General features: G+C 35.1%; 3 protein-coding genes and 1 pseudogene across 3 annotated transcripts; all 4 read right to left on the bottom strand.

The window, feature by feature from the left end:
- Window positions 1-17,813: 17,813 nt before the first annotated feature.
- LOC112492558 (uncharacterized) lies at window positions 17,814-19,391 on the bottom strand (annotated as a pseudogene).
- Window positions 19,392-19,613: 222 nt separating this feature from the next.
- Window positions 19,614-20,665, bottom strand: LOC125423772 (uncharacterized). Its single transcript, XM_048478917.2, has 3 exons — window positions 20,462-20,665; window positions 20,103-20,220; window positions 19,614-19,825 (listed from the first exon to the last, which is right to left on the bottom strand). Exons 1-3 carry the CDS (start codon window positions 20,663-20,665, stop codon window positions 19,614-19,616), a joined length of 534 nt encoding a protein of 177 aa, XP_048334874.2.
- A 77-nt stretch (window positions 20,666-20,742) lies between these two features.
- On the bottom strand, window positions 20,743-21,210 carry LOC107425625 (uncharacterized). Its single transcript, XM_016035636.1, has one exon. The coding sequence runs from the start codon at window positions 21,208-21,210 to the stop codon at window positions 20,743-20,745; it is 468 nt and encodes a 155-aa protein (XP_015891122.1).
- A 37,397-nt stretch (window positions 21,211-58,607) lies between these two features.
- Window positions 58,608-59,324, bottom strand: LOC107421859 (uncharacterized). The gene has a single exon (XM_016031202.1). It carries the CDS (start codon window positions 59,322-59,324, stop codon window positions 58,608-58,610), a length of 717 nt encoding a protein of 238 aa, XP_015886688.1.
- Between the last annotated feature and the right edge of the window lie 12,765 nt (window positions 59,325-72,089).

Raw genomic sequence — 72,089 nt, 5'->3', positions numbered from 1 at the left:
TCGGTAGAGTTTCCCTGGGATCAGGGCTGTCTAGGGTTCCGGGGAAGGAATTCTGGACGGGTCCTGACACGTATCACATGTGTTGTTGTATTAGGTGAAACCCTAATACTTGTATTTTAGTAATTTGATGCAAGATAAATCATGATTTAAGTTGATGTTGACATTCGGAGATGATGTGTTAAATTTGAATGCAATATGGTTGTTATAGCTAGATGTCATGGCAATTAGAGCCGCATGCGTTGTTGTATTAGGTGAAGCTTCAATATGCACGTTTTAGTAAATTGATTGCTTTGTCATTTTATTTTATTCATGTAATGAGTTTGTCACCAAATAGAGAGAAAAGTATCAGTACAACGATTGTTCCATGTCAACGAGTGCAACTGTCCAATCAGAATGGGATAGCTGACAGATTTAGTTGCATGTTTTTTTTTTTTTCTTTCTTTCTTTTCTCTTTTTGTTTTAATACTGTCATACGTCATTACAAAATTTTGATTGTCTCTTACATCTTTCCTTTGTTACATGGATCGAAGCCTTCTTGTACACAAATTGGATGTTATCAGTTTATGAGTTTTATTAGTATCTCATTTTGTTCATGACTTTTTTGGTTTATTATGTGGATTCCTGAAGTTTTTTATTTTTTATCTCCACTCAAAGACTTTCGAATTGCATGTGAAATGTAGAAGCTACTCAAATGGCCATTTTGATGTCACGACTCAAAAGAAATAAATAGTGAGAGACTTGTGAAAATGGTGAAAAGTTCTTAATATCTACTAGGTAAGAATGGGAAAGATTAGAATCTGAGACTTGGTGAACTAGGCATGAGTGAAGTGGAGCATAGTGCGACAAATGTAATGACATGTATCTATGTCCGCTTGAGAAGTAAGTGTATACATGACATGAGCCTAACAAACTATAATGTAGCTAGTGGTCTTAATAGGATCAAGGTTGTGACATAGGAAAAGGTAAGGACCCTATAAAGCTCAATCAGCTACTTATATCATACTTGACAGTAGGATCTCTAATCTCAAGCCTGGTGTCTAATAAGAGCAAAATAGATCCGTATGAATCACTAACTCCTTCGGCATTAAGTGATGCTGCCACATCTCCAAGGCCCTCATCAATGCATGCATTTCTTTATCATAGGTTGGGTACTTCAATGCAGCTCCATTTAGCTTCTCACTAAAGTATGCTACGGGTCTTCCTTCTTGCATTAAAACAGATCCAATACCTACACCTGAAGCATCATATTCAATTTCAAAATTTTTATCAAAATTAAGCAAAACTAATAAAAGAGCATTAGTGAATTTTTCTTTCAACATACTAAAAAAATTTTCTTGAGCTTCACCCCATTTGAACCCAACTTTACAACTTTGGTCAAAGGTGCTGTGATAGTGCTAAAATCCTTAACAAATCTTTGGTAGAAATTAGCCAAACCATGAAAGCTCCTCATTTGTGTAATAGAGGTAGGTTTCGGCCATCCTTGAATTGCTTGGACTTTGGATTGGCCAACTTTAATTCCTACAGGACTTACAACAAAGCCTAGAAACACAAGTTCATCTTTGGAAAAATCACACTTCTTAAGGTTAGCAAATAATCTTTCCTTCCTAAGTACTCCTAAAACTTAAGATATTCTACATGCTTGTCTAAATGCCTATTATATACAAGAATATCATCAAAATAAACAACCACAAATTTTCCAATAAATGGGCGTATAACATTTTTCATTAATCTTATGAAGGTACTAAGTGTATTAGTTAGACTAAGTGGAATTACTAACCACTCATACAAACCATATTTAGTTTTGAATGTGGTTTTTCATTCATGACCCTCTTTCATCCTAATTTGATGATACTCACTCCTAAGATCAATTTTAATAAACATGCATGCACCATGTAATTCACCTAACCTAGGAATTGGATGCCTATATTTGATGGTTATATTATTAATAGCTCTACAATCTATACATATGCGCCATGAACCATCTTTCTTAAATACTAACCAAATAGGAACATCACATGGACTCATGCTTTCTCGAATATAACATTTGTCTAATAACTCACTTACCTGCCTCTGTAGCTCCTTCGTCTCCTCGAGATTACTCCTATATGCAGGCCTATTAGGAATTGCAGCTCCTCACACAAAATCAAGTTGATGTTCAATCCATTGAATAGGTGGTAAACCATTAGGAATCTCCTCCAAAAAGACATCTTCAAAATCCTGTAAAAGAGAAGAGATAGAACTTGGCAATTCAAGTTCTTAGGGGCTAGCTTGATCATTTAAATAGACATCTTTATAAATCATGACCAACAAGGGTTTATCACTTAAAAATGCCTTTTTAACTTCCCCAAAACTAAGATAAATTTTTTTCTTTTTCTTCTCTTTCCTTTCTTTTTCTTTTTCACTCACAGGCACAACTCTTTTACCCTCACTTTTGGCCTTTTCAAGCTTTTTCTCACTCTCGGGTTTATCATGATGTTTCCACTTAATTTGAGTTTTAGAGGACTTACCTTGGACAACAAGGTCAGACCCACCTTCTTGGATGGATGGTGAAACCATGGGTGCCATGCTTGCTTTCTCCTTGAGCCATTCAGCCTCTCTCCTTTGGAGTTAATGGCTTCAGCTTAACCTTTTTACTCTTAAATTTAAAAACAATGGAATTCTCTCTTCCATAGTACATGGCATCCTTATCAAATTGCCAAGGCCTCCCCAATAAAATATGTTCAACATGCATGGGAACAACATCACGTAATACAATATCAACATATTTATTAATGCTGAATTTTATTTTGGCATGTTTGTTTACTTTCATCTCACCACTATCATTATGCGATTGTCATTTATATGGTACTGGATGTTTGATGGTTGCTAATCCTAATTTATCAACTATCAAAATTTCTAATTACATTAGCACAACTTCCACTATCAACTATCATACTACATATGTTAAATTGAATTTCATATCGAGTGTGGAAAATGTTCTTTCTTTGAATTTGATCTTCATCTTTGTACATGGTTAGAACTCTTCTTGCCACCAAGCTCAATTCAGCCTTTGAAGCCTTGAGTGTTTTGGATTCCTCATGCTTTCATCTCCATCGACAAATTCAGTTTCATTATCACTTTTTTAACTTTCAGATTCCAAGTTTCTATTACCTTTCAGCGCCATGATTCTCTTATTCGCCCATTGACTAGCAATGTGTCCTCATCCCTAACACTTAAAACACACAATGTCATAAGTTCTAGAAGGTTTAGGATCAGTTTTACCTTCGAACTTATGTGCCTAGACAGATTTGGCTTTTACTTCCTTCCTGATTAAAACATTCTTCTCCAAGTTTCGGTTTTGGCTTTGCATCATAGATGAGATTGCTTCTCTAAACACTTGGATTTTTCCTCTTGCTACTTGAAACACCCCCAAACTGTGAGCTTGTACCCCTCCTCTTGAATTGATTTTCAATCTTGATGGCCACATGAAGCATTTCCTCCAATTCTACATAGTGTTGAAGCTCCACTTGGTTGGCTATCTCGCGATTCAAACCACCCAAAAACCTTGCCATGGTTGCCTCACGATCCTCATGCATGATACGAACTTTGGCCGATGCTTGATACCAGTTGATACCAAATGATACGAACTTAGGCTGACTTGCTTTTAAACTTGTATTATATTAGTTCGGATCGAAAATTAAGTTCAAAGTTTAATGGAAACCTTAACCCCTAATCAACTTGTGATTAGAAACCTTGGTATATGATGAAGATGCCACAAGAGGTGATGGATGTCCTATTGATAAGTCAAACCAAAATACTTGATTTTTATAAAGTATTTTAGGTGTTCAAGGAGAACAAAGAGAATTCTTTCTCACAAATAAAATTTCTAAATAATATATAAGCTGATGTCTCATTGGAAATAGGCCCCTAAATAGTCTTAAGTCACAAAATAATAAACCCTAAAAACAAAGATTGTATTCAGCCAACAATAAGGAAACAACAAGTGTGGCCGAAATTCACAAGCATTCCTAGATCTATTTGGATTAATTAATTCCTTATTTTGAATTAGGAATTAATTAATTTACAATTGAAATTATAAAATAATAACTTTCCTAAGTTAATTTGTCCAGAAAAATAATTAAATAAAACAAAAAAAAAAAGCTAGTTTCCTAAAACAAAAAACCAAACTCAAATTAGGAAACTAGTTGACTAGTTTGACAACTAAGCTAACTTTAACCAATTTCCAGCTTTTAAAGGCTCCAAATCAGAGCCAATGTGCCACATAGGATGCCAAATAGGATTATTTATGATTCCCATATGTTGCCCTTGATTGGAATAAAGAGAAAATGCTTAGTCAGCAAAATACAGTAAAACCAGCGGCAAAACATGCAATTTCGGCCAAAGAAGACTTCCATGCACAAATGACCATTTTGGTTGCTTTTTCCTTGTCTTGATTTCATGACCTCTTAGTAATATTAATTGAATTCAAGAAGTGTTGAACCCATTCCTTGCTGCCCAGAATACATAAATGCACTAAAACAGCTATCCGGGTCCATATCGGTCTTCCCCACTTAGATGCTTAAAACAGGCTTTGAATCTTCGGGTATTGACAGACCTTTTTGAGAATTGATAACTCCTTGTATAACTTAAATCTCTTGGCTTATACCATAGTGATTGGCTTCGTCTTCAATTGTATCATATCAGCACCCCAGCGGGGAGTCGGTTATATGGGTACGGGTTGGTTCTCATCAACATGTGGCTCTTATTGCCACAGCATCGAGCTATAATGACCATATTGCATTCAAATTGAACACATCATCCTCTGAATGTCAGGATCAACCTAAATCATGTTGTATCCTACATCATAACGATATAATAAAATGATGCAATATTTACCATAGGTTCCTATCGCTCAAACTGCTAACTTATAAGTTTTGGCCATCACAGGTAACCTCGGCGTCCACCGATCTATTGTCCCCATTCTCACCTGCTGACTACCATATTGTACATCTCAACATATAATTTAAATCCAACACAAATCCAACATATAATTCCACAAATTTCAGTACTTCATGATAATACAAAACATGGAATTGCATAATATTAAATAAATTTAAATCCAACACAGTATACGAAGCATCATAGGGTTTACAAATAAATAGAGAATTCAATACAACACAAGATAGGAAGAAATGTTACAAAATAGGAAGAAAAAGGAAAGAAGAAGGCTTCTTGGATTGCGGCAACGAACAAAGACATCAAACTTGCCCCCAGATGATCAACATCGACTAACTTGGGCTTAGGAGAATGGATTGAAAAACATGAGATGCTAATCATCCTAGTGGATGACCCCAACTACCACATAAATAATAATAATACAGGTATAATAAAATAAAGGTGACTAATAATAATAATTAAATAATAAGAAGTTAAAAAAATAAATAAGCAAAAATAAAGTTTTCTCTCAAAACCCTTAAAATTTTACTGAATTGGAAAGGTTCCCATTTTTAAAACTATTTTTACAAAACCTGTCATTTCTATACCCCAAAAAATTAAGGAAATAAATAATAAGTAAATTACAAATAAAATACAAATAATTAAAAATTAAAAATTAACACTGAAAATAATTTGGTAATAAATTATTAAATTTCGAATAAAATATCATAAGATAAAATAAAATCAAAAATAAAATTTGTGTTAGAAAAATTTAGTTTAAATGCAAAATTAACCTCAAAATATAATTCATAAAACTAGATTGATTAAATACATGAAATAATAATTTTTGACATGCTACTAGTCCACGAACTCATTTTTGACATTCTACTAGTCCAAGAACTCAGATCGATGCAAATTTTGCAATGGTGCCTCGGTCGACGCAAAAATCCATCCAGAACAAAAAGTCAATGTGGGCTCTACTCGATCAACTCAATTAAACTTAACCAACATGCTAAAAATTTTTGGTGTACTTCAGGATACTAATGTTGCATCTGTGCCTCGGGCTCTGATGTCGCCTCCTAACTAAGTGATTTAGCCATAGGACTTTGACTATGGGGGATGGTCTTTATGCACAATACTCATACCTCACGATCTAGAATCTATACTGGCTGCTCCATATATGATATATGTTCTCTTAATTCGATGTCGGGAGTCTTGAGCATGTACGACAAGTCTGCAATGTACTTCTATAGCATCAAAACATGGAACATGTTGTGTACTTATGGTAACTCCTCAAGTAGTGCTAATCTATACTCCACAAGGCCAAATCTCTCGATTATATCGTAGGGACCTATGGAAGACAGACTTAGCTTCCCTCGTTGACCAAGGTGCACTACTCACTTGCACTCAGACAACTTTAAGAAAACCTAATCTCCCACTTTAAATTCAAGATCCTTTTGACACACATCGGCATAACTCTTCTGTCAGTCTTGAATAGCTTCTAACCTTTCTCAGATGACTTTCACCTAGTCCATAGTCATCCACAGATATTCTGACCCAATCATGTTGTTCACCGTAAGAAGCTTCTCCTCACCCACTTCACTTTAACACAGTGGGGTCCGGCATTACCTCCCATATAGGGCCTCATATAGGGACATTCCAATACTTGCTTGGTAGTTTATCGTAAACAAGCTCTACCAGCAACAATTGTTCATCCAGCTCAATCGAATCTGCATGATGCACGATCTAAGCATATCTTCAATGTCTGAATTGTATGTTTTTCTTCTCCATTGATCTACGAATGAAAAGTGGTACTATAGTTGAGCCTCTGTCCAAGCGGATCTACTACTTTTTACACATTCTCAACGTGAAGCGTGACTCTCGATCAGATGTGACGGTGACTAATACTCCATGTAGATTCATGATATGTTTCAAAAACAGCTTGTCTCATTTCTCTAGTGAGAACCACTCTCGTATACGTAGGAAATGCACTGACTTGGTAAATTAGTCAATGATCACCTTGTTAAGTTATCAGTAGTGGATACCCAACTTCAAGTTACCATCTTTCTTTTTTATAAACAGAACGAGTGCTCCCCAAGGTGACACTATTGGTTTGATGAACCCCTTATCTGCCGAATCTTACAGTTGAACCTTTAGCTCCCTTAACTTTGCTGGTGTTATACGTTATGGTGGTAATGAAATAGATGCAGTGCTCAAAACCAATTCAATGGAAGTTAATTTCTCTCTTCGATGGTAAATAGGCTAACTTGTCGGAAAGCATGCCTGGAAAGTCTCTCACTACAGGCACATCTTCCATCCTTTTACCACCTACTCGAATATCAACCACATGGGCTAGGTACCCTTGATAGCCCTTCTCCAATAGCTTCTTCGCAATGAAGGCAGAAATTAACCCCAATAAATGCCTTCTAACTTCTCCACGAAACAATGCTTCTAGTAGTTCGGTCACCTAAACTTCACTTTTTTACTGTAGCAACTACAGAGGCATGATTTACATCTAACCAATCCATACCTACGATCACATAACCCTCAAAAAGGTCCAACAAAATCAAGTCTGCTTCCATCACTTGATCTTCAATATAGAAGAGGCTACCCCTACCATCTGACTAGGCCATAGGGACTCCCCTACAAGAGTGGCGATTTCTAATGACTTCCTAAGGATAATGGAATTATTCCAACTCGGATAACGAATTCTCTTGAGACAAAGGAATGATGCTTCAACACAGTCAAAACAAGAGAATAAACACAGATAGGATGCACAACAATGTATAGTCCCTTAAGGATATAAAAAACTAGAGCTTTGATACCACTACATCGAGACCCATCTAGATCCTTTTTTGAAATCTTAGATAAGCTCCTGATCTTATGGAAACCCTACCAAACCTTCCAATGGAAAATCCAGCAACATCTCCCCTAAGGGTTGGACATGCCACAAAATTCCCTGCACATAAAACATAATTCTAAAGGCTCCACCTTATTCCTTCCCCTTTACTACAAATAATTTCATAAATTTTAGCACTTCCTGATAATATAATACAGGGAATATGCATAATATTAATAAATTTATCTCCAACACAGTATACAGAGCATCAAAGGATTTACAATTAAATAGAGAATTTAATACAACATAAGATATGAAGAAATATTACAAAATAGTAAGAAAAAGGAAAGAAGAAGGCTTCTTGGATCGAGGCAATGAATAAAGACGTCGAACTCGCCCTTGAACAATCATCATCTACTAATCTGGGCTTAGGAGAACATATTAAAAAATATGAGATGCTAATCATCCCAGTTAGTTACCAGAACTACTGCATAAATAATAATAATATAGGTATAATAAAATCAAGGAGATTAATGATAAATAAATAAATAATAAGAAGTCAAAAATAATAAATAAGTGAAAATAAAAATTTTCTCTCAAAACCCTCACAATTTCACTCACTTGGAAAGGTTCCCTTTTTTAAATCTATTTTTTACAAAACCCATCATTTCTATACCCCACAAAATCAATAAATAATAAGTAAAATACAAACAAAAATAAAATAATTTAAAATTAAAAATTAACATTGAAAATAATGTAGTAACAAATTAATAAATTTTGAATAAAATATCATAAAATAAAAAAAATCACAAATAAAATTTGTGTCAGAAAAATTTAGTACAAAATCAAAATTAACCTCAAAATATAATTTATAAAACTTGATTAATTAAATCAATGAACTAATAATAAAGGAAATATTGTATTTAATTCAAAACCTCAATTTGAAATAGATAATAAAATACATTTCATTATACCTATATTATTAGTGTTTATGGGAACTTTCCAAACATTTTCAATTTCTTTTACATTAGGTACACATAACCATACCTTGAACAATCATCAATAAAAGAGACAAAATATTCATAACCTCCTTTTTCTTGTACATTCATTAGATTGCAAAAATCTAAATGTACCAGCTCAAGCGATTCTTTGGCTCTTTGACTTTTTGTTGTAAAAGGTCTTTTAATCATTTTACCTTCCAAATAGGATTCATAAAATGGAAGAGTATCAACTTTTAGTTCTCTTAAATAAACCATCTTTTACCATTCTTTCAATCTTGTCTAGGTTTATATGATGTAGTCTAAAGATGCCATAGGTATGTTTCATCATTATGAGATATTTCGTTTTTTATGTTTAGGTTGTTCGACTTTGAACATTTTAGTATTAAGCAATGAGCTAGACTTTGATCTTTTCGTATAGAGGCTAAAGTCTTAAATTCCATCACAAATATTTAAACTATTTCTAGAAAAATAATTGAATAACCATTATAAGAAACTTGAAATAATTGTTCAAATAACATGGAAACAAAAATCAAATTCCTTTAAGAACTAGAAATATAATAAACATTGATCAAACAAAAAATTTATTATTATTATTAAAGTGAACCTTAACTTCTCTATAACACCCTACACTGAGGTGTATCAGAAATTTTCGTGCTTTGGCCAAGTTTGAATGGAGTTGATAGGGGTTGACCAAGTGGGACACATGGTTGACTTTTTATTGTGAGAGAAATTTACTTTGACTAAGGCACCATGGTGAAGTGAACATTGACCAAAGTACATAGACTAATAGTATGCCAAAATATGAACTACAATTAAAATATTATAATTAAAACAATTTACCATCCAAACTAATTGAACGAGTCTGAGTTTGACTTTTTATTGGTATAGATTTTGATTTTGACTTATGTACCATTGTATAATACTCATCGATATAGGATCGTAGACTAGTGTCACGCTTAATTTGGACTTATGGTTGAAAAGTTACAGATCTGTAAAGTTTTAATTATTTTTCTAGGACTAGTTTTACCAAGTATATTTTTCACACAAGTGTAAAACGTGCCATTTTGAACCCCACAAAAAAGTGCAATGTGTCATCACCGAACCCAATTCTATAAGTGCACAGTGGCACCATGAGTGGCATTTTATTGGGCCATCTAGAGAGAGAAAGAGAGAAGGGGGAGAGAGAGAGAGAGAGAGAGAGAGAGAGAAAGAGTGAGAAAGAGAGAAAGAGTGAGGAGCCACAGAAATTGCTCCATAATGAAGATCGCCTTGAACCTGGTAAGCTAACTAAAAATTTCATCGTGATCATTGGATATGCACCAAGATCAAGCCATTTTCTGTGGCAGTGACTATTGGCTTTGTTGGTTGATTTTTCTCTCTCCGGCCACCAATTTGCTATAACACTACCATCATCATATTGCCCACTCAAAAGCCAACCTTCTCTTAAATTTTTTCCTCCTTATCTTGTATTATTCCTTTTATCTTTTTATTGTATTTATTCTTATACTTAAAATTTTGTAAGGTTCTATATACTTCACTGGATATTTATAATTATGCACTGATTCCCTATTATTTATTGAAGTGTTGGAAACTTATGGTATTAAATTGTAGTAAGATGGGAGGATAAGGTGATGTATTTAGAAGTGTGTTTTCTATGCAGGGAATTTTGTGGTAAGTCCAACCCTTAGGGGAGATGCTGCCAGATTTTCCTTTGAAGGTCCGGTAGGGTTTCCTTGTGATCAGGACTTGTCTAGGGTTTCGGTGAGGAATTTTAGATGGGTCCTAATAGTTGGTATCAGAGCTCTAGGTTTTAGTATTCATAAGGGACTATGCATTGTTATGTGTCCGATCTGCATCTACTCTCTTGTTTTAACCATCTTGAAATGTTATTTCTTCGTCTCAAAGTGAATTCGTTGCCTGAGTTAAAATAGCTCTAATCTTCAAAGGTGCTAATTAGAAAATTGCCTCTCCTCAAAGGGAATCCCTATGGTCTAGTCAAACGGTCAAGGATTGCCCCTTCTTTACTGAAGATCAGGTGAGGAAAGGAGACCTGATTAAGTTTGATCGTTTGGGTTTTAAGTAATCCTAAACATGAATTGAGTAGCTGCAAATCTTATGTTGTGGATCGCTACCTTAAGGACGTAGTGTTTAAGCAATTTGAGCTACTTGAAGTGATGTTTCATGGAGGAGTTTGGAGGCCTCTCCTAAGGATAATTTCTACCCTCGCTACCAAGGAGCTATCGAAGAGGGGTTGTCAAGGGTATCAAGCCTATATGGTTGATGCCCAAGTAGATGGTGAGTGTTGGAAGACGTGCTCGTACTGGGAAACCTTTTGAAGATGTTTACCAAAAAGTTACTAGTGTTACCACCGTAAAAAGAGATCGAATCACCATCGAATTGGCTTTGGACACTGATCTATTTTCTTTACCGTCATGCCATATGGTTCCAGCATTGATTTAGAAAGCTATTGGAATTCTACCCCAATTTGGTTGTGGTTGAGGTTAATAAGAAGATGATTCTTTGGACCTAGTCAGATGCTCAAGCATAGTTATTTTCGTTTCTAGAAGCTAAGATATTAACGTCTTATGTTCTTGGAGATTTAAGGTTTTATTGGCAGTGTTTATCGATCTAAGGTGATTGATATTCTTGGTGACAACTTAAAACTTTTGGGGCATAGTTAGAATGTAATAAGTGTGGAATGTTTTCCTATGGGTTAAGGATTTAGTAATTAGTCCATAGTATCGATTGTGATATTCAAATTAAGATTTAAATTCTTTATTATTTGAGGTATGGATTCTTGGAGTATGTTGAAATTGGAAGAATTTAAAGTTTTTCATGAATGATATTTGGGATGTGAAAGGATTCGGACTTGATTTTATAGATTCTTTCTCGTTGGTGATGATAATCTCAAGAATTATGAAAGGCTTCATAAGCGATTTAAGATCTTCCACTAGAATAAGTATGAGGATTTTATTTTATGGCTTTGATGAGTTCGGTTAAAAGAAAAATGCTTGTTAAGGTTAAGAAAATTGGATAATCGATGAAGAGCAAGGATCTTATAATTATAAGTACTAGGAGTTAATTAAAGGCAAAAAGAATAATCTCAGTCGTAACTCGATGACATTGGTATTTGGTTTGGGAAAATTAGGGTTAAGTTCTAATCTTGCCTTTTGAATTGATGGATGGAGTTACTCAAGTATTATGGTTGCATTATCGATTACCATCCAGGTAAGGCGATTGTGGTGGCTAATGCACTAAGTAGGAAGTCTACAGCCTCATTGGCTTATATGCAGACAATGCTTTTCTATTGATGGTTAAGTGCGAGAGTTGGGTACTGATTTAAGGATGGACGCTTCAAGAGCACTTTTTGCTAGCTTTCGACTATGACCAATACTGGTAGATCATGTTCTTGAGCCTTAGCTCCTTATTTGATGAGTATGAGAAAGGAAGTTGAACAAGGGGGGAAGTCAGCCTTCATTATTAGAGGTGATGGAGCTTTGGTGATTGGGTTTAGACTCAGTGATCCAGCAAACAAAGAGCTGAAAGGGCAATTAGGGGAAGAAGCCATAGTTCTACTTATGCTATGTGTCTTGGTAGTACCAAGAGGTATCATACCTTGCAATATAATTATTGGTGGTTAGGGTTGAAAAGAGAAGTTGAATATGTGTCCAAAAGTTTATTTCGCTAGCAAGCGAAGGCAAAGAGACATAAGCCTTCTAAACTTCTACAGCCCTTACTGATCCCAGTATGGAAATGGTAGTACATTACAATGGATTTTTATATTCAAGCATAGTTCAAAGACATGATGGTATTTTGGTGATCGTGGATCGACTCACCAAGTCTACACATTTCCTACTTATTCGAAAGAGGTTTTCCCTTCAGAAGTTAGTGGGACCCATTATAAATCATATAGTGAGTTTGTATGGGGTACCGATATCACTCATAATTGAAAGAAAATCTATGTTTACTTCGAGGTTTTGGAAGGGATTAATGAAGGAACTAGGCAATAAATTGAATTTGGGTAATGCTTTTCACCCCAGATTGATGGACTTTGAAATGACTATTTAGGCCTAGAGGACACTTTGAGGTCATGTGTATTGCAGTTTAAGAAAAATTGGAATGAGTGTCTCCGCATTCAGATGTCACCTTACGAGGCATTGTATGAGAAACAATGTCGTACTCCATTATGTTGGAGTGCCAAGGATGAAAGGAAACTTCTAGGTGCTGAGATTGTATAAACGACAGTGGATGAGATCAATATTGTACTTACTAAGTCAAGTAGCTCATGGCAGGAAAAAGAGCTATGTGGATCTGTGTAGAAAGGATCTCGAGTTCGGGGTTGGTGATCATGTATCTCTTGGAGTTATTTCTGGAGAAGGGAGTCATACTTTGGCTGATGAGAAAAGCTAAGTTCTTGTTATATTGGTCATTTTGAGGTTATCGAAAGAGTTGGTTTTGTGGCATACAGGTTATCGCTACTGAAAGAGCTGGCACAGGTACACGTGTTTCACGTTTTGATGCTGTAGAAGTACATCGTAGACCAATCACACATACTTGAGACTCTCAACATTGGGCCAAGAGGAGACATATCATATGTGGAGTAACCATTACAAATCTTGGATTGCGAGGAATGCATATTGATTGACAAGACCATTCCCCTAATCCAAGCCTTGTGGTGGAATCACGTAGTCGGGAAAGCAACATGGGAACTCGAGGCGTAGATGCACAACCAATATCCTCATCCATTTCAGTGACATGAAATTTTGAGGATGAAATTTTTGTAAAAGTGGAAGGTTGTAACATCCCGTCCCGAAGTACATTGGAAATTTCTCAAGTTAATTAAAGTTAATTGGGTTTGACTGTCGTTGACCAATAATGGTCAAATGTTGACTTTTTGACTCGGATGGAATTTTAGGTTGATTGAGGCACCGTTACAAAGTACACATCGACATAAGTTCGAAGACTAGTAGCACGTCAAAATTGGAGCCACCGTTTGAAAGTTATGATAAAAATAAATGGAGGTCCGAATTTTCCAAGTGTGGAAATTTTACTCTTATGAAATTGAGCTTTTACTCATGCATGGTTGTTAAGTACTCGTTGATATAAGTTCATAGACTAGTGGCACGCTTAATTTGGACATTTCGTTGAAAAGTTATGAACCTGCAAAGTTTTTTGAATTCTGTATTATTTTATTATTATTTTTAAAAGTGGGAAAGTTTGTGCCACATGTCACCAAATGAGATGTGCCACGTGTAACATTATAAAAGTTCCACATGTCAACCGTAACTAAATATTATATTCTCTCGTAATAATTATAATATTATTTTGTTTATTTATTTTCTTTTCTTTTCTTTTTCTTCCCCCCCCCCCCACCCCCCCAACACGTGGGGAAACACTTTATCTTTTTCATTTTTTGTCCTTCTCCTTCTTCTTCCCCGAGCCTGACAAAGAGTGAAAAACAAAGACACACAAACCCCCCCTCTCTTTCTCTCTCTCTCCTTTGGCTCTCCTTTAAGAGCTCACAGCCAACCAACACCGGTGGCCTAATCTCCAGTCAGTTGATCAGCAAACGCACCGAGATCAGCACCCAAAGCCTGTAGGCGGCGTGATGTTGGTTGGCTAGTTTTCCGGTTATCACCAGTCATGTGGTTAGTCCTCCCCCTAGATTTCAGTCCCTTGATTACAAAAATGACCTCCATTTGCTTAAATTCCAAGCCGTTTGTAAGATACATGGAGGGGAGTGTTTGGCCAGAACTTCTCATTCATTTTTCAACCAATCCTAGCAGCTTTGAGCTCAACGGAGATTGGTAATGTATTCCTTGTCTCATTACCTCATTTGCGAATTTCGATGTTTGTGTTAAATCCTCTGGGTACCTGTGTGTAAAATACCTAATTAAACTATTAATTTAATTGGTTTTGTGTAATATTGATATTTTAGAAGCACATGTGAGTAATGGAATCGATCCGGTGGGGGATCTTGATTAATTGCGTGCTCGACGTAAGTGACCCATCTTCAAATTATTTTTAGGAGTTAAATTGTGAATATTTTATGTAAATTGAATATTGAAAATGATATTTTATGTGTTCAATATTTAGTAAATTTATATTTGAAATTTTGATATCAAAATTGAATGAATTGTGCATTGATAAATATCTTGATCTTAAGAAATTTACCGATTTGGAATTTTATTAATGATTATTAGATTTTATTGTTGGAATATTCAAATAATTAAATATTTGAAATTTATGTTTATGTATCTGATATTTAAGAGGAATTTCCATCTAGAATTATATTCCCAATTTATGATAATTTTAATACATGTTTTGGTGCCAAAAATATACTTGGAAATTTAAAGGAATTGTGGTTTTAAATTCTTTTAGTTCTTGTTATGTTTATTATTAAATTAATTTTGAAAAAGGAATTAATTAATTTACCATCTAAATAATAAAATTGTAACTTGTTCAGCAAACAAACAAATAAAACCAAAATAAAATACAGATTACTAAAACAAAAATTCAAAATCAAATTAGGAAACTAGTTGACTAGTTTGACTCCTAAGTTAACTTCAATCAATTTTCAGCTTGTAAAGGCTCCAAATCAGATCCATTGTGCCATGTAGGATGTCAAATAGGATTAATTATGATTCCCATATGTTTTCCGTGATTGGAACAAAGAGAAAATGCCAAATCAACAAAATACAATAAAGTCAGTATCAAAAACAACATTTTCGGTGCAAAAGTCCTCCCATGCGCAAATCACCATTTTGGTTGCTTTTGATTCTGCCTTAGCTTGATTCAATGACCTATTAATAATATAAATCGAATTCTAGAAGTGTTGAACCCATTCTGTGCTACCTGAAGTCCATAATTGCACTCAAACAGCTACCCAGGTCTGTATTAGCCTTACCACTTAGATGCTTACAACAGGCTTTGAATCTTCGAGTATTGACAAGCTCTTTTGAGAATTGATAACTCTTTGTATGAAGCCAGCCAGGTTGTCCTTAAATCTCTTAGCTTGATCCATAGTGAATGGCCCGGTCTTCATCTATATTGGATCAGTACTCCAGTGGGTTGTCGGTTGTGCGGCTACGGACGGATTCTCATCACCAGAAGAATTAAGTTGATTGGGTATTTTTTGGCAAGATCTTGGCCAAGATCTGATAAGTAAGACCTAATTCATGATCCCTACATTCTAAGCTTCATTTTCGTATACATATAGTTAGTTTTAGTCAAGGTTTTTGTTAGTTTTCCTAGATAAATTGTGTGTAAAATACTCGATAAAAATATTATTTTAATAGTTTTTTTTTTTTATATGAGTGGTTCATATTTCAATGTATTTTTTGGAAAATAAATTTGTATTATTTAAGCTATTTTCGTTTCTTTAAAAATATATGGTGTAGATTAAATAAACAAAAATTATTATTATTTTTATATGTGTGAAATAATAGTTTTTTTTTTCCAATTATTCTGCAAAAATGGTAATTTGGGTTTGATGAACAAAGTGTTTCAATAGAAAAATTATATTTTTATATATATATATATATATATCTGTCTCTGTGTGTGTGTGTGATATGTGTGTGTGTGTGTGTGTGTGTGTGTTTCTTTGGTAAAATATTTTTGGATAAAAGCCGTGGGTATTATAATTATGTTTTGAATCAAATTAAGTAAATTACATGGGTTTGGTAAGTTACTTAACACTCTCTATCAGTTTATAAATAAATTGGTAATGTGATAAATTTGTTAATTTTTTTTTTTTTACTGCTTTAGATGTACCATATAATATTGGTGTTCTCTACGGTTATGTCTTTTGATTAGAGTGCAAGTATTATTTAGTCATCCTGTAAGTTCTAAGTGAGAGAGGGTTAGCAGGTATTTTGCATAATGAGCATTAGCTAGCATCCCCTTAGCTGTAAAATGACAAGTTATTACCATCAATGCCTTAGGATGCCAAAGCATCCGATTGCAAATATCTCTACTAACTCTTTGTTAGGGATGCTTGGGCCATGTGCCATCTAATGGTATAGAGCATGGTGTATCAGGTAAATACCTGGTACATGTTATAAAAATGTTTTTAAAATATATATTTTTTGTTTAGGTTATGGTTTTAAATTGTTTAATTACTCTTTTGTTAAACTATTAGATCATTTAAATATAATTTTTTTTTTTACTATACCATATTATTTTATCTTATTTTTACCCTAATTTTTTCATAATTATTTTTAAATTAATATTTTTGCAACTCTTTTTTTTTTCTAAGTAATGTTTTGTTCCATCTTAATCTTATATAAATTTATTTTATTTCATTTTATCTTAAAATTATATTTCTATTTATTTTTATTTCCCACATCAATATTTAAATTTTCAAGGAATGTCAAAATTATGGGTTTTTGTGAAAATTAATTTTAAAAAGGGAACCTTTCAAATGAGGATTGTGAGAGAAAACCATATTTCTAAATATTTTCTTAGATTTCTTAATCTACCTTGGCCATTATTAATTCTTAATTATTATTTATTTATTTTTTATTCACTTATTTAATTATTCTTTCATTGATTTATTATATTTTATTCATCTGTTAAATATATATTTTTGTTCTTTATTTTTGTTATAATAGTACTGTTTCTAATTAGACTAGTGCCACTTATTAAGATGATTAGCATCTCATTAGTTTTTTTTTTTTTTTTTTTTGTCAAATATGTTCCCCTAAGTCCAGATGACTAATGGATTGACCATTCAAGTGCGAGCTCACTGGTTGTCTTCTTTAGTTGCTGTAATCAAAGTAGTGCATTTCTTCCTTCTTCATATCTTTATTATTATCATTATTACTTTTGCATCCATGTTAATTTTGTTTCTTAAGATAAACTATATATATACTCATGCAATGCACAGTATATATAATTGCCATACATTATTTTGATAATAAATTGTGAAAAATAATTATAATCAAATCATATATAAAGTATCATAAAAATAGTATTAAACAAAAACTTTCAATTCAATATAATTAATCCAAATTTTGAAAAATTTCTTTAAAGACCACATTAGTGGTTGAATTGGTAGGTTATCTATTTTTATCACAAATTAATATCTTCAATTCTTTTCTATTTGTAACTCTGGAGACTGCAACATATAATTGTTCATGACTGAAAACTGATTTTCTCAGATAAAGTCCGACATGCGAAAGAGATTGACCTTGGTTCTTATTAATAGTCATAACATATGATACAACCAAAGGATATTGTCTTCTTTGAAACTTAAAAGGTAATCTTGATGGAGTTAAGATTATTCTTGGAATAAGAACTTTAAACCCAACATTGCTTCCTGAAATAACTTTTCCTTTGGAAGCATGATTGCCAAGCCTTGTAATGACCAATCTAGTCCCATTGCACAACCCCGAAGAATGATCAACATTCCTTAATAGCATTACGGGGACACCGACCTTCAATTTCAACTGATGATTAGGCACCCCATAACATTTTATGGCATTCAAAAATTCAAGTGTGTGTAGATCTCTGATAAGATCAATGTTCAAATTAGAAGTTGCATAAGAACTTAAATATGTATGTTCTTTCGTTCAGTTAAGAGAACTCATGTATTCATTTATCGATTCAACAATGTCAAGTGTCGGAGCAAGTATGGCTCTTTGTTGCAAATATGATGGGTCATTAATATTCTTTGAGAAAGAAGGATACATGCTATTGACAATAGATGCAACTGAATCTTTTGTATCCATTATCAAAAGATCATCAAGTATATCAATCATTGCATGACCATCATTCGGACTGCCAATTGTTCGATCTCCAATACTTGATATCCATTCTGAAAAACCCTTCAATTCATCCTTATCAATGTCCAAGTCAATACTTTGAAGTTTCATATTTTTTGTCATCTTCGAAACTTCACAATATTTCCACAAATATGATGAGTTTAAAGTTGTGAGAACAATGTCTTGCCTACCTAGTGATGGAGTTTTCTAGATAAAAGCTTTTCCGATATCTCCATATCCATACACAAAGAATATACCGGGTTTGACACCTTCAACAGCACCCATAATTGTTTCATAAACATTTTTTTGTTTAGTTGTGAGATTTGATACAGACTTATTATGGTCTTCATCAAAAGCGATTCTATTATAAAGCAGCTCATCCTCTTTGTCAATAGCATAACTTTTTCCACTACTCGGTAAGATCTTCTCAATCTCTGGAAGAGTACAATTTTTTATCTCTTTGTCAATCAGATACAAATCTATGCAGTGGAATAAATAAACAATCAAATTACACTAATCATTATTATTATGGAAATAAAAACATTATGGAATATATAAAACCTTGATGATGCAGCATGCTGCATTGCCTGTAAAGTATATCGTCTGATAGATGCCACCGACTTTGTTCCCAAACAAATTCAAGCCTTGTTAATGAATATGACAACAAGGTTGCAAATAGATTTCTCAAATAGTGTGCAGATCCCTAATTGCTTGCTTCAACTTACCATCGACATATTCTTTATCATCATCTAACAAACCAAGTGCATAGTAAGCGTCTCTCATAGAATTATATTGAATGCCATTTATATTCACTATTTCTTCAGAAGTTGTTGGTTCCCTAACTATGTTAAGAAGTATTCTCAAATAGTACATGTCACCGCATCCCGAAGGCACAAAAATCATTCATCCACTTGCAAATCCACGGTTCCTTGGATGCCATTTCCTTTCTGAACTCTTCCATACAAATCTAGTAGGAAACTCTGCATAAGTTAGCTTTCTCGCTTCAACATATTTTTTATTTGCATCTATCCAAGCTGAAAACATCGAATTACTCATAGTATTTCAATTCGTGATAGCATCAATCGAATCGGTATTTTAAAATACTATGTTTTGCTCATTGGGAAGATGGAAATTCAATCTCTCGACTGGAGGGTCTCTATAATGAATATCAAAACCAAAAATCCTACAAGCCGCCTCACATGGTGAAATATACTTGCAATCATAGTACATATTTATTTCATCCATGTGACCATGCACATTACCATCATTAGCATTTCCATAAAAAGTTGCAGTGACACGATCATGTCCTTTATTGACATATTTAAAAAGATGTTTAATAGATCTTGACTTGTTGCACCACTTAACATTAATATGAGCACCATACTTCAAAAGTAAGTAACAGTTGTGTGAAACAACATATCTATTATCCAAGGCAATACCATTTTTTCAATTGTTCTTTGTTTTCTCTCCTTCTATAAATTGGATACCCATCTTCATCAATTGTAGTGCAATCTACATACCTTTTGGGGAAATATTTTGTACACCTTCCATCCAACATACATGGTGAATTTTTTCTTGAGCTACCGCATGGTCCATGGATCATCAAATTTTTAACTGCATCATAGTATTCTGGATCATTTGCTTCATTATGAATTTCAATTGAAATGATATTGTCAATATCTTCACCTATTGGATATTTGTCCTGTTGATATAAAAAAAGCAGTATATGTGCATGTGGCAATCCACATTTTTGGAACTCAACAGTGTATATTACTACAGCAATGTATATTGATATTAAAAGTATGATAGTCAACATATATCATCAAATATATATATATAAATATATATTGTAGTAAGATTATATTTATGTTAGTTAAATAATATTATTTAAAGGATGCAATTTATAAAAAATATTCATCAAATAAATACAAAAAATTACCTACTTTGACTTTTCCAGATATCTTGTTTTGTCTGAGATCATTTATCAACTGATCTAGCTTGACTTTGAATATTCTACAAAGTATATCTGGCTGGTCTTCAGGTTTTAAACCTCTACTTTCTACAAAATGAACAACCTCTCGCCATTTTGGATTACATGTAAGTGTGATAAAAAGCTCAGGGTATCCAACCCATTTACATATTGCCATTGCATCTTGGTAATTTTGGATTATGTATCATGCCCCACCTATAAAAGAAGAAGGCAATATAACATGTTTTTTTTTTTTTAAGAAGCATCTGTTTCGCCTCTTAAAATTGCTTTTGCCAAACCTCCATACATCTCAGACCTTAATTCTTTTTTGTTGGTGCATAAATATGATAGACGTGATGATTTAACCATCATATATGCATCAACTGAAAGTTGCTGGAACAACCTTTTTGAGAATAAAATATTCGAGGACTCATTCTCTCTTTCTTGCAATCTATAGGCAAAGATTTCTTTCATGCTTAACCTCTTCCTTCTAGCAAACGATTTTGTGTCTAACTGCTTTAGTGGAACATCCTCTCGATATCCATCTTGGCCATATGGAAAAAGCAAAGGGTATTGAAGCCCAAGATATGAAGCGTTTAATTTGTTGATCCGTTTCAACTCTCTAGTTTGAGTTTCACCTATAATGTCTCTATCAGCCGGAGTTGTTTCAAAGTCGCCAACTACCAAAGCTACAACTTCTGATAAAGTTGGTAAATTGTACATCCTTCCATTTCTTTCTCTCCTTCCAATGAGTGAAATTGTGAAGGTTTTGAGACAAAATTTTTATTTTCATTTATTATTTTTAATCTCCTTTATTTTATTATACTTAAATTATTATTCTTTATGTAGTAGTTGTGATCACTCACTGGGATAATTAGCATCATGTTTTTAAATTTGTTCCCCTAGGCCCATGTTAGTAGATGTTGATCGTCCAATTGCGAGTTCAACATCTTTATTCGTTGCCCCACTCTAAGAAGCCTTCTTCTTTCCTTTTTCTTCCTATATTGAAATATTTCTTCATATCTTATGTTGTATTAAATTCTCTATTTAATTGTTATCCCTTTGATGCTCTATATACTATGTTGGAGACAAATTTATTTAATATTATGCATATTCCCTTTATTGTATTATCATGAAATGCTAAAATTTGTGAAATTATCTATAGTAAAGGGGGAGGAATAAGGTGGTGCTCCTAGAAGTGTGTTTTCTGTGCAAAAAATTTTATAGCATGTCCAGCCCTTAGGGGAGATGCTGTAGAATTTTCCATTAGAAGGTCTGGTATGGGCGTTTCCTTGAGATCAGGGCTTATCTAGGATTTCGGAAAGAGATTCTAAATGGGTCCTAACAAAGTGGTATTGGAGCTTTAGGTTTCTGTATCCCTAAGGGACCATGCATTGTTGTGCATTCCATATATGTTTATTCTCTTGTTTTGACCATGTTGAAGCATCATTCCTTTATCTTAAGAGAATTTGTTGTCTGAGTTAGAACTATTCCAATATCTTTAGGATGTGAAATAGAAATTGCAACTCTCACAGGGGAGTCCTTATGGCCTAGCTTGATGGTAAAGGTAGCCTTCTCCGTATCGAAGATCAGGTGATGAAAGCAGAGATGATTTTGTTGGACTTTTTTGGGGTCGATGTGATCATAGGCATGGATTGTTTAGCTGCAAATCATGCCTCCATAGATTGCTACAATAAAGAAGTGAAGTTTAGGTGATTAGACTATCGGTGTTCCGTGGAAAAGTTAGAAGGCCTTTATGATGTGATTCCGCCCGAGCCCGCTTAACCGATAACCCGCTAGGGTGCTGACTCGACACGAATGAAGACTAGACCAATCACAAGAGCTCAAATTAAGAGATTTAAGGACAGCCTGGGAGTATTTATACAGGGGGTAATCAATCCCAATAGAGCTTGTCCATACTTGAAGATACAAAGCCTATTCTAAGTATCCAAGTGGTGGAAGCCGATACGAACCCGGGTGACGGTTTTGGTACAGTTTTTGAGTCCGGGAAGCATGAAATGGTTCCAATGCTTTATGGGTTCAATACATATGCCTAAGAGGTTATGGAATCAAGTTAAATCAGCCTCAAATGCAATCAAAAAAAGCTTGTACGGACAGCATCAACAATTTGGCCGAATTTGCTGTATTGCTTGCTGGCTTTACTGTATTTTACTGTATTAGCCTTTTCTTATTTTTCCAAGCATGGGCAACGTGTGGGACTTCATATTCAGCTTATTTGGCATCCTAAAAAGAATCTATAAGCTGATTTGGAGCTCAAAGAGGTCAAAGATTGATCAAAGTCAACTTGATCAAAAGGCTAGCATTTTTAGTTTCCTAATTTGTTTTCACTTTTTGTTTTAGGAAACTACCATTACTTTTTGGCTTTTATTTATTTATTTTCTGGAAAAATAACTTTAGGAAGGTTTTTATTTTATTCTTTCCATTCTAAATTAATTAATTCCTAATTTAATATAAAGGAATTGATTAATCAAACTTAGATTAGGAAAGGAAGTATAGTTTCGGCCAACTAGGTTTCTTTATGTGTGTGGCCAATTTTTTTTAGGGTTTATTTTGTTTCTTTAAAAGCCCATTTAAAGGCTTAGTTATCAATAAGAATACAACTTTGATTTGATTAAGAAAATACTTGTGAGATTAATTATCTCTTTGTTCTTTGAGAACACCGAAAACACCATTAGAGAATTGGTTAATTTAGCTTGACTTATCAATAGGTTTTCCATCTCCTATTGTGGTGTCTACATTATACCAAGGTTTCTAACCACAGGTTGGTTAGGGGTTGAAGTCTATTCCATTAGAACTTGAACTTAATTAAGATCCGGGCTAATATAATATAGGTTTAGGAGCAGGTCATCCTAGGTTCGTATCATTTGGTATCAGAGCTAAATTTTGTTCAGGTTTGATCTATCTTTATTTGCTTTATTTGCTTTTGTGTTCTTCTACAATTTTAGCATTAGGTTAAGGTTGCATCCATCCCATTCACGTTCTGCATCTTTAAAAAAAAAAAAAAATTCATTCCTAGTTGAATTAGGTTTCCTAGTTTTATCGTATTTTTGTTTCTTAGTTTGTTGGTTGTTTTTCATCATTGTTCTTGTTAATTTTGGTTTTTGTTGATTTTTGTTTGCTGTTTTGTCTTAAATATTTGCACTCATATATTAAAAAAAAAAAAGGGAAAAGAAGTTTACGGCAACATTTCAAAAAAAAAAAAAAACTGCATATTTGTGTTTATTTGGAGGTCACAGGTTTGGTGTTTGTTTTGGAGTTGGAATTGCAATTTTGGTAATTATTATTGCTACTGCAGTTGTTTATGTTCTGTGAGTGAAAAAAAAAAAAAAAAAGGAAGAGGTAAAGCCGAATAAAAAAAATATATATATTTCGGTTTGTTGGAGTTTGATTTTTTTGCTGGAAATTTGTTGGAGCTGCTGGGTTTTTTGATTAGTTATTCAATATTTGAGTTGCTGGGAAATTATTTTTGCTGCTGGATATTTGGATTTTGGGTGCTTAAATTATTTGGATTAAAATCAGTTAAAGGATTTGATACAAAACTTGAATTACAAAGAACAACAACCAACAACTAACAACTATTCTATATTTTTGTTCAATTGGATTCTTGTTCGTATTTGAATTTTTTTTTTCTGGAATTTTATTCTTGAACTCATAATCTACTACCATCTGGTGTAGTTTTCAAAAATTCCAACATTTTCCCATTATCTTATGTGTTTTCTTGTCTAGAAAGCCGAAAAATTAGGATTGTTGGATTCTTCCGGTATTGCCTACCTTTTGCTTTCTGTTTTGTTGATAAGTTTAATTAAAACATACTAGTGATCTAATTGCTGTTTTGTGGGTGTTTTAATTAGAACTTTGAGATAATTCATTGAGTGGAAAAAGACAAGAGTGTGTGAGCTTAAAAGAGGGTAAAAAGCTGAAACAAGTGTACAAACACGAGTGTCGAGTTCTCATTTGAGTGAAACACGTAAGGGAGTGAAATTGTAAGGTCCTGTTTTATTTCTATTGCATTATTATACTAACATGACAGAATCAAGAATGAGGAGAGGAGATCCATCCTTGAGGATTAATGAGGAAGAGTCCGTAGCATTCCATGGCGATGGCCGAGCTACCGGGAGTGGAGACCAAGTGGACATGAGAGCTGTTTTTGAGTCATTACAGAGGGTTAGTGCTCAAGTTGAGCATATGAATCAAACAATCAGAAGACTAGAAGCCTCACAAGGAATGCCGAAAACAAGAAATAGGCAAGAATTCCATGGAGGACGAGGCCGAGGACGAGGAGGTCGCGAGAGACCGAGAGAGGAATTTGATGAGGAGCCATTCGGTGGAGACTTTAAGGAAGGTATGGACAAAACTTTTGCTGTCCAAGATAGAGCTGGCCATGGAAGATATAGGAGGGAAGATACAGATGATGATTTGGGAAATATCAAGGTTAACATCCCATCCTTTATGGGTAAAAGTGATCCCGAAGCTTATTTGGAGTGGGAAGAAAAAATGGAGATGATTTTTTATTGCCACAACTATTCGAAAGGTAAGAAGGTGAACTTGGCAACAATGGAGTTTGGACATTATGCACTTCAATGGTGGACCAATGAGCAAAATACCAGAAGGAGAGTTGGTGATGATTTAATCTCGACATGGCGTCAAATGAAAGGAGCCATGAGGAAATGGTTTGTGCCATCCCATTACCATAGGTTGCTGTATCAAAGTCTTCAATCTTTATCTCAAAGAACTAGGTCCGTAGAGGATTATTACAAAGAGATGGAGATGCTCATGATGAGGTTAAACATGAATGAGGATATAGAAGCAACCATGGCAACATTTCTTGGTGGTTTGAATCGTGAGATAGCCAACCAACTAGATTTGCAACAATACTTGGAGTTGGAGGACATGTTGCATGGTGCCATTAAGCTTGAGCACCAATTCAAGAGGAAGGGTGTAAGCTCATGGTTTAAAGGTGTTTCCAACAGTGGAAGGTCCAATTCTAGTGGCTAGAGGAACAACCCCATCTATGAAAGCAAGCCAAAGCCGAAAGTCAAAGAAGAAAGTTCAAATTGGCCAAGGAAGGAGACTAGAACCGAATCTGTCCAAGCACCAAAGAATGAGGTAAAATTAGATCCTAAACCTTCTAGAACTCATGATGTTGTGTGTTTTAAGTGCCAGGGAGGAGGACACATCGCTAGCCAATGCCCGAATAGAAGAATCATGGTGTTAAAGGCCAATGACGAGCTAGAATCGGAAAGTGAAGAAAGTGAGGATGAAGCCAAGCAAGAGGAGGAGGACTTGAAGGATGAACCCGAAACCTTGCAAGCATCCAATGCTGAATTAAACTTGCTTTCTAGGAGAGTACTTGCTGCATACAAAGATGAGGATGAAATTCAAAGAGAGAACATCTTCCACACCCGATGTGAAATTCAAGGTAAGATTTGTAGTATGATTATTGATAGTGGAAGTTGTACAAATGTAATTAATAACATTGTAGTTGATAAATTAGGCTTAATAACTATTAAACATCCAGAACCTTATAGATTACAATGGCTTAATGATAGTGGTGAAATAAAAGTGAATAAACAAGCCAAAGTAAAATTTAATATAGGTAGATATGAGGATATAGTTTTATGTGATATTGTACCCATGATTACTGGACATATACTATTAGGTAGGCCATGGTAATTTGATAAAGATGCTACTTATTTTGGTTGAGAAAATAATATTGTTTTCAAGTTTAAAGGGAAGAAGGTCAAGCTGGAACTAGTATCTCCTAAAGAGGTTTACAAAGACCAATTACAAATGCAACAAAGGAGAGAAGCCGAAAAACTCAAGGAAAAAGCAAGTATGGCACCAACGGCTTCACCATCCTTTCAAGAAGGTAAGAATGAGGTTCCTGATCAAGGTAAGGTTTCTAAGACTCATATTGAATGGAAAGATCAAGGAAAAACTGAAAGAGAGGGGAAAGAAAGTGGCAAACCCGAGAGCTTGGAGAGGGAAGGGAAATCCGAAGGTTTGCGCCAATCCAAGGGGGAAAAAGAAAAAGAAAGAAAAGAAAGGTCAAGTAGCAACTTTTATTTGAGTTTAGGGGATATTAATAAGGTTATTGAGTGTAAGAAACCTTTGCTGGTCATGATTTATAAAGAAAATTATTTTAATGATCAAACTAACTTTGAAGAACTTGAATTGCCAAGTTCAATGATTTCTCTTTTGAAGGAATTTAGAGATGTCTTCCCAAATGAAATTCCAAGTGGACTACCATCCAATCAAGAGGGAAAAGGTGAGCTTGCTATCCAAGGTAAGTCTTCTAATACTCAGGTTGTGTGGAAAAATTTTAATAAAACCAAGAGTGAGAAATTTGGTGCAAAAGCCGAGAGTGAGGAAGGTGAGATGGCCGTGAGTGAGAAAGGAAAAGGAAGACAAAAAAGGAAAAATATACATTTTTATCTTAGCTTTGGTGATGTTAATAAAGTAATTATGAATAAGAAATCATTGCTGACCATGAATTTTAAAGATACGTATTTAAAGATGTCTTTATTGCATAGAACTTTATCTGCATTGTTGAGAGCTTTACTTAGTGGTAATTTGAAAATTTGGGAAATATTGTTTGCTAACTTTAAAAAGTGTAATTTTTACCATAATGATCATGTATTTCTAGATTTTGTTGTAATAGTGTTTGACACAGGAGAATTGGTTTGGTTGTACTTACGAAAGGAAAGGTTTCCTAAACAAAGAAAGTCAAAGCTCATGCCGCCTATGGATGGACTTTTTCAAGTTTTGGAGCCGAATAACAAGAATGCCTACAAGCTTGATTTACCGGGTGAGTATAACATGAGTGCTACATTTAATGTTGCTCATTTAACTCCTTTTTCTGCAGGCGATAAGCTTGATTTGAGGACAAATCCTTTTCAAGCGGAGGGGAATGATGTGATTCCATCCGAGCCCGCTCAACCGATAACCCGCTGGGGTGCTGACTCGACACGGATGAAAACTAGGCCAATCACAAGAGCTCAAATTAAGAGATTTAAGGACAACCTGGGAGTATTTATATAGGGGGTAATCAATCTCAACAGAGCTTGTCCATACTTGAAGATACAAAGCCTATTCTAAGCATCCAAGTGGTGGAAGCCGATATGGACCCGGGTGACGGTTTTGGTACATTTTTGGAGTCTGGGAAGCATGAAATGGTTCCAATGCTTTATGGGTTCAATACATATGCCTAATAGGTCATGGAATCAAGTTAAATCAGCCTCAAATGCAATCAAAAAGGGCTTGTACAGACAGCATCAACAATTTGGCCGAATTTGTTGTATTGCTTGCTGGCTTTACTGTATTTTACTGTATTAGCCTTTTCTTATTTTTCCAAGCATGGGCAACGTGTGGGACTTCATATTCAGCTTATTTGGCATCCTAAAAAGAATCTAGAAGCTGATTTGAAGCTCAAAGAGGTCAAAGATTGATAAAAGTCAACTTAATCAAAAGGCTAGCATTTTTAGTTTCCTAATTTGTTTTTACTTTTTGTTTTAGGAAACTACCATTACTTTTTGGCTTTTATTTATTTATTTTCTGGAAAAATAACTTTAGGAAGGTTTCTATTTTATTCTTTCCATTGTAAATTAATTAATTCCTAATTTAATATAAAGGAATTAATTAATCAAACTTAGATTAGGAAAGGAAGTATAGTTTCGGCCAACTAGGTTTCTTTATGTGTGTGGCCGATTTTTCCTAGGGTTTTTAGGGTTTATTTTGTTTCTTTCAAAGCCTATTTAAAGGCTTAGTTATCAATAAGAATACAACTTTGATTTGATTAAGAAAATACTTGTGAGATTAATTATCTCTTTGTTCTTTGAGAACACCTAAAACACCATTAGAGAATTGGTTGTTTTAACTTGACTTATCAATAAGTTTTCCATCCCCTATTATGGCATCTACATTATACCAAGGTTTCTAACCACAGGTTGGTTAGGGGTTGAGGTCCATTCCATTAGAACTTGAACTTAATTAAGATCCGGGCTAATATAATATGGGTTTAGGAGTAGGTCGTCCTAGGTTCGTATCACTTTATCAGGGTTAATTTATGCCTTCATTGTGAAGAAGCTATTATAGAAGGGCTGTCAAGGGTACCTAGCCCATGTGGCTGATATATGAGTATGTGGTATAAGGATGGAAGATGTGCCTGTAGTGAGATACTTTCCAGGCATGCTTCCCAAAGAGTTAGCTAGGTTACCATCGGAGAGAGAAATTGACTTCCATTGAATTGGCTTCGAGCACTATATCTACTTCGTTACCACCGTAGCATATAGCACTAGCAGAGTTGAGGAAGCTAAAGGCTCAGCTGCAAGATCTAGCATATAAGGGTTTCATCAGACAAAAAGTGCCACCTTAAGGAGCACCCGTCCTATTTATAAAAAAGAAAGATGGTAACCTGAAGTTGGCCATTAACTACCAACAACTTAACAAGGTGATCATCGACCAATTTACTAAGTCAGCGCATTTCCTAAATATGCGAGAGCGGTTCTCACCGGAGAAATTAGACAAGCTGTTTGTGAAAGATGTCATGTGTCTACATGGAGTACCAGTCACCATCACATCTACTTAAAAGTCATGCTTCACTTCGAGAATGTGTAAAAATTAGTAGATCCGCTTGGAGAAAGGCCCAACTATAGTACCACTTTTCATTTGTAGATCGATGGAAAAGAAGAGCGTACAATTTAAACCTTGGAAGATATGCTAAGATCATGCATCATGCAATTCCAATTGAACTGGGATGAACAATTGCCGCTGGTAGAGTTTGTTTACAATAACACCTACCAAGCAAGCATCGGAATATCCCCATATAAGGCCCTATATGGGAGGCAGTGCCGGACCCCACTGTGTTAAAGTGAAGTGGGTGAGGAGAAGCTTCTTACGGCAAACAACATGATTGGGTCAGAATATCTACAGATGACTATGGACTAGGTGAGAGTCATCTAAGAAAGGTTAAAAGCTGCTCAAGATGGACAGAAGAGTTATGCCGATGTGCATAGAAACGATCTTGATTTTAAAGTGGAAATTTGTTTTTTCTTAAAGCTATCTTTGTGGAAGTGAGTCGTGTGCTTTGGCCAATGAGGGAAGCTAAGTCCTTGTTACACAAGTCCTTGCAAGATAACAGAGAGAATTGGCCTTGTGGCATATAGATTAGCACTACTAGAGGAGTTACCATGAGTACACAACATGTTCAATGTTTCGATGCTGTAGAAGTATATTGCAGACCAGTCGCACATGCTCAAGACTCTCGACATCGAGTTAAGAGAATATATATCATATATGGAGTAGATAGTACAGATCCTAGATAGTGAGGTATGAGTATTATTCAAAAGGACCATCCCCCATAGTCAAAGTCCTATGGCGAAAACACTTAGTCTAGGAAGCGACATGGGAGCTCGAGGCACAGATGCAATATCAGTATCCTTACCTATTTCGATGATTCGCAAAATTTCATGGATGAAATTTTTGTAAAAGGGTAGATTGTAACACCTCATCCCCAAGTACATAAAAAATTTTCCATATGTTGACCGAGTTTGATCGAGTGGAGCCCACATTAACTTTTTGTTCTGGATAGAGTTTTGTCTTGACTGATGTACCATTGCAAAGTATGCATCGATCTGAGTTCATGGACTAGTAGCATGTCAAAAATGGAGTTGTGGTTTGAAAGTTATAAGCTAAACAAGTTGTGGTCCGAACTGTCGGAGTAGTGCCGTGTTTGACTTTTCATTTTATAAAATTTTGTTTTAACTTGTACATGGTTGTAAAGTACCCACTGATACAAGTTCATAGACCGGCGACGCACTGAGATTGGGGAGATTTTCAACGAAGGTCGATTTCTCTCAATCCAAAAACTCATTTTCAACACACCCTGCACCACCATGTTACTCACCCTCCTATCTACCATCCCACCAAATTTCACGGCCAGTGGTCGCTAGACGCACCATTGCCGGCAACGTTTACTTGTAACTATAGTGGCTCATTGGAATCTCACCGGTAAAATGTATTTTACCATATTTTTCTTGTTCATTTTATTTATTCCGAATTGATGTTTGAAAACGTATTTTATCATGTTTTATTATTTATTTCATTTGAGGTTTCAATATGAATTTTATTGTATTTATTATCTATTTCAAATTGAGCTTTTAAATTAATTAAAATATTTCATTCATTATTATTTCATTGATTTAATTAATCTAGTTTTATAAATTTTATTTTGAGGTTAATTTTGCTTTTAAACTAAAATTTTCTAACACAAATTTTATTTTTGATTTTATTTTATCTTATGATATTTTATTCAAAATGTAAGAATTTGTTACTAGATTATTTTCAATATTAATTTTTAATTTTAAATTATTTGTATTTTATTTGTAATTTACTTGTTATTTATTTCCTTGATTTTGTGTGGTATAGAAATGATGAGTTTTGTCAAAATAGTTTTAAAAATGGGAAACTTTCCAACTGAATGAAATTGTGAGGGTTTTGAGAGGAAATTTTTATTCACTTATTTATTTTTTCAACTTCTTATTATTTATTTATTATTATTAATCGCCTTTATTTTATTACACCTGCATTATTATTATTTATGTAGTAGTTGGAGTCACCCATTAGGATGATTAGCACCTCATGTTTTTAAATCCATTCTCCTAAGCCCAGGTTAGTCGGCATTGATCATCCGGGGGCGAGTTCGATGTCTTTGTTCATTGTCGCAATCCAAGAAGCCTTCTTCTTTCCTTTTTCTTCCTATTTTGTAATATTTCTTCTATCTTGTGTTGTATTTAATTTTCTATTTAATTGTAAACCCTATGATGCTTTGTATACTGTGTTGGATTTAAATTTATTTAATATTATGCAATTCCCTATTTTTTATTATCATGAAGTACTAAAATTTGTGGAATTATTTATAGTAAGGTGGGAGGAATAAGATGGTACATTTGGAAGTGTGTTTTATGTGTAGGGAATTTTGTGGCATATCCAACCTTTAGGGGACATGTTGCCGGATTTTCCATCGCAATGCCTGGTAAAGTTTCCCTGAGATCATGGCTTATCTAGGATTTTGATAAGGGATCCTGGATGAGTCCTAGCATGATATGTATTGCATAAGGTGTCTTTGGTTGATTTAATATATAAGCATCATAGTTATTTACAATTATGAAGTCATAGTCGATGTAGCCAAGTTACCATTTGAGAGAAATTGACTTCCATTAAATTGGTTTCAGGCACTGCATCTATTTCTTTACCACTGTAGCATATATCAACATCAAAGTTGAGGGAGCTAAAGGTTCAGTAGCAAGATCTGGCAAACAAAGGTTTCATCAGACCAAGAGTGTCACACTTGGGGAGCACCTGTCTTATTTATAAAAAAGAAAGATGGTAACCCGAAGTTGGCCATCGACTACCGACAACTTAATAAGGTGATCATCGACCAATTTACTAAGTCAGTGCATTTTCTACCTATGCGAGAGAGGTTCTCACCACAAAAATTAGACAAGCTTTTTATGAAACATATCATAAGTCTACATGGAGTACCAGTCACCATCATATCTGTTCGAGAGTCGTGCATCACTTCGGGAATGTGTAAAAATTAGTAGATCCATTTGGAAAGAGGCTTAACTATAGTACCGATTTTCATTCGTAGACCGATGGAAAAGAAAAGCGTACAATACAGACCTTGGAAGATATGCTTAGATTGTGCATCATGTAGTTCCAATTCAAATGGACAAACAATTTCCACTGATAGAGTTTGTTTGCAATAATAGCTACCAAGCAAGCATCGGAATGTCCCCATATAAGGCCCTATATGGGAGGCAATGCCAGACCCCACTGTATTAAAGTGAAGTGGGTGAGGAGAAGCTTCTTACGGTGAACAACATGATTGGGTCATAATATCTACAGATGACTATGGACTAGGCGAGATTCATATCAGAAAGGTTAAAAGCTGCTCAGGATAGACAGAAGAGTTATGCCGATGTGCGTAGAAAAGAGATCTTGAATTTGAAGTGGGAGATTGGGTTTTCTTAAAGTTGTCTTCTGGGAAGTGAGTCGTGCACTTTGGCTAACGAGGGAATCTAATTGCTAGTTACATAGGTTCCTACGTGGTAATCGAGAGACTTAGCCTTGCGGAGTAAAATCACACTACTCGAGGAGTTATCACGAGTAAACAACATGTTCCATGTTTCAATGCTGTAGAAGTACATTACAAACTCATCACACATGCTCAAGAGTCCCGACATCAATTGAGAGAACACATATCATATATGGAGCAACCAGTACAGATCCTAGATCGTGAGGTGTCAGTATTGTGCAAAAAGACCATCCCCCATAGTCAAAGTCCTATGGCAAAATCACTTAGTCTAAGAGGCGGTATGGGAGCCTGAGACATATATGCAACATCAATATCCTTGCCCATTTCAGTGATGTATGAAATTTCATGGACGAAATTTTCGTAAGAGGGTATACTGTAACACCCCGTCCCGAAGTACACCAAAAAATTTATGCATGTTGACCAAGTTTGACCGAGTAGAGTGCACATTGACTTTTTGTTTTGCATCGACCAAGGAGCCATTGCAAAGTATGTATTGATCTGAGTTCATGGACTAGTAGCATGTCAAAAATGGAGTTGTGGTTTGAAAGTTATAAGCGAAACAAGTTGTGGTCCGAACAGTCCCAGTGGTGCCGTGTTTGTCTTTTCATTTTTGTAAAATTTTGTTTTGACTTGTACATGGTTGTAAAGTACCCGTTGATACGAGTTCATAGACTAACAGCATTCTTAATTTGGACATTTTCTTAAAAAGTTATAGACCTGTAAAATTTTCTCAGGACTACATTACTGTGTGCCAATCTGTGTTAGTGTAAAAAATGTGTGCACAATGCCTGTGGGCACTGTGTCACATGTCAAAAATCGAACCAATCTAGTAAGTGTACAGTGGCACCCACGAGTTATTTTGATCAGTGGAAGAGTGCCAGGACCCGTCCAAAATTCCTCACCGGAACCCTAGACAAGCCTTGATCCCAAGGAAACCCTACCGGACCCTTCGATGGAAAATCCGATAGCATCTTCCATAAAGGTTGGACTTACCATAAAATTCCTTGCACATAAAACACACTTCTAACAATATCTCCTTATTCCTCCCACCTTATCACAATTTATTTCCACAAAGTTTCAGCACTTCAATTTTACAAGGAACCAATGCAATATTATATAAATGCATCCACATAGTATACAGAGCATCAAAGGTTTACAAAAAAATTATGGAACTTCATACAAAAAATGGTAAAAAGAAATAGTACAAGGTAGGAAGGAATGGAAAGAAAGAACTCCTTGGAATTCGGCAGCAACTAAAATGTTAAGCTTGTCCCGGACGATCACATCTACTAACCTGGGTCTAGGGGAATGAATTTAAAAATATGAGATGCTAATCATCTCCGTGAGTGACCCAATCTATTATACAATGCTTATAATAGCATAATAATAAAATGAATTAATCAATTAATAAATAAATAAATACGAAGCATTGAAAGCAATATTTTCTCTCAAAGCCCTCACAGTCCACTCAGTTGGAAATGTCCCCCTTTTAAAACATTTCACAAAGCCTGGTATCTATTTACCACAAAAATCAAGAAAATAATTAATCAAATAAATTGCAAATATATACAATAAATTAAAATCTAAGCTTATAATGAAAACTAAAAATAATTTCCATAACAATTATTAAATTCTAACACATTGTCATAAATAGAATAAAACAACTCACAATAAAATTTATATCAGAAATAAGCAAGGAAATATTAAATAAATAAAATACAATAAATTAAGAATACACATAAAATACAAATGCTAATTAGAATCAAGGTTTACGTTGGAAACACTTTTAAAACCCGTTATTAAATCTAGAACAAGATGCCATAAGATGAAATAAATAAAATCAAAATTAAACTTATATTAAGGGAATTTGGCATAAAAACAAAAATAAACTCATTATAAAATTTACTAATTAGATCATTGAATTAATCAAAGAAATATTTAGATCAATTTAAACATTTATTTGAAGTAAGTGGTAAAATGTAATAAAATTTGTTTTAAAATACCAAATCGATTTAAATAGTAAAATCAAGGCAAAAATGCATTTTAAAATCATCAATTGAAATAAATTATAAAAACAACATTTAACACATTTGAAATATGATTTTAAAATATTTTGTTTTGAAAATCATATCGTGAATATCCTGATGCACCATACTATATATCGATGATGGCTGACAATGCCCAGGGTCTCAAAGTACCGCTTGACGGGGAGGTTAAAAAGAGAACTTGCATCCAGGCCACCCTGGCATCCTAACAGTGCCGATGCTATAACCCTTAATCCCGGCCATGGAAGGGGGTTGTTATGGCCAATCTCAAACTTTCCTACCCTCGGTTCGATGGCAAACACCTCATAACAATCCACCAGTACACTAATCACATCCACAACTATAGATCACCGGTTCTATATGGGTGCGTCTAAAACCAATAAAATCATATAGTTCCAAATCTCAAAATCTCATAATTATCATTGGATTTAATATCTCTTTTCAAATCCATGCAATCCATATTTCCTTTAAACCATCAATCATAAATCCATCATTTTAAATCCATCAAGTTGAATCCATCAATTAAAATATACATCACTTTCCAATGGTGTAAAATCAAACTCTTAGTATTTAAATGCATAAAAATTTTAAAAAAATATTTTCTCAAATCCTTGAAATCAATTTAAATTGAACGTATCATGTAAAATTTATGCATGATTAAATACTACAATTCATCGATACCATAAAATAAATTCCACCATTATTTCCAAATTTCCTCAAAAATCAAATATAATTAAATTCCATAATTCATCAATATATGATAAACATAAAATAAATAATTTCATTAAAATCCATACAACCAATTCATACCAAAAATAATACTAAATCATATAAATTCATCTATTATTAAAATCATGTAATTACCTTTATTATACATCATAAATTCAATAATAAACATAACAATAATTACTAAGAATTTAAAACCACAATTCCTTTAAATTCCCAAATTCATAAAATTCTTGATATCAAAAATTTTTTATTGCATAAATATTTTTAATTCAATCAATTTGGTCAAAATTTCAAATATGAATTTATTAAATATTTAACGCATGAAATTTTAAATCCAAACATTTAATTATCACAAAATATATAATTAAACATCCGAAAATAACATTGAAGGTGGATCACTCATCTCAAGCATGCAATTCAATCAAGATCCTCCACAGGATCAGTCTCATGATCCACACGTGCTCATTCCGGAGATCGGAGCTGGGGTGACCGGAATCTCGCCAAAAAGCTCTCAGAATTCAAGTCCTCAAATCTCACAAACTGTCAAAATTGAAGGAAACCAACCTCGGATTTGGATTCAAGGAGGTAGAATTAGTGGGGAAAGGTAGGTGGGCTCAGCGGGAACTCACCAGAATGGTGTTTTTGGGCGAGTCATCGTGTCCCCCCGGAAAAGCTCACCGCTGGTGGCCAATGGCCATGAAATTTGGTGGGGAGGTAGATCGGAGGATGGATGTTGTAACACCCCGTCCCAAATCGCACCGGAATCCGTGCACGTTGACCGAGGTTGACCGTTGACCGTTGACCGAAGGGGGTAAAAAGTTGACTTTTTGACTCGGTGAGAATTTTGAGTTGACTAGGGTACGGTGGCAAAGTGCATGACGCCCTGAGTTCGTAGACTGGTAGCACGTCGAAAACGGAGCTACGGTTTGAAAGTTATGGACGAAACAAGTTGCGGTCCAAACTGTCCAAGGGGTGCCGGAGTTGACTTTTTGTTTATGGGGAATTGAGCTTTGACTCATGCATGGTTGTGAAGTGCTCGTCGATACGAGTTCACAGACTAGCGGCACGCTCAAAACGGACATCCGGTTAAAAAGTTATGGACGTTTGAAGTTTACCGGATACCGTATTATTTTAATATTTTTTTGGGTCGGTGAACAGTGAAACGCCACGTGTCAGTTTCTGATTGGTCCACGTGGCATGAATAGTGTCACGCAGGGTTTTAATTTTGAAAAACTCTCGGGGAAGAGAGAGAAAGAGAGAGAAGAGAGAGAAAGAGAGAGAGGAGAGAGAAAGAGAGAGAGAGGACCCGCCGGCCGCCGGCCATTTTCATGTTTTTCCGGCCTAGTTACTGTACACGCGCCGGCCAGCCAGATTGCCCACCTCATTTCCGGCAAAACCTCCAAATTTCACGGCGAACGGCCGCCGGACGCGCCCGGATCGGACGTCCGAAGTTTGGCGGCGATTTTTCCCCTCCACCGCCGGCCACCGCGAATCGGCACTGTTCCGGCCATTTTCCGGCCACACGCGCCTGACAGCCTTGATCCTCTCCTCAAGTCCGGCCTACCCACCAAAAATCACGGCCATCGGACCACCGACGCGCCGGGATCGGAGCGTTTTCCGGCGAGGGGTCGAAAATCTTCAAACGGTGATTTCTCCGCCGTCCGACCTCCGTTTTGCTCACCGTCGGTCCCGTTGGATTGCTCTCCTCACGATCTACAAATCTGCAAAATTTCACAGCAAACGGCCACCGTCGGAAATTACTGTTCCTGCGACGGTTGCCGGTGACGTGGCGGCCCGCCGGAAAGTACTGTTCCGGCGAGTACCCTGAAAATTCCGGCCAGCTCCAGTCCGCAGTGTTCGACCTCCTGAACCCAAATCCGACTTCCGTTTCCACCAATTCGCGACGGTTTGGGAGAATTGCGGAGCCGAAACCCGAAAAGCTTCCCGATAAAATTCCGACCCCGTCGGGTACGATCATCGAAAATTAAGACCGGATCTGTGATTAGCATCACTCGAGCTTCGATTCGGTATATGATTCGTAAATTTTAGTTATCGTTTGTGTTTTGACCCCCCGGGTACCGGGTATTATTTACCCGAATAAAATATTAATTTATTTGACTGCCTGTGAATTTTGTTCTAGGAGCACCGGTGAGTCATAGAATTGATCCCGTAGTGGATCATGGGTTAATTGCGTGCTCCAGGTGAGTGACCCACCTTCAAATTAATTTTGGGGAATTTAATTGATGAATATATTATGTGTGAATTAAATATTTGGAATTTAATATCTATGTGCCAAATATTTATTGGATTTATTGTAGAATTATTTATGAATTTATTGGATTTAAGAAAATGCGAATTCTACAAATTTATGCCATGTGGAATTATTTTATGGTTTTGAGGATTTTGAAATTGGTGTGGTTTTAATGGTAAATTGGGCATGATTTGATTTTCAAATATTTCAAAGAAAATATTTGGTTATATTGGTGATTTCAATTTTTATAAAATATGCCCATGGAATATTATGAGATTTGATTATGATATTTCGAGAAATTATTTATGCTATTGGGAAAATGTGGATATTTGAATTGATGGATTTGGAAGTTGGTGGATTTGAAAATCATGGAATTTATGGTATGGATTATAAGGAAATTGTGGAGAATTTCCCGGTTCAAGCGGATGGATTATGCCCGCTATGTTTATGAAAAATGTGAAATTTGTTTTATGATTTAAATTTATGGATTTTATGATTTTTAGATGCACCGTGCACGTACTGGTGTTCTGATTATGTGATATGGTATATGTGATATGGCTAGTGTGCACACGGTTGTGATTAGCGCGCAGGTGGGTGTGATTAGCGCGCAGGTGGGTGTGAGTAGCGCGCGGTTGATATTATGAGGGTGTCCTGTGGATGCCATCGGAGAGGGCGGCCACCCCCCTTTGGCCGGGACACCAGGTTAGCAGCGGCGCTGTGGGACGCCACGCGACCGTATGCCGGTTTCTCTCTATAACCTCCTGTCTGGCGGTACCTTGGGACGCTGGGTACTGTTGGCGCCACTGGTATATAGTGGGTGCATCAAAGGATTTTCAGAACTGTGTTTTAAAAATAAAATGTTTGGAAACTGAATTGGAATTAAAAATATAATTGTTACCGCTTCTGGTATTTAATTGATGTCTTGGTTTTCGGGGCATATGGATAAAGGGTTTTTGTGAAATTGTTTTAAAAGGGGAACCTTTCCAACTGAGAGAATTGTAAGGGTTTTGAGAGAAAATATTATTTCCAAATAATTATTATTTATACTTATTACTGTGATAATATATGGTATAGTAGTAGGGTCGCTCACTGAGATGATTAGCATCTCACACTCTTAAATTCCGTTCCTCTAGGTACCAGGTTGTCGGTGTTCACTCGGAGCGGACTTGATCTTCCTCGCTGTTTTAGTTCGGCAGTACCCTGTTAGTCTTTTATTGCAGTTGTAATATTTCTTTCACTCTTGTTGTATTTATTTTGCACTGGATTACTGTATTTATTTTTTTTAAGTACTGCAATTTGTGGAACCAATTTGTAGTTTGTGGGAGGAATAAGGGGATATTTTTGAAGTGTGTTTTCAGTGCAGGTAAATTTGTGGTAAGTAAATCCCTTAGGGGAGGTGCTGCCGGATTTTCCGTTGGAAGGTTCGGTGGTATTTCCCTGGGATCAGGGCTGTCTAGGGTTCCGGAGGAGGAATTCTGGACGGGTCCTGACAGTTGGTATCAGAGCTCTAGGTTCTAGTATTCCTAAGGGACTGTGCATTGTTGTGCATCCTATCCGTGTTTAATCTCTCGTTTTACCCGCGTGGAAGCGTTCTTTCTGTTTGTCTCGAAGTAAATTCGTCTAACGGGAAATTCCTATGGCCTAGTCGATGGTCGAGGATGCCTTTTCTTTTTGAAGGTCAAGCTTATCATCGTGAATGGTATCCGTTTCGTTCATGGAGAAGAATGATGATTGCCTAAGGATGTGTGTCGATCGATTTCAAGGCGTCAAAATATTTTCCCGATCGATTATCAAAATTTAAATGCTTTTCAAAGTGGTATTTGAAATTAAAGGTGTTTTATTCAAGTATTTTTGGTTTGTGCTCGTACATGTATCTGTATGTTATATTGTTGATATTATACTGCACCATATGGAGGCGGCGAACCAATGTGGTCCATGTAGAGCTAGCCCCATGATCATGTTGCCTACGAGCCCGGGGAATTGGACGGCCAATATAGGCAACCACCCTGGTTTGTATTGGTAGCAGAGTGTCGGCGACAGTTAGAATCATGGATTACGTAACATGTAGAAGGTGTTGTACGTACCTCCATTACAAGCGTGCATATTTTATTTTATGCTATGGATTTTAAGATATGAATTTCAATGTGGAGTTTTAACAATTGCCTATGCAAGTTAGGTATATTTGAAAAATATATTTTATTATTTGTTTATTGTTATGGTTTTTCCAAAAGCGACTTAAGGTTAAGTATCGCCAATTAAGAATCCAAAGCAGGGTATCGTTGAGTTCAAAAAGGAGATCTTAAAGGAAGCACGTGATTCAAGGTATGCGATACACCCCAAGGGTACCAAGACGTATGGAATGCTCACTAGGTAACATTGTGGTTTGGCACGATAAAGGAAGTTGCAAGATCCGAATAAAGGTACTTAGGTCACCGATAAGTAAGAGTAGGGAGATGTAAACATGGATTTCGTGCTTAAACTATCGTTCACAAAGAGAAGGTACGACAGCGTTTAGAGAATCAAGCAAGCTCCGGATAGCGACTAAAGTTCTACTTGGTGGTTGATGAGGTTAATGAGATGAGGATGATTCCTTAGGCATGGTTGGATGTTTAAGCATGGTTATTTTTCATTCTAGAAGCTAAGATCTTGATATCTTATTTCCTTGGAGATTTAAGGTTCGTATTGGTGGTGCTTTATCGATTCAAGGTGGTTGATATTGTTGGTGATAATTTACAATGATAAGGAGTATGATTTTTGGGACGGAGTTAGAATTTAAGAAGTGTGGAATACTTTATTGGGTTAAGGATCTAGTGATTTGTTCATAGTATTGGTGGTGATGCTAGAATTAGGATTTAAATTTCTTATTGCTTGAGGTGTGGATTCATGGAATTTATTTGAAATAAGGGAAACTTAGGGTTTTCAAGAATGATATTTGGATGTTGAGAATTTTATTCATGACCTTGATGAATTTAGTTAAAAGAAAGATTGATGTTTGTCGAGGTTAAGACTATTGGTTAATCAATGAGGAGTAGGGGCTTTATAATTGTAAGTACTAGGAGGGTAATCAAGGACAAGTGAATTAATCTCAACCTTAACTTGGTGATACCAGTATTTGAGGAAATTAGACTTAAGTTCTAATCTTACCTTTTGAATTGCTGATCGAGTTACGAGAGTTGGTTGTTGGTTTAAGGATGCATGCTTCAGAAGCACTTTATGGTTAGCGTTCGATTATGACCAAGATGACATTATTGGTGGATTGGTATGAAGAGAGAAGTGGCAGACTTCGTATCAAAGTGTTTGCTTTGTCAACAAGTGAAAGCAGAAAGACAGAAGCCTTCGGGATTACTCCAACCTTTACCAATTCCCGTGTGGAAGTGGGAAGAACTCAACATGGACTTCGTATTCAAGCTTCCTTCCACACCTAGAAGGTACGACGGCATTTGGGTAATCATTGATCATCTCACCAAGTCAGCACACTTCCTACCGGTACGAGAACATTTTTCACCCGAGAAGTTAGCTTAGTTGTTCGTGCAACGCATTGTAAGTCTTCATGGAGTACCGTTAGCCATCGTCTCAGATCGAGATCCGCGCTTTACTTCACGACTATGGCGGAAGTTGGCTGATGCACTAGGAGCAAGACTTAACTACAGCACCGCTTTTCACCCGCAATCTGATGGACAAGCAGAGTGCACAATTCAGACATTAGAAGACCTGCTAAGGTCTTGCATTATGCAGTTTCGTGGTAGCTGGGATGAACAACCGCCATTGATAGAGCTTTGTCCTCCTGCGTACCGTGAGGCGAGAAGGAGAGAGTTCGAGGAACTGCGACAGGGGAACATGACAGTGACCGAGTACGAGAGGAGATTCCGAGAACTATCAGGATTCTGCATGCACCTGATTCCCGACGATCACACGAAGAAGGTGAGGTTCATAGACGGATTGAAAGAGAGCATCGGCTACACCCTTTCTGGATCAGTACATCCCACCTATCAGTCCGCCAGGGATGCAGCGCTCGAGCTAGAGAGACAGGAGGAGATACACAGACCCTCAAGGTGCAGATCTTTCGAAGGTTCGTATAGCGGAGTACCTCGACAGGGGGCAGCTAAGAAAGCCCATAGCTCAGGCTCAGACAGTGATGGGTTAAGCCCACGAGGCAGATTCCAGAGGAGAGATAGTTATCGCATGCCCCAGCCAGCTCGCCATTCGATCAGTGTGGATGCAAGCTCGTATCAGCAGTCACGCATTGGTTCTCCGCGGATTTGTCCACTTTGTAGGGGGAATCATTCTGGGCAGTGTCAGATGGATGGTTTATGCTTTCGGTGTGGGCAGCCAGGTCACATAAGGAGGGATTGCCCTTATGGTAGTGGCAGTGTGCTAGAAGCAGGTCGACGGACACAGCATACAAGGGTATTTCCAGGATAGAGTTCCCAGGGGAGTCAGCCAGTAGGAGTTTCTTCGGGATCAGTACAGCCGTCTGCAGGATCAAGTCGAGGTAGAGGAAGGAGAACCCAGCAGACAAGTCAAGGCCGGGTGTTTGCTATGACGCAGCAGGGAGCCAGGACTACGCCCGACGATTTCACAGATCAAGGGATGGAAGCAGACCTGATCCTGTTGGATCTATCCGGACTTGAAGTAGTGTTGGGCATGGATTGGTTGGCAAGGAACTACTTAGTCGAGGAAGCAACGTGGGAACCCGAAACACAGATGCGTGAGCAGTACCCGTATCTGTTCCAGTGACGTGCGGAAATTTCGAGGACGAAATTTTTGTAAGGGGGGAAGGCTGTAACACCCCGTCCCAAATCGCACCGGAATCCGTGCACGTTGACCGAGGTTGACCGTTGACCGTTGACCGAAGGGGGTAAAAAGTTGACTTTTTGACTCGGTGAGAATTTTGAGTTGACTAGGGTACGGTGGCAAAGTGCATGACGCCCTGAGTTCGTAGACTGGTAGCACTTCGAAAACGGAGCTACGGTTTGAAAGTTATGGACGAAACAAGTTGCGGTCCAAACTGTCCAAGGGGTGCCGGAGTTGACTTTTTGTTTATGGGGAATTGAGCTTTGACTCATGCATGGTTGTGAAGTGCTCGTCGATACGAGTTCACAGACTAGCGGCACGCTCAAAACGGACATCCGGTTAAAAAGTTATGGACGTTTGAAGTTTACCGGATACCGTATTATTTTAATATTTTTTTGGGTCGGTGAACAGTGAAACGCCACGTGTCAGTTTCTGATTGGTCCACGTGGCATGAATAGTGTCACGCAGGGTTTTAATTTTGAAAAACTCTCGGGGAAGAGAGAGAAAGAGAGAGAAGAGAGAGAAAGAGAGAGAGGAGAGAGAAAGAGAGAGAGAGGACCCGCCGGCCGCCGGCCATTTTCATGTTTTTCCGGCCTAGTTACTGTACACGCGCCGGCCAGCCAGATTGCCCACCTCATTTCCGGCAAAACCTCCAAATTTCACGGCGAACGGCCGCCGGACGCGCCCGGATCGGACGTCCGAAGTTTGGCGGCGATTTTTCCCCTCCACCGCCGGCCACCGCGAATCGGCACTGTTCCGGCCATTTTCCGGCCACACGCGCCTGACAGCCTTGATCCTCTCCTCAAGTCCGGCCTACCCACCAAAAATCACGGCCATCGGACCACCGACGCGCCGGGATCGGAGCGTTTTCCGGCGAGGGGTCGAAAATCTTCAAACGGTGATTTCTCCGCCGTCCGACCTCCGTTTTGCTCACCGTCGGTCCCGTTGGATTGCTCTCCTCACGATCTACAAATCTGCAAAATTTCACAGCAAACGGCCACCGTCGGAAATTACTGTTCCTGCGACGGTTGCCGGTGACGTGGCGGCCCGCCGGAAAGTACTGTTCCGGCGAGTACCCTGAAAATTCCGGCCAGCTCCAGTCCGCAGTGTTCGACCTCCTGAACCCAAATCCGACTTCCGTTTCCACCAATTCGCGACGGTTTGGGAGAATTGCGGAGCCGAAACCCGAAAAGCTTCCCGATAAAATTCCGACCCCGTCGGGTACGATCATCGAAAATTAAGACCGGATCTGTGATTAGCATCACTCGAGCTTCGATTCGGTATATGATTCGTAAATTTTAGTTATCGTTTGTGTTTTGACCCCCCGGGTACCGGGTATTATTTACCCGAATAAAATATTAATTTATTTGACTGCCTGTGAATTTTGTTCTAGGAGCACCGGTGAGTCATAGAATTGATCCCGTAGTGGATCATGGGTTAATTGCGTGCTCCAGGTGAGTGACCCACCTTCAAATTAATTTTGGGGAATTTAATTGATGAATATATTATGTGTGAATTAAATATTTGGAATTTAATATCTATGTGCCAAATATTTATTGGATTTATTGTAGAATTATTTATGAATTTATTGGATTTAAGAAAATGCGAATTCTACAAATTTATGCCATGTGGAATTATTTTATGGTTTTGAGGATTTTGAAATTGGTGTGGTTTTAATGGTAAATTGGGCATGATTTGATTTTCAAATATTTCAAAGAAAATATTTGGTTATATTGGTGATTTCAATTTTTATAAAATATGCCCATGGAATATTATGAGATTTGATTATGATATTTCGAGAAATTATTTATGCTATTGGGAAAATGTGGATATTTGAATTGATGGATTTGGAAGTTGGTGGATTTGAAAATCATGGAATTTATGGTATGGATTATAAGGAAATTGTGGAGAATTTCCCGGTTCAAGCGGATGGATTATGCCCGCTATGTTTATGAAAAATGTGAAATTTGTTTTATGATTTAAATTTATGGATTTTATGATTTTTAGATGCACCGTGCACGTACTGGTGTTCTGATTATGTGATATGGTATATGTGATATGGCTAGTGTGCACACGGTTGTGATTAGCGCGCAGGTGGGTGTGATTAGCGCGCAGGTGATGTGATTAGCGCGCAGGTGGGTGTGAGTAGCGCGCGGTTGATATTATGAGGGTGTCCTGTGGATGCCATCGGAGAGGGCGGCCACCCCCCTTTGGCCGGGACACCAGGTTAGCAGCGGCGCTGTGGGACGCCACGCGACCGTATGCCGGTTTCTCTCTATAACCTCCTGTCTGGCGGTACCTTGGGACGCTGGGTACTGTTGGCGCCACTGGTATATAGTGGGTGCATCAAAGGATTTTCAGAACTGTGTTTTAAAAATAAAATGTTTGGAAACTGAATTGGAATTAAAAATATAATTGTTACCGCTTCTGGTATTTAATTGATGTCTTGGTTTTCGGGGCATATGGATAAAGGGTTTTTGTGAAATTGTTTTAAAAGGGGAACCTTTCCAACTGAGAGAATTGTAAGGGTTTTGAGAGAAAATATTATTTCCAAATAATTATTATTTATACTTATTACTGTGATAATATATGGTATAGTAGTAGGGTCGCTCACTGAGATGATTAGCATCTCACACTCTTAAATTCCGTTCCTCTAGGTACCAGGTTGTCGGTGTTCACTCGGAGCGGACTTGATCTTCCTCGCTGTTTTAGTTCGGCAGTACCCTGTTAGTCTTTTATTGCAGTTGTAATATTTCTTTCACTCTTGTTGTATTTATTTTGCACTGGATTACTGTATTTATTTTTTTTAAGTACTGCAATTTGTGGAACCAATTTGTAGTTTGTGGGAGGAATAAGGGGATATTTTTGAAGTGTGTTTTCAGTGCAGGTAAATTTGTGGTAAGTAAATCCCTTAGGGGAGGTGCTGCCGGATTTTCCGTTGGAAGGTTCGGTGGTATTTCCCTGGGATCAGGGCTGTCTAGGGTTCCGGAGGAGGAATTCTGGACGGATCCTGACAGATGTTCTAATGGGGCCGGCAGTGACAAAAATGGGTGGCTGATTTGGGAGAAATCAGTGGAAAACATGATCGGCACTGTCAACCGAAAAACCCTCGATCCTGGCACGTGGGTAACCGGTTGGCCTTGGATTTTGGGTGGCTAGCTGGAAATGAAATGGGCTACAAGGTGGTCAAGCGAATGTAGGGTAAAAATGGCCGGAAAGGGTTGAAACGGTGGTGGCCAGTTTTTGGTTCTCTCCTCCCTCTTTTTTCTCTCACATGGCCCATATGGGTTTTGGCCAAATAAAAGCCACCCATGGGTGACACTGTTCACTCATGGGATTGGTTGAGAGACTCACATGGCACACACTGTGCACACGTTTAAAATATTATTAAAATAATACAGTATTCAGAAAACTTTGCAGGTCCATAACTTTTCAAGGAAATGTCCAAATCATGCGTGCTGCTAGTCTATGAACTCCTATCAACGAGTAATTGACAACCATACATGAGTCGAAATTCAATTTCACAAGAAAAAAAAGTCAACTTGGACACCCTTAGACAGCTTGGACCTTAACTTGTTTTGCTCATAACTTTCAAACTGTAGCTCCATTTTTTATGTGCTACTAATCTATGAACTCGAGTCAATGCGCACTTCGCAATAGTGCCGTCATCCACCTAGGATTCTTACCGAGTCAAACAGTCAAAATTTGACCCTTCACGATCAACGACAGTCAAACCTGATCAAGTTCGATCAACTTAAGAAATTTTCGATGTACTTCAGGACGGGGTGTTATATGGAGTGTGAGAAAATAGAGCAAGAAAGGAGAGAAAGGGTGAGAGAGGGCAAAGAAGAAGGTGAGAGGAGAGAAAACCAGCCTCACGCTATTGACTGTGCTTCGGCCACTGCCAATATGCATAAGCTGGATCACCATGTTAACTGTCCCAAGATCGGTTGGCTGGCCAAGTTTTACTGCCAGTAGGCCGGCAACGCATTGGAATCAGGGAGATTGTTGTTGAAGGTCGATTTCTTTCAATCCAAAAACTCATTTTCAGCACCGCCCACACCACCATGTTACTCACTACCATCCCACCAAATTTCACAACCAGTGGCATCCGAACAGACCACCGTGGGTGAGTTCGATGTCTTTGCTCGTTGCCACAATCCAAGAAGCCATCTTCTTTCCTTTTTCTTCCTATTTTGTAATATTTCTACCTATCTTGTGTTGTATTGAATTTTTCTATTTAATTGTAAACCCTATGATGCTTTGTATACTGTGTTGGATTTAAATTTATGTAATATTATGCAATTCCTTATTTTGTATTATCATGAAGTACTAAAATTTGTGGAATAAGATGGTGCTTTTAGAAGTGTGTTTTATATGCAGGGAATTTTGTGGCATATCCAACCTTTAGAGGAGACGTTACCGAATTTTCCATCTGAAAGTTCGGTAAGGTTTTCCTGAGATCATGACTTATCTAGGGTTTTGATAAGGGATCATGGATGAATCCTAATATTATATGTATTGCATAAGGTGTCTTTGGTTGATTTACGATATAAGCATCTTAGTTATGTACAATTATAAAGTCATAGACAATGTAAATATGAATGGACAACTTTAATATTGGACTTCATAATGCCAAGTCCTCTGAGAAAAACAACACTGCTTTAGTATGGATCCATATATATGGTAATTAGACAAATAGTTTAAGCATAATAAATGGTAACAATCCGATCAATATTATTATCTTATAATCAGTTCATTGACCCTTTCTAGTGTTGCGTTGAATAACATCCAACACAAAATTTGATCTCTCAAGTTGCCTAGCTACATGGCTCATTTCAATTATCAATTTATCAAGTTTGTTAATTTAAAGTTCTCCTTCTGTTGCCACCCAAATGAACTTACCACACCATTTTTCTTGTGACATTTATACATATATAATTATAAAATCATATACTTTAAACCTTTTACAAGTTTAGTCAGTTTTAAAAAGGTATGACTTGTTTACCATCTAGGCATTCCAAAATTTTCGATTTGTGTTCCACTCAGTCTTTGACATTTTCAATTGCACATATTGTCAGCATGAACAAATCCACATAGATTGACATTCACCAGTTTTTGTTGACATTTTTACACAACAACTACATATTTTCACTTAGTCAGATGATACAATGTTGCAATGTTATGCTTGACAATGCTACAATTACATGGATTTACATCGCATCCTTATAATACCATCTGCTAATAGGTTCAAATGTGATATTACCAACAGATCTGAACAGTAGAACATGAAATTAAAAGGATATGTTTGTTAACTCAAGAAATGTAATGGTTGAGAAAAAATTAGCGATTATAATTGCTTGGCACTGTCGGTGTAATTGTTGAAATCAGTCGATGGGGGATCTTTAGTCTCTGGCAGATGTTGAAGTGTATAATATGGTAGTAGGCAGGTGAGAATGGGGATAGTAGATAGATGGACGCTGAGGTTACATGTGATGGCCAAAGCTTATAAGTTAGCAGTCTGAGTGATAGGAACCTATGGTAAATATTGCATCATCTTATTATACCGTTAGGATGTAGTATACAACATGATTTAGGTTGATCCTCACATTCAGAGGATGATGATACGAACCTAGGACGACCTGCTCCTAAACCCGTATTATATTAGCCTGGATCTTAATTAAGTTGAAGTTCTAATGGAATTGACCTCGACCCCTAACCAACCTGTGGTTAGAAACCTTGGTATAATGTAGACGCCACAATAGGAGATGGAAAACCTATTGATAAGTCAAGCTAAAATAACCAATTCTCTAATGGTGTTTTAGGTGTTCTCAAAGAACAAAGAGACAAGTAATCTCACAAGTATTTTCTCAATCAAATCAAGGTTGTATTCTTATTAAAAATAAGCATTTAAATAGGCTTTGAAAGAAACAAAATAAACCCTAAAAACCCTAGGAAAAACCGACCACACAATGAAGAGTTCTAGCTTGACCGAATCTTTCCTTTTCCTAATCTAATTAATTAATTCCCTTATTTTCAATTAGGAATTAATTAATTTACAAACAAAATAATAAAATAAAAAATTTCCCAAACTTATTTGTTCAATAAGTAAATAAATACAAATCCAAAATTAAAGATGGTTTCCTAAAACAAAAAGTAAAAACAAATTAGGAAACTAAATATGGTAATTTTCGGCTAGGTTGATAAGGACCCTTCTTTGACCTAATTGGACTCCAAATCAGCTTCAATAGTCTTTGTGGAATGCCAAATAATCTTATTATGAAGTTCCTCACGTTGCCCTTGCTTAGAAATATGAGAAAAGGCTAATACAATAAAATACAGCAAATTTTGGCCTTTCTTCCCCTTGTGCGCAAACCACTATGTTTTTTGGCTTTGAAGCTGCTTTGGCTGGTTTCTATGACTCATCCACCATATTAATTGAACCCATAAGAATGGGGATCCAATTCATACAACCCGACCTCCATATTGGCACTAAAAACGTCACCCGGGCCCGTTTGGGCTTCTAATGCTTGTATGAGTAGAACAGGCCTTGCTTCTTTAGATATGGACAACCCTTCTTGATTATAACTTATTACTTGGATAAAGACAGCAAAATTGTCCTTGAAATTCTTGGCTTGGGGTCTAGTGATCGGCCCCACCTTCATCTGTATTGGATCAACACCCTAGCAGGTTGTTGGTTGAACAGTCTCGGGCAGATTCGCATCATTCCCCTCCTCTATTTGTGGGTGGCAAGTAGTTGAAAATAAAATCTTAGTACCTAAATTAGCCTACAAAGTTTTCCAAAAATAACTTAAGAACTTAGCATCCCTATCCGAAACAATAGTTATTGGCATTCCATGCAATCTCATAATTTTCTTGAAAAATAAATTAGCAACATTGGATGCATCATTAGTTTTATTACATGCAATAAAATGTGCCATCTTAGAAAACCTATCTACTACAACAAATATTGAATCCTTACCTGTCCTTGACCTATGCAAACCTAGAATAAAATCAATAGACAAATCTACCCAAGGATAGGTAGGAATCGGCAAAGCCTTGTACAATCCATACGGCTTCAATGTTGATTTTTTTTTTTCGGCACTTCAAACATCTTTCACAAATTCTCTCAACATCTCGCCTCATGTTAGGCCAATAAAAATATTCTTGCAGCAAGGATAAAGTTTTAAAAACACCAAAATGACCCATTAAGCCACCCTCATGTCCTTCCCGAACCAATAATTCCCTAATGCTACAATTAGGCACACAAAGTTTGTTTTCCTTAAACAAATACCCCTCGAATATGTAAAATTTATTAAATCCATGTTTCAAACAGGTTCTAAAAATTACTCCAAAGTCACTATCATGCTCATAAAGTTCTTTCAATTGTTCAAATCCAAGCAATCTAGCATCTAAGGTAGAAAAGAGTACATGCCTTCGCGATAATGCACCAGCAACCACATTTTCGTTACCTTTTTTGTAGCGGATCACATATGGAAAGGGTTCAATAAATTCAATCCACTTGGCATGCCTTTGGTTGAGCTTTCCTTGACCCTTAATATGCTTCAAAGACTCATGATCTGTATGAATCACAAACTCCTTTGGCATGAGATAATGCTGCCACATCTCCAAAGCCCTCACCAAAGCATACATCTCCTTGTCATATGTTAGGTAGTTTAGTGCAGCTCCATTTAATTTGTCACTAAAGTAGGCTATGGGTCTTCCTTCTTGCATTAAGACAGCTCCAATACCTACACCTGAAGCATCATACTCAATCTCAAAAGTCTTAGAAAAATTTGGCAAAACTAATAAAGGTGCATTACATAATTTTTCTTTCAACAAATTAAAAGATTTTTCTTGTACTTCCCCCCATTTAAAGCCAACATTCTTCTTGACAACTTCATTCAAAGGTGCGGTTATCATGCTAAAATCCTTGACAAATCTTCTATAAAAACTTGCCAAGCCATCGAAACTCCTCACTTGGGTGATTGTTGTACAAACTGGCCACTCTTTGATTGCTTGCACTTTAGCTTGATCCACTTTGATTCCTACAGCACTTACTACAAAGCCTAGAAAAACAAGCTCATCTTTGCAAAAATCACACTTAGCAAACAATTTTTCCTTTCTAAGAACTTGCAAAAATTGCCTAAGTTGATCCACATACTCATCCAAGTTTCGGCTATACACTAAAATATCATCAAAATAAACAACCACAAATTTACCAATAAATAGACGCATTACATGATTCATAAGCCTCATGAAAGTACTAGGTGCATTAGATAATCCAAAAGGCATAACTAACCATTCATACAGCCCATATTTAGTTTTAAATGCGGTTTTCCATTCATCACCTTCTTTCATTCTAATTTGATGATAACCACTCCTAAGATCAATTTTAGTAAACATGCAAGCACCATGCAATTCATCAAGCATATCATCTAACCTAAGAATGGGATGTCTATATTTAATGGTGATGTTATTTATAGCCCTACAATAAACACACATTCTCCAAGAACCATCCTTTTTAGGTACCAACAAAACAGAAACATCACATGGACTTAAACTCTCATGAATGTATCCTTTATCAAGCAAGCCACTTACCTATTTTTGCAGCTCCTTTGTTTCTCCGGGAATTCTTCTATATGTTGGTCTATTTGGTATGGTAGCCCCTGGGACAGAGTCAATTTGATGTTCTATCCCTCGAATGGGTGGTAGTCCACTTGGAATCGCATTCGAGAAAACATCTCCAAATTCCTTCAAAAGAGAAATCATTGAACTTGGCAATTCAAGTTCTTCAAAGTTAGTTTGATCATTAAATAGTTTTCTTTATATATCATAACCAGCAAGGGTTTCGTACATTCAATAGCCTTATTAATATCCCCAAAACTCAAATAAATATTCTGGTTTTTCCTCTCTTTTCTTTCTTTTCTTTTTCTTCCCTCGGTTTGGCTCTCATTAGCAGAAATTTCCAAATTGTTGGTGCTCTCGGGTTGGCTCTCTTTTCACACCCCCCTCTCGGCTTTCTCTTGGTTTTTCCACTTGATCTGGGTTTTAGAAAGTTTACCTTGATTAGAAACCTCAATCTCACCTTCTTGAAAGGATGGTGAAGTCGTTGGTGCCATACTTGTTTTCTTCTTGAGTTTTTTCGGCTTCCCTCCTTTGTTGCATTTGTAGTTGATCTTTGTTGACCTCCTTGGGGGTCAATGGCTCCAGCTTCATTTTCTTCCCTTTAAACCTGAAAACAATACTATTTTCTCAACCAAAATGAGTAGCATCTTTGTTAAATTGCCATGGTCTACCTAGTAAACTATGTCCGGCATGCATTGGTACAATGTCATACAAGACAACATCCTCATGCCTACCTATATTAAATTTAACTTTGGCTTGCTTATTTACCCTCATCTCACCACTATCATTTAACCATTGTAACCTATAGGGTTCTGGATGCTTAATTATTTTCAAGCCTAATTTATCAACTACAAGATTACTTATCACATTGGTACAACTCCCACTATCTATAATCATGCTACAAATCTTACCTTGTATTTCGCAGCGAGTGTGGAAGATATTTTCTCTTTGTATCTGCTCTTCATCTTTGTAGACAGCAAGTACTCTCCTTGGAACCAAGCTCAACTCGGCATTAGATGTGTCTACTGGTTCGACTTCATCATCATTGCATTCCTCCTCTTGTTTGGTTTCAGCTTCACTTTCTTCACTTGTAGATTCCAGCTCACCATCACCCTTTAATACCATGATTCTTCTATTTGGGCATTGGCTGGCTATGTGTCTTCTTCCTTGGCACTTAAAACAAATTATTTCTCTGGATTTTTGAGGTTTAGGATCAGATTTTATCTCACCTCTAAGTGCTTGGACAGATTCGGTCTTAGCCTCCCTTTTTGACCGGTTGCTACTTTCTTCTCCAGCTTTCGGTTTTGGTTTGATTTCATTAGCTGAATTGTTTCTCCAGCCACTTGAATTGATTCTCCCACTGCTGGAAACACCTCCAAGCCATGATCCTACACCCCTCCTCTTGAATTGGTGTTCAAGCTTAATGGCTACATGCAACATCTCCTCCAACTCCAAGTATTGTTGTAATTCAAGCTGGTTGGCAATGTTACAGATCAAACCACCAAGAAAATCTCACCATTGTTGCCTCCCTATCCTCATTCATATTCAGCCTCATCATGAGCATCTCCATCTCTTTGTAATAATCGTCCATGGACCTACTTCCTTGAGACAAAGATTGAAGCCTTTGATGTAGCAACCTATGGTAATGTGATGGCATAAACCGCTTTCTCATGGTTCCTTTCATTTGTCGCCATGTTGTGATCAAGTCATCACCAACTCTCCTCTGGGTGCCTTGCTCATTTGTCCACCATTGGAGTGCATAATGGCCCAACTTCATTGCTACCAACTTCACCTTCTTACCCTCCGAATAATTATGGCAGTCGAATATCATCTCTATCTTTTCTTCCCACTCCAAATATTCCTGGGGATCACTTTTTCCCATGAATGGTGGGATGTTGACTTGATATTGCTAAGATCGTCATCTATTTCTTCCCTCCTATACCTTCCATGGCCAGCTCTCTCTTGGACAGCAAAGGTTTCGTCCTGCCTTCCTCAAAGTCTCCATGGAAATTCTCCTCCTCAAATTCCTCTCTCTGTCTCTCACGGCCTCCTTGTCCTCGACCTCGACCTTCATGGAATTCTTGCCTATTTCTTGTGTTCAGCATTCCTTGGGAAACTTCTATCCTTCCCATCCTTTGATTCATGTGCTCAACTTGAGCACTCACCCGCTGTAATTGTTCCAAAACAGCTTTCAATTCTGTTTGCTCACCACTCTCGATAGCTCGTGGATCACCATGAAATCCTACGGACTCCTCCTCATTAATTCGCACGGGTGGGTCTCCTCTCCTCACCCATGAATCTGCCATGTTAGTATGAATAATACAAAAATAAAATAAATTCTCACCAGATTCACTCCCTCACATGTTTCACTCAATATAAGAACTCGACACTCGTGTTTGCACACTAATTTCGGCTTTTAACCCTCTTTTGTGCTCACACTCTTTTGCCTTTTTCCTCTCAATGAATTATCTCAAAGTTATAATTAAAACACCCAAAAAACAGCAATTAGATCACAAGTATGTTTTATTAAACTTATCAACAAAAAAGTAGCTAAAAGTAGGCAATACCGAAGAATTCAACAAAACCTAGTTTTCGGCTTTTCTAGGTGAAATAAAGCAAATTAATGAGAAAACTTTGGAATTTTGAAGAACTGGACCAGATGGTAATAGATTATCAATTCAAGAATAAAATTCTAGAAAAAGAAATTCAAATACGAACAAGAATCAAAGAGAACAAAAATATAGAAAAGTGGGTTCTTGTTCTTGTAATTCAAGTTTTGTATCAAATCCTTTAACTAATTTTAATCCAAATAATTTAAACACCCAAAATTCAAATATCCAACAAAATAATTCTCCAGAAACTCAAAAGATCACAAATCAAATCTCCAAATCAAACAAGTTCCCAAACTCAAATTTCAACACCAAATTCAACAAACCGAAATTTTTATTTATTTATTTTTTTTATTCGGCTTTTCTTCTTCTTCTTTTTTTTTTTTCACTCACAGAACATAAAACAACTGCAGTAGCAAAGATCAACACTAAAAATTGCAATTCCACACCAAAAATCCACCAAACCCGTGACCTCTAATAAAAACAAAAGTGCAGTTTTTTTTTTTTTTTTTTTTTAATTTATGTTGCCACAAACCCTTCTTTTTTTTTTTTTTTTGAATATATGACTGCAAATATTGAAGACTAAAACAGCAAAGAAAAATCAACAAAAACCAAAATTAGCAAGAACAATGATGAAAAACAACCAACAAAGTAGGAAACAAAAGTATGATAAAACTAGGAAATCCTAATTCAACTAGGAATGAAATTTTTTTTTTTTTTTAAAGATGCAGAACGTGTATGGGATGGATGCAACCTTAACCTAATGCTAAAATTACAGAATAACACAAAGACAAGTAAAGTAAATAAAGATAGATCAAACCTGAACAAAATTTAACTCTGATACCAAATGATACGAACCTAGGACGACCTGCTCCTAAACCCGTATTATATTATCCCGGATCTTAATTAAGTTCAAGTTCTAATGGAATTGACCTCAAACCCTAACCAACCTGTGGTTAGAAACCTTGGTATAATGTAGACAACACAATAGGGGATCGAAAACCTATTGATAACTCAAGCTAAAACAACTAATTCTCTAATGGTGTTTTAGGTGTTCTCAAAAAACAAAGAAATAATTAATCTCACAAGTATTTTCTCAATCAAATCAAGGTTGTATTCTTATTGAAAATAAGCCTCTAAATAGGCTTTGAAAGAAACAAAATAAACCCTAAAAACCCTAGGAAAAACCGGCCACACAATGAAGAGTTCTAGCCTGATCGAATTTTTCCTTTTTCTAATCTAATTAATTAATTCTCTTATTTTCAATTAGGAATTAATTAATTTACAAACAAAATAATAAAATAAAAACTTTCCTAAACTTATTTGTTCAATAAGTAAATAAATACAAATCCAAAATTAAAGATAGTTTCCTAAAACAAATTAGGAAACTAAATATGGTAATTTTCGGCAAGGTTGATAATGACCCTTCTTTGACCTAATTGGACTCCAAATCAGCTTCAATAGTCTTTTTGGAATGCCAAATAAGCTTATTATGAAGTTCCTCACGTTGCCCTTGCTTAGAAATATGAGAAAAGGCTAATATAGTAAAATACAGTAAAGCCAACAAAGAATACAGCAAATTTCGGCCTTTCTTCCCCTTGTGCGCAAACCACTATGTTGTTCGGCTTTGAAGCTTATTTGGCTGGTTTCTATGACTCATCCACCATATGAATTGAACCCATAAGAATGGGGATCCAATTCATACAACCCGACCTCCATATTGGCAGAAAAACATCACCCGGGCCCGTTTTGGCTTCTATTGCTTGTATGAGTAGAACTAGCCTTGGTTCTTTAGATATTGACAACCCTTCTTGGTTATGACTTATTCCTTGGATAAAGACAGTAAGATTGTCCTTGAACTTCTTGCCTTGGGCTCTAGTGATCGGCCCCACCTTCATCTATATTGGATAAACACCCCAGCTGGTTGTCGGTTGAACGGTCTCGGGCGGATTCGCATCAGATGACGTGTTCAATTTGAATGCAATATGGCCGTTACAGCTCAGTGTCGTGGCAATAAGAGCTGCATGTGTTGTTGTATTAGGTGAAGCTCTAATACTCATCTTTTAGTAATTCGATGCAGGATTAATCATGATTTAAGTTGATGCTGACATTCCGAGATGATGTGTTAAATTCGAATGCAATATGGTCGTTATAGCTCATTGTCATGGCAATTAGAGCCGCATGTGTTGTTGTATTAGGTGAAGCCTCAATATGCTTGTTTTGGTAAATTAATTGCTTTGTTATTTAATTTTGTTTGTGTAATGAGTTTGTCACCAAATAGAGAGAAAGCATCAGTACAATGGTTGTTCCATGTCAACGGGTGCGACTGTCCAATCAGAATGGGATAGGTGACAGATTTAGTTGCATATTAATTTTTTTTTTCTTTCTTGTCTCTTTTTGTTTTAATACTGTCATACGTCATTAAAAAATTTTGATTTTCTCTTACATCTTTCCTTTGTTACATGGATCGAAGCCTTCTTGTACACAAATTAGATGTTATCTGTTTATGAATTTTATGAGTATCTCATTTTGTTCATGACTTTTTTGGTTTATTATTTGGATTTTTGAAGTTTTATTTTTTTATTATTATTTTTTTATCTCCACTCAAAGACTTCCGAATTGCATGTGAAATGTAGAAGCTACTCAAATGGCCATTCTGATGTCACGACTCAAAAGAAATAAATAGTAAGAGACTTGTGAAAATGGTGAAAAGTTTTTAATATCTGCTAGCTAAGAATGGGAAAGATTAAAATCTGGGACTTGGTGAACTGGGTATCAGTGAAGTGGAACATAGTGCAACAAATGTAATGACATGCATGTATGTCCACTTCAGAAGTAAGTGTACACATGACATGAGCCTAACCAGCTATAACGTAGCCAGTGTTCTTAGTAGGATCAAGGTTGTGACACAGGAAAAGGTAAGGACCCTATCAAGCTCAATCAGCTACTTATATCATACTTGACAGTAGGATCTCTAATCTCAAGCCTAGTGTCTAATAAGAGCACAATAGATAGCTATTGGATCATGAGAAGGACACATGCCAGGAGCCAAACCATTTGAACATGCTAGAGCAACTAATAAATAAATAGATTGAATGACATTTGGAGAAAAAGTGCAAATAAAAATGATCAAGGATTCGCAACTGGAATGAGGAAGGAATGGTTCAATATGAGAAAAACCAGCATAAAAAGCATCTACTCGCTTAGTAAAAACATAAGAATGGGCCGTCTTAACCAAAGGAGTCCAACCACGATCTCATATCATGTGACAAAATTAAATAGAAATGGTTCGTAAATCGAAAGCATGCTTTATGGCTACAAGGACAGGCCTATAATGAGCAAGACAATCCTTATAAGATGACTCACGATAAAGAGGTGGAGGAGGGGAGGACCTACGTTGATGACCTTAAGAGGTGGAAGCTATAGAAGTGGTGCTACACAAACAAGATGAGCTCTCTTCGCTCGAATAGTCATGACTCTACAAGATACAGAGGATCCTAAGAAAAAATCTAAGAAAGTGGAAACTTGAGGTGTTCAAATAGTGGAATCAAGGAATAATAGTAATCTGCAGGCAAAATCAAGAACTAAAATATATAGCAATGATGCATAATCAGCAAATGAACACAAGAAATAAAACACGAACAAAAATAAAATCCAAAATAAAATAAATAATATAAGTTCTAAACTAATAAAAGAAAAGCAAAAGAAAAATAAATAAATAAAAATAAAAATAATTTTAATGAAACTACTTTTTTAACTTTAAATAACACAACTAAATTTACCATGAAAATAGCATCGACCACAAACCTTACGTACAACCAAATTTAATTAGATAAAGTGCAATCCAATCTTATCCCACATTCAAAATAATTTAAAAGTATTGCTTTGTATATTGTCCTTTTTTACTTCCAATGACTTTATGAAATTTTGTGTTGCCTTAAAAGGATCATCGTTAACAATAAATTTATTATTATTATTTTCATTTAAAACAAATTTGGAAAAAAATACAAAATAAGTTTGGACTACTGTTAGTAAATATATATATATAATATTGCATTTTATTTATGTCAATTCCAAATCAGAAAATAACTAAACAGTAATTTCATATTATTCTTTTAGTCCCTCAAGGACTACATATGACAAATTTCCACGAATTTTTCCAAAAGTATATAATAAATAAACGTACACTATAATATTATACTGGATAATAAGTAGCTTCTTTTTGAGCTAATATTGATCATAATTACATATATAATGGATGTCACATATTTATTAAAAATGGAAATTGCTTGCCATGGGTCCATAGCCAACTGGTTATTACCGATGACAATTTTTTTGAAAAGAACAGTGTGGTGCAACCACTGCAGTATGATCCTCTATTCAATTGTTTGAAGATATTCAATGTCCATAAGAAATTTAATATATGTTCGTTCGGGGACAATCTAGTATTGTCAAAGTCTTCTAAAAGAACTTATCAATGTCGAAGTTTACTATTTCTAAGACCTAAAGTTGAGTCAAATCCCTCATCTCAGATGTAGAAACAAACTAATAAATAAATAAAAATACACCATTTTTATAGAAAATATATTTAAAAAAAATGTAGAAGAAGATACAACCAGGATAAGTAGATAATCAATATATTATTTTTTCCATGAAAAACTAGAAGTGCTTTTTAATATTCAATCCATTTATTGTTAATAATTTCCTGATTGATTGAATATAGCTACTAATGCAAATATATGCACCTTGAAATACATTAAAGTCATGGACCATGGTCCAAATAATAATATGAGGGTGGGATTGGGTGGGTTGTGAATAGGATCTATCCCTACCTGGAATTTATGTAAAAAATCCTAAAAAATCCATCATCTATACTCTTAAATCAATCTTTTTTGTTGCAGAGAATAAGAATTATAATATGCAGTTGGTCCTCATACAGCTGCCCTTCATGGAGTTACCCTCTTCTTACCAAAATATGGAAAAGAATTATGATCTGGATTTGGTCCTCCAGGAGTTACTCTTTTGTTTCCAAAAACTGGTAGAAAGTAAGAATTCTGATCTGGTTTTTGTCCTCTTGAAGTTACCCTTTTGCTACCAAAATGTGGTAGGGAATTATGATCTGGATTTGGTCCTCCAGGAGTTACCCGCTTGCTACCAAAATGTGGTCGAGAATAAGAATTATGGTCTGGATTTGGTCCTCCTGGAGTTACTCTCTTGCTACCAAAATATGATAAGGAATTATGATCTGGATTGGGTCCTCCAGGAGTTACCCTCTTGGTATCAAAATGTGGCAGAGTATTATGGTCTGGATTTGGTCCTCCTGGCGTTACCCTCTTGCTACCGAAATGTGGTAAGGAATTATGATCTGGATTCGGTCCTCCAGGAGTTACCCTCTTGCTATCAAAATGTGGCAGAGAATAAGAATTATGATCTGGATTTGGTCCTCCTGGAGTTACTCTCTTGCTAGCAAAATATGGCTTAAAGAATGAGCCCTTCTTCTTCAAATGTGCGACACCTAAATCACCACTGAAATGATCAGTCACAATCCTAGCACTCGTACCTATTAATGGTCTTGCAGCTTTTGCCTCTGAGACTAGAAACAACGTCGAGATGACAACTAACAGTGCCATTGACATGATCTTCATGGCTCCTAGATTCTCCATGCAAAAGGCCAAATGGAGAAGTGTAATAAATTTTTAAGTTTGCTAAAGGAGTGGGTTGTAGTTTTTATACACGGGAGAAGAAAGTTTGGGATCATGTATAAGTTTGCTTTTTGTTTTTGTTAATTTGTTATTTTGTTATTCCGTTAGTTTTTTTGTTTTGTTTCTTTTGTTTTTAAATATATTTTTGTCTTTTTTCTGTTTTGTTTTATTTTTCTTTTTTTGGATAAAGGGGTCAATGGAAAGTTGTTAATGCGGGATAAAAAAAAAAAAAAAGAGAAAAAGTTCCTTTTTTTAGTTGTAATTGCACCATTCTAAGCGGATCGTAATCCTCTTATCATATATTTAAAATCCACCGACTTTTTGAAGATTAGTGACATGTGTCTACACTTTATTTCATGGTCAAGATTTGTTCTTTCTTATATTTGTTTGAAAAATATCTAAATATAGGTTATTTGGTAATAAATATACCTAACCAATACAGAAATAATAGATTTCAATGCTATTTTTTTGTTAGTTAGGACTTTGAGTGATGATGTTCAAATCGTGGAGGTCCAAATAATTATGTTCAATACGTGGGAGGTCTTTGGTATTTTTTTTGTTATAAGAGGTGTGTGAGCGAAATTATCTGATAATCATCAAATTAATGATGGTTGTAACTCTTCTGGTTAATGAAATTTGATGACTTCTTTACTTCAAAAAAATCATCACATTAATTATTTATTATATTTCTATATAATATAAATATATATATATATACACTTCTATTCTACTGGGCAATACCATCCAACTTATTCTACTTGCCATATATATTTGCAAAAGGAACAAAATATTCTGCATGAGATATAGATGTCTATTTCCTTCAATTTCAACCAAGAGTGCGTTTCACAGAGACATTGTGCTCCTGCATCCATATGCATGTCAACATGTTTCGAAATTAAATTCATAATATCTTTACACAATATATTCTTATAGAATTTTGATATAATAAAAATTACATAGGCGATTTATGATAAGGACATCCTATACGTTAAGCCATATCATTCATGTTAATTGCCATATTAAATTTTAAAAAATCCAATTCACAATTGTATGATAATTTTTAAAGGATCCTATGCGAAATGAATGAGTTGTCACTTTTTCATTTAGATGTTTTATTAAAAATGAAAAATAAATTTTTTTTTAAGCAATATGGTATTCTTTAAATGATATACTGCTTCCAAACTATATAATATAACAGCATACTTATGTTTTCCTTATAATAGTATTAAACTTATATAATCAAAATATCTTATTTAAAATGAGAAACATAGAAAAACATCACTACTAGAATCATATTGATAAATGACGCAATAAATGCATTGCACAAAATAAACAATGACGTATTGTACGGTATTGCCTAACGTCGTGTCACTAAATCCATAAGCCAACAAGCGACGTAGTATGAGTGTCGCCTATTTTTTAGTTTTCAACGATGCATATTGACTTTTAGCGACGCATTCTATCAATCCACTTATAGCGACGCTTCACTACAATATCACTAAAAATATATTACCAGCTATTTCATATATCATTAATAAATATATTAGTCGCTATTGAGTCGCCTATTAGGCGACGCGGCCTACTTAGCAACTCATTAATAGAATTGACTATTTAGCGACGCATTAAAAGAGTCACCTATTTAGCAATGTATCGACACTTTTAGCAATACATTATTTGTTAATGCGTCGCCCCTTTTTTTATTTTTATTTTTTTAATTTTATGAAAAGTGATTATAATAGTAAAAATATAAAAATAATTAAACTACAAAAAAATGAAAACTAGCTTCATCCAAAATAATTAGAATACAAAAATTTAAATTAAATATTTTGTCATAACAAATTAATTATCCAATAAATTAAATATCATCTCATTTGCAAATTTTTACATAATTTGTAAACTATTATATTTTTCATAACAAATTTAATATTAATTAAACTTCCATGAATTCATACTCATTGAGATGGAAATTGATGTCCTTTTGTTGATGATATTACACCATCATACTGCATATGGAAAAATTAAAAAAGTTATTAACACTTATGCAAAATAAATAAAATATTAATCATTATTAAATTTGTAATTTAGTAAATGAAAATTTAAAGAATATTACCATTGTTCTTAAAATTTGGCGAGGCACATTTCTCCCCTCACAGTTATTACAAACATAGTCACTCTCACATTCATCCTCATTATCATTTCATCGATACTTGGCAACTATATGACAAATGGATTGTGAGCCATTATAGTATCTCCAAGAACATCGTCTTCAACAAAAGTTCGATGTTGTGGTGAAGTTAAAACAATAGGCCATCTTGAATCAAGTTGATCTTCAACATAAAATACTTGTTGAACTTAGTAAAACAATGTCAAGCAATATCACAAACAAAATTTCTACAAAAACAAGATTAATAAAATTCAACGAACCTAACCTGCGGTTAAAATGACAAAAAAAAAAAAAAAAAAAAAAAAACCCACCTCATGTCTTCGCCAACCACAAAGAAAAAAGAAACCCACCTAAACGATGGAGACAAAGAAAGAAAACACCCAAAAAATCACACAACACAGAGAAATCTAGCTTCCCAACAAAAACCCAGAAAATCACACAACACAGAGAAATCCAGCTTCCCAGCCAATGACAATGTAGGCAAATGAAAAATGAAACCCGAAATATCTCACTCTTCAAGTCTCTCTTAGATTGCTTCCAAATCTAATATTTATCAGCTAGTGTACTTGATGTGGTTTTAAAAAAGAAAGGGGATTCAAAGGGGTATGTAAAAATTTTACAACGTGACACAAATTTTCAAAAAATGGCAAAAATGCGCATTTTCTCCCAATTGCATTTTTTTTTTGATTAATTTTTTATTTTTCATCTACAAATAAAACTGAAAATATTTCTTAAGAATACGAACAAAATATGAAAGATTGCTATTTATTTTTCTCTTTTTCAAGTACACCTTTATTCTTTATAAAATTTGCATGTCTTTCAAAATTTTTGTTTTTTTTTTAATTAAGAGAACAGGCGACGCATTCTCTTCAAGAAGGGTCGCTTGTTCTTGAATTGTGGGATTAAGTGACGCATTATGGTCAAAAAGTGTCGCCCGTTTCATTTTTTATATTTTCTTTATAATATTTAAATAATTTTTTAATTGTTCATCTACAAATATATTCATGTAGCAATCCAATGAACATAAATTCCATTGATCTAAAAATAGAAAATAGTTTTGCCAATGCTCTTCTCAGTTACGAGACACAAAATATCTCTAGACCTAATTTGAGATAGGGTACCGAATATATAATTCTAATTCAACAAGCATTTATTGACCAATTTATCTACATAAGTATGTTAAATGAGCTTAACTTTCATGAGTTTGTGGTAAATGATAGTTTACTTGTTTTTAGAAATTGAAAGTCCGTTAAATTGCTTTTTTTAAAAAAAAAAAAAGCAAAAAAAAAAAAATTGAAGGAACAGGCGACACAATTCCATTAACACGTGTCGCCTATTCCATGTTTTTCTTTAATCTTTAATTAGTTTAGTTGATTGCTCATCTACAAATTAAAAAAAAAGAAGCATATTTACAAAATTAAAAAATTACTAAAAACAACTTTCAAATTGAGAAAAAGTTAAAAATTGGTTAGGTGAAACGGCGATGCAGTTGTTGACAAATGCGTTGCCCTTTTGTATATTTAGCGACTCTTTCTCAAAAGATTGCATTGCCTAACACTATATTAGCTAGTTTTTGTTATATTATTAGATCCAAGTCATTTGACCTGGTGGTGTAGTGATTCCTTAAAAGTGTATGAGGTCTTGGGTTCAATTTTTGTTATGGTCCTATTTTGATTTTATTTTTTTTTATGGGTTTCTAAATGTTTAAACAAAAAAATTGGAAAAAAGAAAAGAAAAGGCGATGCATTTTTTGATGAATGCGTCGCCTTTTCATCTATTCGGCAATGCATTCATAAAATAATGCGTCCCCTAACACTATATTAGCGACTTTTTGTTGTATTATTACATCCAAGTCATTTGGCCTGGTGATGTGGTGATTCCTTGAGAGTGTATGAGGCCCTGGGTTCAATTCTTGTTAGGACCCTATTTTTTTTATTTTTTTCTTTATGGGTTTCTAAATGTTTAAACAAAAAAATTTAAAAAAAAAAAGAAAAGAAAAGGTGACAAATTTGTTGATGAATTTGTCGCCTTTTCATCTATTTGGAAACGCATTCTTAAAATAATGCATCGCCTAACACTATATTAGCTAGCTTTTGTTGTATTATTACATCCAAGTCATTTGGCCTGGTGGTGTGTAGTGATTCCTTGAGAGTATATGAGGTCCTAGAGAACAGACAATGCACAATCTAAATCGTGCATCGTATGTTAACTATATGAAACAAACAAAAAATAAAAAAAAAGGCTCAGTTTTAGCACTCTAATATTTTTACTCGTTATTTTTTTTTGAAATACAATTAGATTTATTAAAAGAACTAAAAAAAAAAAAAGGTGAGGAGATAACAGTCGATGCATAATCTAAATAGTGCGTCGCCTGTTAACTATATATTTAAAAAAAAAAAAGAAACCAGCTTAGTTTTGGCACACTAATATGTTTACTAGTTATTTATTATTGAAATAAAATTAGATTGATTAAAAGATCTTAAAAAAAAAATAAAGAGAGAACAGGTGACGAACAATCTTATTGGTGCGTCACCTGTTATACATATAACAAAAAAAAAAAAAGAAAAAAAAAACCAGCTCAGTTATCTTGCTCTAATATTTTTATGGATTATTTATTGTTGAATTAAAATTAGATTAATTAAAAGAACTAAAAAAAAAATAGAGGAGGGAATAGGCGATGCAGAATCTATATAGTGCATCGCCTGTTAACTATATATATTATAAAAAAAAGCTCATTTTTGTCGGTCTATTATTTTTACTGGTTATTTGTTGGTGAAATAAAATTAGATTGTTTAAAAAAACTAAAAAAAAAAGAAAGTAAGAAGAAGAGAACAGGTGATGCACAATCTAATTAGTGCATCGCATGTAACATATATACTAAAAAATAAATAAATAAAATAGCTCGATTATGTTACTATAATATTTTTACTGCTTATTTGTTGTTAAAATAAAATTAGATTGATTAAAAAAAACTAAAAAAAAAAATGAAGGAGTGAATAGGCGACGCACAATCTAAATCGTACGTTGCCTGTTATCTCTATTTAAAAAAAAACAAAAAAACAAAAAAACCAGCTCAGTTATGCTACTCTAATATTTTTACTTGTTATTTGTAGTTGAAATAAAATAATACTATTTAAGAGATTTGTAAGAATAAGCTATATAAGAAAAATTCTATAATTGAACAGCAACCTTGTATAATTAAATTTTATTATTATGTAAACATAGACTAGTGGTTGGTATTCATTTTTCATGAGTAGCATTTAAATGTACAATACAATTCATATAAAATATACACGCAGTATTAATGGCGACTCTAGTCAACCCTACATTCTGCGACCCTTAATGGATGTATCACTTGTTTTTTTTTTTGTTTTTAGCGACCTTTTGAGGTTAACAATTTTTGGATGCGTCGTATATTTATTGAATTTTTACTGATGCATTAACCTTAGAGTCACGGTTTTGTTTTTTCAGATGTGTTTGTTTCATAGTGTCACTAAATGAGTGTCGCTAGATATCAATTTTCGTGTAGTGCATGGCTTTATGAATTGTAGAAAAATTAAGTGGTTCTAAGATTTCTAGTCTATCACGAAAGTGAATCTCACTAGTTCATACCTACTAAATCTCCCAAAAATACATGATTTTCTTATTTCTAAATCTCCTTAAGAAATCTTCACATACGAACATATATCACAAAGCCCGATATCAATTTAATTACTTATGTCACCTATTTCTGAATTAAGCAGAACATATTTACGTAAATTTTTGAATTCATCAAATTTATTTGTTAAATTGATATCTTAGTGGGTAAATATCAGTTTGGCTCCGAAGTAAATATTACGAGACATTTTACACATTTTTTTTTTGTTCAAACAATAAGCCCTACATGGCCATTCAAACTTTTTCTTTTTTTCTTTTTCTTTTTTTTTTTTAACATTGTAGTCTAATTTTGCAATTTTTTTTCTAATGAATTTAACCAAATTATTTAATGATATATTTCAAGAATTATGGGTTGTATGTGAGTCATTATCTTACCATCATTATTGGATTTGATGGATATTGATATGCATGCTATATTATCATCTCCTTACTATAATCATTTGTTTTATTGAGGCTGGATGTGAGGTCGTAGCTCTGTGGTGCCATAAGAAGCTAAGTACCATGAGATAGTTTTCCCTTTCTCATGACTCTGTGGCACATTATAACATTAGGTATGATTATATGATTGGATTTGATCATGGATATGATACTTGGATATTGGTAATTATTTAGATTATGATTATTTGAATTCATATTTTTGCTTATGAGTTAACTATTGGTATGATAATTCATTTATTTAAATTATATGGATTATGGTATTCCTTCAATTATTTATATTTTCATGTGAAATATGAGAATTTTATGTTCTAGGAAAATTCATGGGTATTTTTAAAATTCATTTTCCAAAAAAATAGACTTTATAGCTTGTGTTGGCCAAACCAATCCTTATGAAAAGCCCCACAAGTAGTTTGCACATTCTTCATTGTCATTTTCATGTTTTTATCATTTTTGCACCTTCATCTTTGTTGTATGTTTGCTGCTGATGTATTTTTCATTTTTTGCATACTTTTATTTGACTTTTTGTTTTTTTAATTTAACTTTAGACTCCTATACTTCTTTTATACTGTTATGATGGATTGATCCAATATATATGACTTTTTATGTATCTTTCTTTATCTTGTTGGGACTTGAGTTTGAAACCCTTTAATATTTATGTTGATGACCTTGTGGGAAATCTATTATAAGTGCTTATGATATATTTTGCACATACAATTAGGTTATATCAAATGTGGATGGAGATTCTATTGGATTTTCAATAGAGAATTCATGGGGCTTCCCTAGACAGAACCACTATGGGTGTCCAGGAAGGACCTCAGGGGCGGTCTTGTCACAATTTCAAATCAATTGTTAAGACTGAATTCATTCAATGACTTATTACAAGATTAAGCACCTTCAAAGTCATTTCTAGATGCACATAATAGAATACTGTCGAATTCGAGACCTCCAAACTCATTGTGAATATTTTGCACTAACCTTTCAAAAACTTCGAATTCACTGCCAAATTCACTACCATTTTATATTTTCTTTTGATTACAGTTCCCTCCTTAAATATAAGATCCAAAAGATCCCCTCGAGTGGTAAGGTTCCAATTCATGAAAGAAGACATCCAAAGTTACATGTATCTTCCTTATTTGAGGATTGTAACATCTATATCCTTTTTGAAAATTAGAATATCCAATGAAAACACACTTTATAACACATGGATCTAATTTACTTTGATGACTTTTGGGGACATGAGCATATGCGGTGCAACAAAAAATTCATGGTTTGAGATTTGGTTGGTGAGGAATGGAAAATAAGGATTGCATCTTATATTATGCAGTTTAGAAATCAATGATTGTGGATGGTGTTCGGTTAATCAAATGTACAATATATTTCATCACCTCTCCTTAATAACACCAAGATATGTTCATGACAAATAGTGTCACACTCCAAATGTTGTGAACTTGGGATATGAATAAACATGCTAGAAGTAATTTCATAATAGAATTCAAAATTTGCAAAAGCAAAAACTTTATCCAAAACGCAATAATGTATCAAAAGCACCTTAAGAATATGCAAATGTGTACTATTGAATATTCAAAAATAGATTAACAAAAGTCTTACTTTAAAAAATTAATCTTGAACCATAAATAATATAGGAACATCTAAACGAAGTCTCAAACTATGCCAAATCCTTTCCTACTTGCCATCTTAACTAATGGGTACCTGAAACCATAACAAAACTAAGTCGTTGATAACTTGGTAAAATGTACACTTATAAACATACAAACCAAACAATCAAACACATTCCAAACATATATCTTAATATAGATGCAATTAGTTCAATACACATGGCCGATAACCTTTACACATGAAACAATTCATACGTTAAATATCTCCAAAACTGGTCAAAACAATCAAGCATATTTATTTTTCAAAAGCTTGAGATTTATATTTTCATATTTATCTAATTATTAGATATTTAGTAGGACTTTCCTTATGAATAGTCACCCATCGGTAGCCAAAACAAAATCAAACATATATAAAACAAGTACATGTGAGGAAATCATAGTTTTCAAAATTGATGAACAGTCATGCCTAAAGGATTAATTCCATGGTGATAAGGTAAATAACCTCTCTTAGAGTTTTGCAACCTAAACCTAATTATTACTTGATTAATATAATAAGCTTGAGATAATGCTAACAACCTGTTTTTGCAATCTCGAATGAATTTAATTCTAAGAACACAGCTTGCCTCTCCTAAATCTTGTATTTGGAATTAGTTAGCTAGCCATTTCTTTATGTTAATTCTACCTTATTCCCAATAAGTAGAATATCTCCAATGTAAAGAGCCAAGAAGATTACCTTCTTATCTTTGATGTACTTGTATACACAAGGCTCATCAACTTTTTTATTAAATCCATAAGAATTGATAGCTTCATTAAATCTTATGTTCCATGATCTATAGGCTTGTTTAAGTCCATATATGGACCTATTTAATTTACAAAATTTTTGGTCTTGTCCTTTAACAATAAAACCTTCTAGTTGCACCACATAACTGCTTTCTTCAAGATAGCTATTCAAAAATATTTTCTTGACATCCATTTGATAAATCTCACAATGAAGACATGCAGTAGTGGATAAGAGTATGCGGATAGATTTAAACATAGACACTGGTGAAAAAGTCTCCTCATAATCAACTCTTTTTTTTTTTTTTTTTTTTTTGGGGTATAACCCTTTTCCACTAGCCTAGCCTTAAACTCTCTCCTTTCCCATCCACTCCTTTCTTTCTCTTGTAGATCCATTGGCTACCTATGGGTTTAACCCCATTAGGGAGATCTACAAGTTTCCAAACTAAGTTGGAGAACATAGGTTCCATTTCAAGTTTCATAGCCTGTTGCCATTTCTCTTTATTAAGATCCTCCATCGGATTTTTATAAGTCAATGGATCATTATTAGAAATGGCAACTAATGCTTCTTCATTTTCTGTGTAAAAAATGGGTGGTGTAATATCCCTCCACTACAATGAGGTGGTAATGAATCCTGATTTAAAGATGTCGTTTCTTCATTTTGTTGTTTGACAACTATTGTCGGTTGTTGTTTGATCTCTTCAAAAATCAGCTCGGCTATAATTACTTTGTTTCGAGGTTTATAACTCATCATATAATCCTTTTCAAGAAAAGTGGCATTTGTTGATACAAACACTTTTTTCCATTTAATGACTATAGAACAAATTTATTATTGTTTCTTTCGAATAGCCTACGAGTAGACATAGTTTTGAATGAAGTTCCAGCTTCTTTGTTTTTCCTTTTAGTACATGTGCTGAACACCCACCCCCATATCTGATTCGAATAGCTTATGAGTAGATATAATTCTAAACATGGTTCTAGCGTCTTTGTTTTTCTTGTTAGTACATGTGTTGGACACCCACTCTCATATTCAAATACATCGTAAATTAGGTTTACATCCTCTCTATAATTCTAAGTGTGTCTTAGGAATATATGTAGATGGAATTATGTTGAGAACATACATTGCAAATCCTAATGTGTATCCCCAAAAAGAAATAGGTAACAATGGGTAACTAAACATAAATCTTACCATGTCTAGTAGTGTTCGCTTTCACCATTCTACAACACCATTTTTTTTTGGTGTTCCAGTCACTATAACCTGGGACAAGATTCCATACTCAACTAGAAAATGCTTAAATTCATTATCAAGGTATTCTCCTCTTTGATCTTATCAAAGAGTTTTCAATTATTTGCCTAATTGTTTTTCAACTTCAGTAAGTAATTCTTTGAACTTTCCATACATTTTCAATTTCTTTTACATTAGGTACACATAACCGTACCTTGAATAATCATCAATAAAAGAGACAAAATATTCATAACCTCCTCTTGCTTGTACATTCATTAGATTGCAAAAATCAAAATGTACCAGCTAAAGCGATTTTTTGGCTCTTTGACCTTTTGTTGTAAAAGGTCTTTTAATCATTTTACCTTCCAAATAGGATTCATAAAATGGAAGAGTATCAACTTTTAGTTCTCTTAAATAAACCATCTTTTACCATTCTTTCAATCTTGTCTAGGTTTATATGATGTAGTCTAAGATGCCATAGGTATGTTTCATCATTATGAGATCTTTTGTTTTTTATGTTTAGGTTGTTCGACTTTGAACATTTCAGTATTAAGCAATGAGCTAGGCTTTGATCTTTTCGTATAGAGGCTAGAGCCTTAAATTCCATCACAAATATTTAAAATATTTCTAGAAATAATAATTGAATTACCATTATAAGAAACTTGGAATAATTGTTCAAATAACATGGAAACAAAAATCAAATTCCTTTAAGAACTAGAAATATAATAAACATTGATCAAACAAGAAATTTATTATTATTATTAAAATGAACCTTAACTTCTCTATAACGCCCTACACTGAGGTGTATCAGAAATTTTCGTGCTCTGGCCAAGTTTGACTGAAGTTGACAAAGGTTGACCAAGTGGGATATGTGGTTGACTTTTTATTACGAGAGAAATTTACTTTGACTAAGGCACCATGGTGAAGTGAACATTGACTAAAGTACATAGACTAATAGTATGCCAAAATATGAGCTACAATTAAAATATTATGATTAAAACAATTTACAGTCCAAACTAATTGAGCGAGTCTGAGTTTGACTTTTTATTGGTAATAGATTTTGATTTTGACTTATGTACCATTGTATAATACTCATTGATATAGGTTCGTAAACTAGTGTCATGCTTAATTTGGACTTATGGTTGAAAAGTTACAGATCTGTAAAGTTTTAATTATTTTTCGAGGACTAGTTTTACCAAGTATATTTTTCACACAAGTGTAAAACGTGCCATTTTGAACCTCACAAAAAAGTGCAATGTGTCATCACCGAAGCCAATTCTATAAGCGCACAGTGGCACCACAGGTGGCATTATATTGGGCCACCTATAGAGAGAAAGAGAGAAGGGAGAGAAAGAGAGAGAGATAGAGAAAGAAAGAGAGAGAGAGAGAGAGAGAGAGAGAGAGAGAGAGAGAGAGAGAGAGAGAGAAATAGTGAGAAAGAGAGAAGAGTGAGGAGCCACATAAATTGCTCCATAATGAAGATCGCCTTGAACCTGGTAAGCTAACTAAAAATTTCAACGTGATCATCGGATATGCACCAGGATCAAGCCATTTTCTGTGGCAATGACTATTGGCTTTGTTGGTTGATTTCTCTCTCCCCGGCCACCATTTTGTTATAACACTACCATCATCATATTGCCCACTCAAAAGCCAACCTCCTCTTAAATTTTCCTGACTAGTGGACATCTGGCTCGCCAATGCCGAAGACCTTTTTGAACAACTATAGTGGCTCCCTAGTTTTCCCAATTCTAGCAAGTTTTTGATCAATCCATCATCCCTTTTCATCAATTTAACCTTCTTGAACCCAAATTCAAGGTTCTAGTAGCTCAATTTGAGCTAATTTGCGAGATACAGAAGCATTAATTTGATTGGCTATTTTTTGATGAGATATCGGCCACTGCTAGCCAAGTCTCTGATAAGTGTGACCTGATTCGTGATCCCTACACTCTAAGCTTTATTTTGGTATATAGATTGCTAGTTTTAGTTAAGGTTTGTGTTAGTTCCCCTAGATAAATTGTGTGTAAAATACTCGATAAAAATATTATTTTAATAGGTATTGTATTTTTTTGATAGGAGTGGTACATATTTCAATGTAATTTTTGGAAAATAAACTTGTATTATTTGAGCTATTTTAGCTTCTTTGAAAACATACGTTGTAAATTAAATAAAGAAAAATTATTATTATTTTATATGTGTGAAATAATAATATTTTTACAATTATTCTGTAAAATGGTAATTTGAATTTGAGGAACAAAATGTTTCAATAGAAAAATTATATATATATATATATATATATATGTATATACATATATCTATGTGTCTGTGTGTGTGTGTGTTTATGTTTCTTTGGTAAAATATTTTTGGATAAAAGCCGTGGGTTTTATAATTATGTTTTGAATCAAATTAAGTTAATTACATGGGTTTGGTAAGTTATATAAAACTCTGTATCAGTTTATAAATAAATTGGCAATGTGATAAATCTATTTATTTTTTTAATTGTTTTGTAGATGTATCATATAATATTGGTGTTCTGTACGGTCATATCTTTTGATTAGAGTGCAGGTATTATTTAATCATCCTGTTAGAACTAAGTGAAAGAGGGTTAGCAGATATTTTGTATAATGAGCATTAGTTGACCTCCCCTTAGCTGTAAAATGACAGGTTATTACCATCGATGCCTTGGGATGCCAAGGCATCCAATTGCAGATATGTCTACTTACTCTTTGTTGGGGATGCTTGGGCCAAGTGTCACTTGATGATATATGGCATGGTGTATCGGGTAAATACCTGGTACATGTTATAAAATACATTTTATTTGTTTAGGTTATGGTTTTAAATTGTTTAATTAC

Source organism: Ziziphus jujuba, chromosome 7 (genome assembly GCF_031755915.1).
Source record: "Ziziphus jujuba cultivar Dongzao chromosome 7, ASM3175591v1".
In the NCBI taxonomy this organism is placed as follows: Eukaryota; Viridiplantae; Streptophyta; class Magnoliopsida; order Rosales; family Rhamnaceae; genus Ziziphus; species Ziziphus jujuba.
Note: the sequence above shows the minus strand (reverse complement) of the source record. Positions and strands in the feature narration are given on the sequence as shown.

What these genes read in the sequence shown, in the direction of transcription:
- LOC125423772 (XM_048478917.2), bottom strand. Translation starts at nt 20,665, where the DNA reads ATGGCAATATGTAAATGGGTTGGATACCCTGAGCTTTTTATCACACTT. An exon ending in AGATATCTGGAAAAGTCAAA is followed by an intron (nt 20,221 to 20,461) that starts GTAGGTAATTTT and finishes TTATATCAACAG; the next exon opens with GACAAATATCCAATAGGTGA. An exon ending in GATGATCCATGGACCATGCG is followed by an intron (nt 19,826 to 20,102) that starts GTAGCTCAAGAA and finishes ATGTCAATAAAG; the next exon opens with GACATGATCGTGTCACTGCA.
- LOC107425625 (XM_016035636.1), bottom strand. Translation starts at nt 21,210, where the DNA reads ATGTACAATTTACCAACTTTATCAGAAGTTGTAGCTTTGGTAGTTGGC.
- LOC107421859 (XM_016031202.1), bottom strand. Translation starts at nt 59,324, where the DNA reads ATGGAGAATCTAGGAGCCATGAAGATCATGTCAATGGCACTGTTAGTT.